Source organism: Cibotium barometz, chromosome 9 (genome assembly GCF_041138505.1).
Source record: "Cibotium barometz isolate CiBa-2024 chromosome 9, ASM4113850v1, whole genome shotgun sequence".
NCBI lineage: Eukaryota > Viridiplantae > Streptophyta > Polypodiopsida > Cyatheales > Cibotiaceae > Cibotium > Cibotium barometz.
The window spans coordinates 11022252-11094340 of NC_141054.1; the positions used below are offsets into that span (position 1 = coordinate 11022252).

The 72089-nt window shown below is 39.2% G+C and overlaps 1 protein-coding gene across 2 annotated transcripts; it reads right to left on the reverse strand.

Annotated features, from left to right (window-relative positions):
- Positions 1–27503: 27503 nt before the first annotated feature.
- On the reverse strand, positions 27504–33329 carry LOC147635261 (uncharacterized). 2 transcript variants are annotated; one of them, XM_086802486.1, is made up of 5 exons: positions 33190–33329; positions 30483–31024; positions 28655–30251; positions 28425–28571; positions 27504–28339 (listed from the first exon to the last, which is right to left on the reverse strand). In XM_086802486.1, the coding sequence occupies exons 3-5, from the start codon at positions 30144–30146 to the stop codon at positions 27627–27629; spliced, it is 2352 nt and encodes a 783-aa protein (XP_086658612.1). In that variant the 5' UTR covers positions 30147–30251; positions 30483–31024; positions 33190–33329; the 3' UTR covers positions 27504–27626. The 2 variants fall into 2 exon arrangements, with proteins under 2 accessions (XP_086658612.1, XP_086658611.1); XM_086802485.1 differs by having other exon boundaries at positions 30397–31024.
- Positions 33330–72089: the final 38760 nt, after the last annotated feature.

Sequence of the window (72089 nt, forward strand, 5' to 3'; positions counted from 1 at the left end):
AGGCGGGCTATTTTTAGTTTAAACAGACCGTCGCATTTATAAACGCATGTATCTTCGCGTGTATGATAATTTAGCTGCATTAATACACGCGTTTTGCAAGAATTACCCGCGTTAATACACGCAAATGGATCGGATGAAGAACCTGGAATATCCATAAAGAACCTGCAAAAATAATCCTCATGTACATCATGGGCTATCTCTTGACTCACACAAATATCATCATTCAAGTCACCTATCAGCCTGCAAACCATAGAAACAGGAAACGCAGTCTCGTGTATACACCCGTCCAGAAACGCATGTATACACCCGTCAAAAAACGTGTGTATACACCCGTCCAGAAACGCGTGTATATCCACGTGAACAGACTCTGCAGACAGGATACACGCGCTTTTACACGCATTTCTACACGCGACCTACACACGGGACATCTTATGTTATCTCTTCTAATTCCAGGGAAACATAAAGTCAAGCATATGGATGTTTATCTTGAACCGTTGATTGATGAGTTGGAGGAACTATGGAGAGGTGTTGCAGTGTGGTGGACATTAGAAGGCCTCCCTCCTCTCGACACTTCGACTTAAAAGCAGTGTTGATGTGGACAATGCATGACTTTCCAGGATACAGTGATTGTTCCGGTAAGAATTCTAATTACCTCCCTACTCTAATACTATTGGCTATATATATTAATTATACATATTGACTTTATTATTCTAACTTTTATTTATATTTTAACAGGTTTGAAAACATCGGGTAAACATGCATGTCCTGTTTGTGGCCCTTCGTTAGTACATGAGTATGCTGACGGTTTGTGTAAGACCATATTCGATAATCATCATTGATTTCTCCCCTCAGATCATCCTAAATATGTTGCTAGTAAGAGTAACATTCCTCCACAAACACTTCGTGCAAAAGATTGGAAGCATATTTGGGAGTCTACAACTATTCTTCCTCCAGATGGCATGAACAGGTATAGTAATGTTTTTTCAATCTTGTTTTGTGTAGTCTCTAATTGGATTAAAGGTCACATAGAGCAATCCCTTGTGTAGGTACTCCATTTTTTTCGGCTGCCATATTGGACCCATCTTAAGATCAACCATCTTCTTGATCCCATGCACATCTTCAAGAATGTGGGATCTGGTATTTGGGAACATATTATTGGTAAACGAGACAATGTTAGCGTACATGAGGACTTGCGGGTCGCAGGACGTATGCGTTAAGCTTGGCCACGAGAGGTGGGTGGGCACGTTCGTCTTCCGCCTGCACCATGGATTATATCAAAGAAAGAGGAGAAGCAGGTAAAGCAGGCCATCACCACTTTGCGTACTCCCACTGGATGCATGAGATCATTGAAGGGAGTCTTTACAACCACTAAGAAAAGAGGCGTTGAGCAACTATATGGGTTGAAGTCCCACGATTGGCACAAGATGCTTCAAGTAAGTGTTTTCCAAGTCTTGTACGTTGAAATTAAATTTTGTAATGCCATAAACCATACATACATGTGCTCTTATGTGCGCAGTTCATACTACCTACTAGCATCGACCATTGTGCAAATAAGAGTTTGAAAAAATGTATTTATAAGATGGGCGAGCTTGTGAGGTATGTAAAACCCATGTCAGATCACCCTTCATTATACCTTGCAAAATGAACGTGCATGAGGTATAACGTACTATTTATTTATTTTTCAGATATGTTAGTTCCAAAGCAATTGATCCAGCCACGTTGGATGATGCGCGTGTTATGGTAGTGGAGGTGGTTTGTTTGGTAGAGGAGACTTTTCCGCGAACCATTCTCACAAGTCAACTACATCTCATTGTGCATTTAGTGGACGAAATCGCTTTATGTGGTACTGTGCATGCACATTGGATGTTCTTCCTAGAGCGCTTCATGAAGACCTTAAAAGACTTTGTGAGGCAAAGTGCAAGGCCTGAAGGAAGCATGGCCGAGGGTTGGTTGATACAAGAGTCTCTTGTATATATTTCAAAATTTCTTGGTCAGGTGGACAGCTCTTTGCCACGACTATGGAGCAATGAAGAGGACTTGAGGATGACCTCTATTGTGCCTCAAGGAAAAGGACAGAGTAAAGTAATTGACAGAACATTGATTGATGATCTCAATTTCACTTGTATCCTTAATAGTGATGTGATGAGCAGATGGGTTACAAGATATGAGGATGCAAAGACAAAAAGGCAAGCAGAAAGAGCTCTCTTTCGGAGGCAACATGGCTCTCGGAAGGCGTACCCTAAGCATCTAGCAACACTTTCGAATGATATCCATGTTGATTGGTTGCATGAGGAAATGGAGAGAGCAGAGAGCGACAAGGGGCTGCATATCACGGCGGAAGAATGGGAGTATGCACGAGGATGCATGTTAAAGGTACATAGAACTAATGTTTTGCATTATTTGTAAGTGATTTGCTTTTAATATTTATTCACATTGCTTACACAAATATTGCTTCTATTTTGGTCCAGTGCACTATGTTCAATGCTATATGGTGTGAAGGCAAGCATTTTCGAACACAAAGAATTAATGAAAAGAGAAATACACAAGATTGCGGTGTCATTAGTAGCTTTGAGGGAGCTAATGGAAAAATGGATGATTATTGTGGCATAATCCAAGACATATTTAGGCTTGACTTTCGTCGCTTCTTTGTGTATGTTTTGGATGTCAAATGGCAAATGAACATGGTGGAAAAAGGGCCTGATGCAACAATAAAAACGCCATGCAAGTGGCTATGTAACTATTGACTCTACAAAGTTTTGGCAAACAAAGAAAGATAGACTCGTATTGCCACAATAATGTGAGCAGGTATGCATTTTTTTACTAATGTGTTTCATGTACATATATATCTAAGCTCGCGTACCCCTTGACTTTTGATATGCTAATTAATTACTGTACTATGTGTATTTGAGTAGGTTATCTATCTACCAATGGTGCATGACATTAAATGGTGGTACGTCATCCCTATTGCACCACGTTCCAAAGTGATGTATAATACATTCACTGATATGGAGCATATGGAGGATGTAACAAGCCGCAATGAAGATGATGTCGAACATGCCAATGAAGATGTTATGATCGATGATCAAGAAATAAGAGATGATCATGATAATGAGGATGAGCGTGCCATTTCTCATGATCATGAGAATGACCCTACCATTGAGGATGATGGTGATGTTGATGAGGATGATCAGGACATCGATACCATTATCAATGGAGTACAGAATATCGATAGTGGAATAAATTTAATCGTAGCCTTACAAATTGATCAAATGGATATTGATGTTGATCGTTTGGCAAGGATGGATCTTATTGAAGATAAGATCGAACCCTAACCAATCCGTCACTGTACGTTCTAAATTGATGACATTTCTATCATCTCATATGCATGATTTATTTTTGAATATATTTCATTGTTGTAAATGCATGTAGTGGGATTGTGTAATGATGTATACTGTAATGTACTATGAGATGGTTTAAAGAAAATAGTTCTTAATTTTGTAAAGGAATTTAGTTTTTCTTTACCATGCATGTATTAATCCGTGTATAGTAGCGTGTATTAATCCGTGTATGGTAGCGTGTATTAATCCGTGTATGGTAGCATGTATAGATGCGTGTATTACTGCGTGTATATAAACGCGTTTATACACGCGTTGATAAATGCAAATATACACGCGAACTTAAATGATAAAATACACGCGCCCGATTCTATTCAAATACAGGCGCGACCATACACGCGCTCGTAATTTATCGCGTGTATGAAACGCGTGTATGGCAGCATTGTCTTGTAGTGACACTACATTTACGGCCAGTGCAAAAGGAAAAGGTGGGGCTACTTCTGAAGATAAGAAGAAGAAGCCTAACAAGAAGAAGTTTTATGGTACGTGCTAATACTGTGACAAGAAGGGTCATGCCACTAAAGACTACAGAAAGAAGCAGGATGATGAGAAGAACGGCACCATGAAGACTTCCTGGAAGGGAAAGGAGTCAGCCAACAATGACCAAACTGAGTTATAACTCTAGGTCGCCATAGAAGAGTTATGCTCATCCGCTCCTCAGGCTCTAGGTGTTAACTGTTCATGGATTTTGGATAGTGGGGAATCCTGACATATGACCAGCAAAAAGGATTGGTATAGTTCCTGGCAACCTTTACAGGAATCCATCAATGGTATTGTCGCTAATAATGCTAAATTTCCAACTGAAGGGTCTGGAACCATGAAAGATGAAAAAAAGAAGCTGTATGATGTGCTCTATATACCTCAAATAAAGAAAAACCTACTCTCAGTTGTGCTGCAACAATAATAGATCATGGCCTTGTAATACACTTCATGAAAAAAGTAGTAAAGATTCTAGATGCGAGAAGGGGAAGACAATTGGAAAAGCTATGAGGAATAACAATTTATACGAGCTGAGTGCTCTTACAACTATTATAGACAAGGGCATAAGCAAACTTTGGCATGACAGATTTGGCCACATCAGATTTGCTATACTGAAGGAGATGTAGAAAATGAGGATGGTGGAAAATTTGCCTACATTTGAAGAATTTTAGGAACCATGTGAAGCTTATATGATGGGCAAGCAACAAAGGAAGGCATTTCCACAAGAGAGAAGCAATCAAGAAAAGTCTCTTCTAGAGCTGGTACATGATGATCTTTGTGGTAAGATGTATGCTCTGCTGCATTGGGGGGATCTTCTAACTTTATGCTACTATTCGATGATTACAGTAGGAAGATGTGGGTTTATTTCCTCCATGATAAGGCTAAAGCTTTTAGGCAAGTTTAAATAGTGGCATAAATTTGTGGAGAATGAGACAAGACATAAGGTGAAGAAGTTCCAAATGGATCGAGGAGGAGAAAATTTTTCGGTGAATTCAATGAATACTGCAAGGAGCATGGCATCAAGTGCCAGCTCACTGCTGCACATACACCTCAACAAAATGGAGTTATGGAATGCCACAACCGCACAGTGGAAATGGCAAGGTGTATGATGAAAGGAAAAGGGTTAACACTACAGTTTACATTCTCCAACACAGATCCTACATAAAGGTGCTCAAAGGAATCACACCATATGAGGCCTTTTCAGGTAAGAATCCTTCATGTTCTCATTTTCAAACATTTGGTTGTGAATGTTATATGCATATACCATATGCAAATAGAACTAAGCCAAAAGCAAGAAATGTATCTTCCTTGGATATAGTACAGAGTCGAAGGCATATGGACTATTTGATCCAGAGGCTAAGAAGATAATGTTTAGCTGAGATGTGGTGCTTGTGGATCATCCACATTCAGTGGAGGTCAAGGATCTGTCCACTTTATCATCAAATGGAGAAATAATCCACCATGTGCCCAGCCTAAGCACTGGAAAATTGAAGGAGAAGGAGTTTTCACGAATGATGAAGACTCTCAGAAATCACACCAGCCTTCCCCTACACCTAAAGGATAGCCACTTCCTACATGGGTAAGGTAGCTTTTTGATGATCACAACCCCCCACCTAATGTTGCAAAAACTTCAACAGATGGGTTACACAGATCAAAGACAATAGAGGAGTAGAGAATGTCTTCTGAACACATTGTCAATATGGCCTTGATGGTTTGGCTGAGATAATGGATTTAGTGAAGGAACCCACAAAGTGGAAGGCAACGATGCAGTCATAGTATGATAGCATCATAAAAAACAACACTTGGGAGCTAGTTGATTGTCCATTGAAATGAAAGGTAATTGGCACCAAGTGGGTGTGGAAAGCTAAGTATAAATCTGATGGTCCATTGGAGAAATACAAAGCTAGGCTAGTTACACAAGGTTTTACATAGGTTAAAGGTTTTGATGTCACAGTGAAACCTTTGCCCCAACAGCTCCAATGACCACTATTCCCATAGTACTTGCCTTGGCTACCTAATAAGAAGTGGCCAATTTTTCTGAATGGACATCTCAAAAGGAGGAGGTGTATTTTACTTAGCCAGCCAGGGTTTGAGCTACCCGGATCAGAAAATAAGGTTTGCAAGTTGAAGAAGGCTTTATGCTACGGGCTAAAACAAGCCCTTGCGAGCATGGTACCACGACAAATAGATACTTTTTTCAAAAATATTGGTCTTTCTCTAGAAGTGCACCTGATCCTACCTTGTATGTACTCAAAAAGGATGGTAAATATGTGATAGTTGTTCTCTATGTGGACGACCTGATTATCACAAGCAATCATGAAGACTTAATTCAAGAAACACGAGAAAGGCTTGGCTCTGCGTTTGAGATGATAGACTTGAGACTCTTGCATTATTGTTTGGGGATCGAGTTTTGGTAGAAGTCTAACAAGATCTTCATTTCTTAGCAGAAGTATGCAACACAGATCTTTGGTAGGACAGACTGGTAAACTCTAGGCTTTCTTTTGAGGACACTTCACCTTTGGTTGACATCAAGATGTACACAGGAAGCTTGTTGGGAGTTTGATTTTCTTGTGCAATACTAGACCAGGAATTTTCTAGTTGAGAAGATTCTCCAACAAACCAAGGGAAAGTCATTGGAATGCAGAAATGTATGTGCTCAGGTACATCAAAGGTACCATTGAGTATGGCATTACATACATGTCTGGTGACTCCTTAGTGGAATATTGTCTCTTTCCCCCAATGTAAAATAACCATTCTCTCCCAAATAACTACATGTGTGGTCGATAGATGCATCACTTAAAAATCTAAAAATTGCTTCATACTCTTGAATTTTTATCCCAACTTGGTTTACCACAATATCCCACTCATCTTTATCATAGCCATTAGCTAATGATACTATATACTTATGAGAACTTGGGACATGTGGCAACTTAAGTTTCTTAACCAAGTTGTAATTTTAAAAATTGTGTATGGTCATATTATTACAACGATTCTAACATTTTTATCTTTAATATTTGCATGCACTCAAACCAAATAATGTGGTCCAAATGATAGTTCCCACATAGATGTTTCCACCATTCAACAATGCTTTTCATTAGAATGACAAACCAAGACCGATTTATATTTTGGAGAAGTGTTAACACTTGGATAGTGTCTCGAGGGATTCACTATAAGTAAACCCTCTATATCACGTGCGTTCAAGGCCTATTTTAAAAATCCCTTATCTGTGAAGTTTTCATGAATAAAAACATACCCTTTTTCTATTCAACCTGTGAATACCCCCTTTAAATGGTACCTTTTTATAAGTAAAAAAAGTATAAAAAAGGCCTTCTATTAAATCCACGTGCTACACTTACAGATTTATGAGTGACCCCCCCAAGGATAGTGCATTGATTTTCCTTTAGGTTTATCATTACCATTCCTAGTAGGTTCTTGTCCTTGGAACTCAGGACAATGCTTTTATCATGTCCCGACTTAAGACAAGAGAAACAAAGTTTTTCTTTAACTGATCTCTCAACATCTAGCTTTTTTAGAAACTTACTAGGATTGGATTTTTGCTTTTTTGAAGGTTCTTCCTTTTTAAAGAAAAAACCCTTTCTTTTTTTAGAGCTAAAATTTTCTCCATGAGGCTTATATGAAAAAATCATATGTTTTTCTTTATGACTACCATTATCCATGGTATCATCAAAACTTTTTACAAATCTTATAGCCTCATCTAAGTTTTTTGGCTCTTTGGAGTGAACTTCCTTCTTGTACTCCCTTTTTAGGCCTTTAATAAAGCCTCTTACTTTTTGAAAATTGTCTATTCCCTTAAGCTTTAAGAAAATTTCTCTATTGCAAGCTATGTATTAATTGAGATTTAAATTATAATGTTCCATAGAACAATTATCCCACTTCTCCCAATTTTGGTCTTCTTTATTTTCAGGAAGATATTCCTTTAAGAATAATTCCTTGAATGAATTCCAAGAATTGAGTACTTGTCTAGCTTCTGCTAAACTCATCCACCACTTATAAGCTTTGCCTTATAAGGATAGGCTAGCTTCAATAGGGTAGTTATGATCAAGCACATTTCTTAAAATATGCAAATCTTGCCATTTTTGTAGAAAAATATGGACAGCATCTTTATTTCTCTCCTTCTCTTCTCCACTAAAAGTGGGTGCCTTTAAATCTTTAAATACCATACCATGGTATCTAGTTTTAGAATCCTCTTCAATTATGGTTTTATTCAACCCTTTTTTAAGAGTTTTTTTTCCTTCCCTCACCAATATTTTTAGATATTTCTTTTACTCCCAATCTTTCCCCTACCATCAAGGAGCTAAGAAGACCCATCATTTTCTCAAATTTATTTTCTATATTAGAGATATTTTCTTTCATTTCCTTCATTTATATATCATCATAATCATTAAGGTCTAAATCTTGCATATCTATTTTATTTGGTTTTGTAATATCCTCTTCCATGTAGAAAGAGGACATTGGTTTTTCCCTCTTCTCACTAATTTTATCTTTCCCACCTTGACAAGACATTTACTCTAACACTAAGCAAAATGGAAAATTACAAAGAAAAAAAATGCAACACAATGACCTTACTTGGTTGGGTAATTATGAAATGTCCCCAATAATGTGAAGAACAATTTCATTGATTCCTCCTTGCTGTTGATATTTGCTTCAAATATCCTTCAAGGTTATCTTATACTCCACTTCCTCCATGTAGAACTCAAAGTATGCCCAATTTATTAGGCAAGAGGTATTTTGTATGGAGAAGATTTGAGATATATAGATATTAGCTTATGTAAATGAAAATAAAAGAGATTAAGGAGTAGATATTAGAGTTAGAAATGAGTAGCTCAATTGAAAAATGGAAGAGAAAGAACTTATCTCTGATACCAATGTAATGCTCCTTACATTATAAGCTTGAGGAATTGTAAGACTAGTACTTTGATTCTTCACCCAACCATATCCCAAATAGTCCCTAAACTCATGGTTATATAAACCTTCCAACTTCAGCTCCTTGAGCTTTCAATGGCTAGACATGTAATGATGGGGATAGAAAGGAATAGAATGCACTCATAATGGAGTACCACATGTACTCATGATGGAGTACCACATGCACTCAAGGGAGTACCACCATAGCCATGGAATCTTGGAGCTCTAAGAAGTATGATTTGATAATCAAAATGATAAGATGTCCCTAATTATAATTTGTTCACTTATATACTTGCCCACCTTTTCACACATTAATTTTGGGCCCCCATTTTTGCCCAGCAATATCCATGCGCCCATGGGCTTCCCTTATCTTCAAACCCAAGCCCCTTTCATTACATACCATCCCCACTCAAAGGTTTTGTCCTCAAAACCATGTATGGAGAAGTGTATGGGCTATTGGGAATCTTCTTGACTTCCCTCATGAATGCAGAAGTACATTTGTTACAATTCCAAAAGTGTCTCACACAAGAGAACTCCACATAGAGCTGTCCACTTATTTGATGTACATATGGACTGCTCTCTATGATGTCCATAAGCCCACGGAGTCTTGTTGAGCTTTGATTGATGAGTGGTGAAGTACACCAATGTCCATGGCTGTCCATACAATAAATGTATAGCAATGGCGCCCTTCATATCATCATCCCAATCCATGCATATAGCTATCCAAAGACACAATACATCTGTAGTACCACTTTATCCACTACTATGATTCATTGCTTGTAGAGGCTTTGGATGGTCTTTCATGAAGCCTTCGGACTACCAAGAAGCTTCTTTATTAGGCAAGCCTCTCTACTTCACAAGGTACTCTCTATTATGAAGGTGTCTTTCCCTCATGCCTATCATCTTCTCAGCCACATATTGAATCATTCCCTCTTCATCCATAAGAGGCAACTCATCAATCACTTCCAATTGAGGTCCCACACACTTCTTCAAATGTGACACATGAAACACATTGCGGATCCTTGTGGTAGAAGGTAACTAGTAGGCAACGTCACCAATTCTTCTCAGCACCTTGTAAGGTCCATATAAAAGTGATGAGCAAGCTTTGTATTGGTGTATCCCTTCAAAGAAGCATACCTTGACTTAGGGATTCTTAATAATACATAATCCCCTTCGTTAAACTCCACAGGCTTCCTTGAATCATTGGCATATTGCTTCATTTGGTTTTGTGCCTTAGCCATGTTATCCTTGCACCTTTGCAATATTGCACACATCCTCTTAATCTCCTCTTTGGCTTGAGGATTCACCTTTTCCTCATTGAATGTAATAGAACCCATACATGGCTTCAAATGGACACACACCAATACTCATGTGATAGGTGTTGTTATGGAAAAATTCAGCTAAGTGCAGCCATTTATCCCATGAAGCTTGGGTGTCATAACAATAGTGTCTCAAATAGATTTTGAGCCACTTGTTCACCCTCTCGGTTTGGCCATCCGTTTGTGGATGATAGACCGTACTTGGAGTGAGTGTGGTCCCCATGGAATCAAAGACACTCTTCCAAAAATGGTTGGCATCCCTATCACTAACCACTTTCTTAGGCATTCCATGCAACCTAAACACATGCTCCATAAATTTTTGAGCCACCATAGAAGCTGTATATTGCACCTTTGTGGGCATGAAATGAGCCACCTTTGTTAATCTATCCACTACCACATAGATTCTATTCCACCCTTGCTTAGTAGTGGGGCAACCTGGTAATGAAATCCATGGCTATGTGTGTCCACTTTCCTTCAAGATTAGGCAATGGTTGTAACAATCCTCCCATGAATTGATTAGGATCCTTGTTTTGTTGGCAAGGTAAACACTTTTGCACATAGTCATTCCTATCCTTCCAAAGTCCTTTCCAAAACAAACTCTCCTGTATCTTATCATACTCCCAAATGACCCGCCATTGGTGAAGAGTGCATCTCTTGTAGGATTTTCAGCTTCTTGAAGGATGAGTGGGGGACCAAATAGACTTTCCCTTGTACCAAAAAGCAACCCATTACGCACCTCAAAATGTGGATATTCATCACATAACCCTTTCTGTAATTTCTGAAACATTGAACCAACCATGTCATCCACCAAATACTCCTCTCATGAATCCAATCATAATGCACCTCCAAAATAGCATGTATAGTGCAAGCCCACATCCTAGAAAGTGCATCTGCCACACAACATTGTCCTTTCCCACCATGTAAGAGATCGTGAAATCATAATTTTGCAAGGTAGCAAGCCATCTCTTTTACTTTGGAGAAAGGTTTTGTTGGGTGAGGAAACATTGGAGTACTCGGTGATCGGTCCTTACTTTGAAATGCCCACCATACAAATAGTGATGCCACTTCTTTAACGACATGCAAAATGGCCAACATTTCTTGATCATAAACATGAAGCTCCCTCTCCTTCTCGGTGAGCTTTCTACTCTCATAAGCAATTACCCCATTCTCTTGATACAGCATGGCACCAATTCCTCTCCCACTTACATCAGCCCATATAGTGAAAAGCTTTGAAAAACCAAGGCAAACCAATATTGGAGATGAAATGAGTGCTTGCTTGAGCTCTTGAAATCTCTTATTGGCCACACGACGTCCCAAAAAAATGTTTCTTTATTAAGCCTATCGATAAGTGGGGCTGCCATGTGAGCATAATGGCATATGAACCTCCTATAAAAGGATGATAATCCCGAAAAACCCCTTAGTTGAGTAGTGTTGGTGGGTTTAGGCCACTCTTTCACACATTGTACCTTCTTGGGATCCATCTTAATACCATCATTGCTCACAATGTAACCCAAGTATTCCACTTCTTGTGACATAAAGGTGCACTTGCTTTTCTTGGCAAACAACTTGTGCTCTCTCAATTCAACACTTGCTCCACATGCATCAAGTGCTCTTCCCTTGAATTACTATACACAAGTATGTCATCAACAAAGAAGACCAAAACTGATTTATAAAGGAATGGCTTCAAAACTTTATTCATGAGAGCTTGAAATGTGGTCAAGGAATTGATAATCCAAAAGGCATAACCATGAATTGAAATAGACCCCGTTCAGTTCGAATGTCGTCTTAAACTCATCACCATCTTTCATCCTTATTTGATGATACCCGGACTTGAGATCTATCTTGGAAAATTATTTTTCTCCTTTCAATTCAATAAGTAAATCATCAATCCTTGGAACGGGATATCAATTCTTTATAGTGATCTTGTTGAGATCCCTATAATCGATGCACATTCTATAAGATCCATCCTTCTTCTTCACCAACGAAATGGGTGAGGCGAAAGGTGATTGGCTTGGTTGTATGAACCCCATTTCCAAAATCTCTTCCACTTGCTTTGCCACTTCTTTCTGATTAACCTTTGAAAGCCTATAATGAGGCTTATTGACTGGTTTTGCATCCTTCTCAAGCTCTATGGTGTAGTCAGCGTCTCTAGTAGGTGGCAAGCATTTAGGTGCCTCAAACACATCTTTTTACTCTTGCAACAAGGCATCCATCTCTTCATCGTGTATTTGCAGCCCATTGTCCTCTCCTTGACGAGTGAGTTGTAGCATGTAAACAAGAGATAAACTCTTCAACTCTCTCTTCATTTGTTTCTTCATAGACACCAAGGTTAAAGCATGGCTGCAAATTCCATCCAAACATAGCTCTTTACCTTTGTGCATAAACCACATTTTCATGTGCTTCAAATCCATTGAAAACCTGCCCCAAAGTGTCCATCTTGCTAATTCACTCCTCCAATTCTTCGGTGGTTTTGTTCACCCCTTTGAACTTGGGAAGTGTAATCTTGTTCTTCACATCTTTGATCCTACTACATTGGTGACTCCAATGTAGAACGTCTATGGGTAGTGTGTGGTATATCCCATATCCCACTCACATTTTACACAACCCTTGAAGAGCCCTCCATGGGATTCAAAACTATGGGCTGCTTTCCAAGCCTAGAACCCCAAACATGCCCACTTTGATGGTCTCTTGAAGGCATGTTTGACTTTCCTTGCATACCACCAAGATTCCCATGTGGATTTGGTGCATGGTCAAACCTGTCCACACCCCTTTGTACAACTAAAATCTGGTCTTCAAGAGCTGAAAACCTTTCATCCATCTTGTCCACCATATGATCATCAACTTGGCATTCTCATTGCCTTAACGCACAATCTCACTACTAATGTAGAGCACCTCCTTTTAGACATCTTTTTATGCATCCTTAATTGCATCGGTGAGAGAAATCCTTAACATATCCAAAGTGATGTTCCCTAATGACATTTGATCATGTCCACTAGTGTGCACTGGTATTCCTTCATTCACTATTTGCCCACTAATGTCATTTAGAGGTACCCTTTCTTGTTGCATTTCCCTTGGGTTTTGCCCATGTTCACAATAATGGAATGTGGTGCCACATTTTGACCATGTGGATCCTCACCCAATGAAACATCACCCACATGTACCATGTCATCTCACGAAATCACCTCATTGGCATCATCTTGAACTTGGTTCTCTTCCACAGGCACTTGTGCTTGAGCTTTCGATAGCCTTCCATGGTTTTCTATGCTACCAAGTGGTTAGTATAGCAAACGGCATCCAAATTGGGATTTCTTTAGTTTGCCACGTTCATCTTGATATGGGAGGAACACTCCTATCACCCTGAATCGCCACTTTAAGAACCCCTATACCTCTCTGTTTTGACTTTTAGCTAAAAGTCAACTATGTGAGGCTGACCATCTAAATGGTAATGGCATTGGAAACTTGTTGGCTCATTTGGAAGCTTTTAGGTAGTGCTCTTAAGCTATGTAAACACCTTGGCACTTTGAGAGCACACAAGCACTCAACTCCTCATGGGAAATCACTGCTTTCGAACTCGCACGATACTTATTCTTTATTGAGGTCCCCACCCTCTCAGCCCCCAGGAGCTAGAAGTCAGGGATTTGCACAACCTTGCTACCCATATCGATTTATTTATTTTTGCATGTAGCATCAGCAAGGCTCCATTTTCCATGCTGATGATGAGCGGGAGGCCACGTAATGACCCCTCCATACCACAAACAAACCGCACGAGGGCATTGCGGTTTGCTAGGAACATTGCAGAGCACTGATAATCTATGGTGCAAATTTTATTGCGGTTTTTGGAGTCCCCCTTGGTTTCGAGGACCGTGAAGTCATCCCTCATTACCAATTTCATTAGATTGATATACTGTGCAAAGAAATTTTATGGGAATACAAGATGGAATGTCGGATGCAGTCAATTTTCCTTGAGGCCTTGCAAGAAGCCGTTGAAGAATATCTTGTTAATCTATTTGAGGTCACCAACTTGTGCGCCCTCCATGCAAAGCGGATCATCAAATGGTAAAGGATATGCAATTGGCCCGTCGTATTTGCACCGGAGAAAAGGGGAATGAAAAATGAGGAGTGTTCAATGATGTATCTCGATTTTTGATGTATCTCAACTTTTAATATTAACGAATTTTGGATGTGTATTATATCTTCCTTTTGTCTATTTGATTTAATCATGTAATATATCTTCCATCACATTTCAATAAAGGGCTAGAAGGGTGCAAAAAAGTCCCCTCCGGGCTGCATGCAATGGCCATTTTCGCACCCTTCTGGCCCACATGGTTTTTAATTATAAGATGTATCAATTCAGGATAAACTATCATCGACGAAGGGCATGGGGTGGCTCAAATGGGGTTTAGAGTAGGAAAATCGTGATGGCCAGAGGGGTGCAAAAATGCGGTGTATGGGGGCCTCATAAGGCCATTTTCACACCATTCTGGCCCTCCTAAAATTCTTTGTAGTTTTTTTCCTAAAATTTGAAAGTTTTTATCAATATTAAAACTCAAATCCCTTAAAATCGGACGTAGATCAAAATTGCCATTAGGATGGAAATTTGTAACATTTCCATTGTGCATCACTTGAGATCAATAGATATGGAGCCAAGCTATGTATAAATAAAAAATCTTAAATAAATAAGCAAGAAAGAAGTTATTCTCATTCTAGTGGAGGACATAAAGCTATCAAAATTGTGATTTCCTCCACTAGAAGTTATTCTCATTCTAGTGGAGGACATAAAGCTATCAAAATTGTGATTTCCTCTTCGAGCATGTGTTGAGTGTGCTAATTCGAGGTATCACCTTTACCACTATTTTCAAAGGAGGTTTGGAATCCCTCATTTAAACATCATGGAATTAAGATGCTCTATAAACAACCCAATACATCATGAAGTTGGTCTCCTTAAATGGTTTTTTCCCAAAGAGTGAAGAATGCAAGGAAAATAAGATGATGTAAATACAAGACATGATTGATTTTAAAGCTTCAAAATCAGAATGCATGTAATTTTTTATTTCCTTTGTAAAATTAAGGTAAATTAGAGATCAAAAGGGATGGCCTTGCTCTTGTAGATTGCAATACATCTTCATGTGGTTCTCAATATCTTTTTGCATGCTCACCGATTACCAAACCAAAGGTGGCCTTGGCCACTTTTTCCAAAATAAAGAAAATATATATTGTTCAATGTATTTTTTTAATGTCCACTATTTTATGTGATTAATTAGGGGCTAAATAAGTTATTCTCATTCTAGTGGAGGGTATAAAGCTATCAAAATAGTTTTTTCCCTAAAAATTTGAACGTTTAATTCCGACCATGTGAAGGGAAAACACGTTTATTTCACTTGAAATCCCTTATTTAAATATCACCATTTTTAAAGGAGGTTTGAAATCCCTTATTTAAATATCATGAAATTGAGATGCTCTATTGACAACTCAATACATTATGAAGTTAGTCTCCTTAAGTGATCTTTTCTGAAAGTGAAGAATGCATGGGAAGGGATATGATGTAAATATAAGAGGGACATGATTACTTTTAAAACTTCAAAATCAAAATGCATATAATTCTTTGATTTCCTTTGGAAAATTAAGGTAAATTAGAGATCAAAAGGGATGGCATTGCTCTTGTAGATTGCAATACATCTTCATTTGGTTCTCAATATCTTTTTGCATGCTCACTGATTACCAAACCAAAGGTGGCCTTGGACACTTTTTCCAAAATAAAGAAAATATATATTGCTGAATGTCCTCCATTTTATATGATTAATTAGGGGCTAAAGAAGTTATTCTCATTCTAGTGGAGGACGTAAAGCTATCAAAATCATGATGGCCAGAGAGGTGAAAAAATGCTGTGTACGGGGGCCTCATGCAGGCCATTTTTCCTCTTGCATATCATCTTCATCTATATCAGCCTTTCTTTCCAAGTCAATGTTGGACTTGGACTCGTCGATATTATGTGTTGGAGTTGGTATCCAAGGCACAATTGCGCAAGATACACTTTGTTACGCCACTTGGAACTCCTCCTCAGTGACATTTGCCTACCCTGCATTCCCAGCTGCCTCCAGGAGCAATCACCACTATCTCCTCCACCGAGTCCGTGTGAGTGGGAGGAGGTTCTCCTCCATGTTACCTTTGTTAGAGTCATCGAATGGGAACTCCACCTTCACCTTGAGCATGCTCAAGCACTCATCCATGCAGAGGCCACATTACTTTTCAATGTTATGCAAAAAAATGAAAATCTCCCCCCTACCACAACCGGACATAGAGAGTCAATCTCTATCTCAAGAAGGGGGGCAGAGTCATCTTCATCTTCAATTGCTATGCCATTTCCACTAGCCTTAAAGCAACGCGGATTTTCTACGAGCGCCAGCGCACCTCCTAGAAATTGTTTTACGCGACGATCAGGCTTTCATTGACACCTGTGTGTGCTGCACTCTAAGGCTCTTCCTTGTCGTGGATGAATCCGCCAAGCTGCAGTTGTGGCATTTCGACCTCCTCTCCTTATGAAAGGAAGAAAACAAAGTAGGCCATCCATGATAGGAAGCGATGGCCAATGGCACCTCTGTTGAGCTTGCGTACTTGCTTCTTGTCAAGCTCTAGGAAGTGTCCAGATTTCATAGTAGCCATTTCTTCAAATTTTCTAAGCCGCTTTTGGAAGGGCCTTTCATTGTGGTTGATATACTCTAAGAGGTTGGAGGGCACCCACAATTTGTCTCATCGGTGGCCAAAGAGACAGAGTGTGGCTTGATTGGGTGTCCATGTAAGATAACGTGTCCACAAATAATTCTTCATGCAGGCAGAGTGTGGAGATCCAATCGATCTCACGATGAGTGAACATTACGTGCAAGTGTGTGGCCTCTGGAAACTCACTCTCATGGAGGAAGTCCATGAAGCGTTCGTAGGCAACCATATTCTTTGAAGCTCGAGTGTGGAGGTGGCTTGTGCTATTGAGAATGAGTGAAAAATGACACATAAGTCCTTCAAAGTACTATTTATACAAGATAGCAGCCATTTCACACTGGACCCAAAAAAAAATTGTTGATTTTTTAAAAGATGAAACCACCTCTTCAAGAAACCAGACAACATATTTTAAATACCGGAGTATCTCAGAAAATATTTTTTTATACAAAACTCCAATGAAGGGATATTACAAAATTGGTCCAATGGATACTCATAGCTTAGATTCTTTGAACCAAGGTGATGTCATCTAGCCCCCAATCCGGACACCTTGGTGTTTGCTTCCATCCTCCTTCCAACCTATACAAACACCAACACAGTAAGTGACTCCATAAAGGGGAAAGCAAATACAAAGGTTTAAATGTCAAACAATCCTTACCTTCCTACCCTGCACATTGAAGCAAGCATTATTGATTCCCTCAAATCCCAAAATGCGTAGGTGATCACGGACGTTCAAAAGGCTCCAATTCTTACTTGCTTGGACAATCTCTACCCCCACATTAGATAGGCCTATAGAGAGATATATAGGCTCTACAACCTTCTCTTGAGCTTGTAAGGGTATCCATGCACCCTTCTTCCTCATCCACCGCTCATAACAGAAACGAGTACACAAAGTGATACGAGCTCACAAAAGAATTGAAAGGAGACACTGGAATGCACTACATTGCACCTAAAATTCTCTCCTTTGTGCTCCCCCTCCACAATGTCCCACCCTTGGCTAAGCAAATTAACAATCTCTTCATAGCCTACCACCTTGCACATGTACATTGTTAGCATTCGTGTGCAAGTAATGTCCTCAAACATGTGCCTCAAACATGTGGGCAAACACATGCATAGGGCATGCCCAGCCAAGACCAACCGATCTTAAGGCCTTTGTGTACTTCAAAGAAGAATGTATATCATTGGCCATCTTTGCTAAAAGCAAAGATAGTCTAAACATTAGGCATTGGCCATTCAGCACTAGAGAGGGAAGGAGAGGAGACTTCTTCAAGCTTACCAAACCCGTTGACCTATGTCGGGACTAAATATTTATGGGTGTAGAAGAAAATCTTTCAACTAGCAAGGTCAGAAGAAGGGGCACTGTCAGAGAATAAACCATCTCCAATGTGCGCGTGTACGGCATAGAATGTTCTTGTTAGGCTTCTTATGGGGGCTGCTTTTCAATGATGTTGGAAGGAAAAATGTCTTGAAATGAGGAAACTATCAAATAAAGTTGAAAAGAACAGTTCAAATACCATGTACACTAACATACTAAGTGAAAGCATATAGTTGCAAGGGAAACGAGGACTATGACGATGTGGGCTCAAAGAAATTTCCAATGCCGAGTACACGTGTGGCACTAAGCTGCACCAAATACACCCAATCTCCCTTTTGAAATTATTTTTCATCCTCCCTAGTATTGTGCATGAGCAAAGCCCCAACCTCGTCCCTGGCCCTCCTTGACAAAGATGCACTACGCTCCATAGTGTGTTTTGTTATAGAAAGGTTTTAGGGGGGGGAGAGAAAGAAAGAAGGTTGCACAGTACAGATCAGAGATTGCTGGGGAGAGGGAGGTAGATGTGGATGTGAGGAGATTCAAATGTGTGCATGCGCACGTGATAGAGATAGAGAACGCTGCAAATCTCAGCACAGTAGAGAGAGAGAGAGAGAGAGAGAAGGGAGGGAGGGAGAGAGAGAGAGAGAGAGAGAGAGAGAGAGAGAGAGAGAGAGAGAGAGAGAGAGAAGGTTGCATAGTAGAGAGAGAATGAGCTATGGAGATTTGAGATTTGGGGTGAAGAGGATGATGTTGGAGAGAAGAATAATGTGTAGGGAGAGAAATCTAAGGTTAAAAAATAAGTTTTTTGATATAATATGGTTTGGGTTGGGTTTTAAGAGGGAAAAATGTACTTTTGATTAAAATTTTAAAAAATCTTATTTTTAGGGTTTTTTGACCCACGAGAACGATGGGGCTGAAATTGGTGGAGCCCTCTACTTTTTAGAAGCTACCCTCCTACTTTTTTCACTCCACCTCCCTAATTTATGAAGGCCACTCCCTACTTTCTGAACCCCACAAATATAGTAATGAGGGAGACAAGCCTAGTTGCCCCCCCTACTTTTGGAGGAGACCAAATGTGCACACTTCTCTCTTCCTATTGGTCCATTGCTAATGAAGGTCATTAGTAAAGGGCCCAAAAGATGTCCAAAGGTTTCCTAATGGGTAGGTCGGTGGAAGCATAGTATATGTTAGGTGTTGTTCTCGAGGCAAGTTTGGGTGTACTGTGGAGGATAGCCGTGCAAGGTTGGTTTGTATTGTGGCATATATGCTCCTCCTAGAGTTGGATCTAGCCTGGATCTCCCTGTTCCATACCACATGGCTCCCATAGTTGTGCATTTGGTAGCTTTGATGGACTGCACTCTCCTAGTGGCCTGAGTGGCTTGCGGCCTCTGAAGTCATGTTGAACCTAAATCCCCTTGCACTGCTCATATCAAGGTCAGATGCAGTGAAGCCAAAGGGGATGATGGGCCTCGAAGCTATTCCAAACAACCCACCAAGGTTTGTGTTCTATGAGTTGGTTTGTGAACATGCATTCCGAGTAGGTACGTGCATGGCTAAGCGAATTTGAAACGTGCATAGCTAGGTCCAATTAGAGCTACGAATGTGCATTCACAACATTTGGAACGTGTATGGGGAACTGAGAATGTGCGTGGCCAAGTGAAATTTGTGGAGTTATGAACGTGTGTTTCGAGTTAGGAACATGCGTGACTAAGACAATTAGGAATGTGCCTAGCCAAGGACTTGTGAACATACGTTCGTAAGTGAGCGTGCATTCCTACTTTGCATGTACGTACAAAATTTTGATTGTTGTACCACTTGCAGCAGTGAAAATCAAGACCATGTGATGGTCAAATTTCAACCATTTTTTATCATTATGATCATTTATGTGAAGAATATTTTATGAGCCTTTCTTAGTGAGAATATTGTGCAAATTTTCCTTGTCAGACTTGTGAGTGTGCATTTGAACTTGCAAATGTGTGTGCCTAGGCCCGGTCGAGCACATACACAAGCAAACCAGAGAGTAGTTTTCTGTGTTTTGACCTAGAATCTAGATTTTCCCTCTAATTACTCCTTAATGGTGCATATTTTGATCACATGCTTTAGCTTTTTCTAACCTATTTAATGATATGCACAATGCATCCTAGTGGTGTTTATACAAAGATTAATGATGAGATTAAGTCCTATGATGAATAAAAACTCATAAAATTATAAATGCAAGAGTAAATCCACTAAAATCAAAGGAAATAGAATTAGAAACTTACTTGTAGCCGTGTAGCTTGAACCCGAAGGGTTGCTCCATGCTCCATTGCATCCATGTAAGCAAAATAAACCACAAAATAAACCCGAAGGGTTGCTCCATGCTCCATTGCATCCATGTAAGCAAAATAAACCACAAAACATCAACAAACAAAGGTTAAAACCAATGGATTTGCACTCCAACCAGGTTATAACAATACTCCAAATGCAAACTATAGTAAGGAATTCCTAAGAGAACACTTAAGTCTTTCAAGATAGAGAGAAGGAGAGGAGAATGCAAGGGTCATATCAGCTTACTCTAGGTAGAGTAACTCTCTTGTGGAGAGCTAGGGTCCTCAATGTTGATAATCATGGATCAAGCTCTCTTAATGACAAAACATCTACCTAATCATGCACTAATCCTACACTAATGACAACACTAATCTAAGGTGGATAAAAATGAATGACTCATTGTGATGAGTGTGTGCTAATTAAGTTATGATTCAAGTTCGATTAGGTTACATGATGGAAACATGTACTCATAAAAAGACTTGAGATGTTGTGCTTGTATTCCAATGCTTGAAATGTCCTCCTTTTATATAAGGAGAGTACAACTTGGCCTTTCTCTTGCATGTAGGATAATTCTCACTAGGTGATGTGGCTTCTCACACTCACTCCATATTTTCCTTGTGCTCTTTGTGTTTGGCACCACATTTCTCAACACCCCCCCTTGTTGGTGCCAAATCTTTGGGCTACTCAAAGTGGTTGGATGTAACTGGTTACATAATGTTGTTTGAATTTTTCCTTTCTACATTCCCCTATGTGCTATGAGCAACTTTGGCCCATGTGCTACTTTGGCACTTCCCTCCTCCCCCCCTCCCCCCCCCCCCCCCTTAATGCTACTTTAGCTCTTAGGTGAGGGATGAATTTCTAGCTTGGGTACATCATCAGTCCTAGAGGCTAGTTACAAGCACTTTTTGTAGGAAGTAGGATTTTTTCTACCTTGGCTACATCATTGGTGCCAGAGGCTAGGACAAACACTTTTTTGGTGGCTTTTACAACATGTAATTTAGGTTAGGGTAGTGGTTGAGTTTGTAGGTGTTGCTTTGTTTCTTCTTCTTTGTTTTTGGATGTGTGCTCATAAAGGCCGCTTTACAAAAGAATTTGAAAAGATTTTTTTTTTTTTTATGATAACCCGGATGACTCCTTGATCACATTGTTTAATGCCATCAAGGCCCATGTCGATAAGCCCAAAATACACATTTGAAAACCACAATGTAGTGATGTGAACATGCCCTTGTTGATATTGAAAGCGATGTGAATAGGCCAATTATGCTTGAAATGCTTCTTTGGTGTGCACACACCCTTAGAGAGGATTTTTTTTATATTTTTATTTTAAATTATTACAACCTTATCTCGTCTCTTTCGTGCAGCTTCATCTTTTTGCTCGCATCTGCAGACCGACTTGCCAATATGTGGTGCCTTAGAACTAAGACAGTAAAGAAGGCTCTTTTCTCTGCTGTGAGATGAGATTGGCGATGGCGTTTGTTCTTCAGCGGCCGTTGAATTTGTTGTTTTCTCCTCTTCTCTACCTATGTGAGTTGCACAGCGAACTGACTTCTTCATCATACTACCCACCTTCTTGCTTTTCTCAATTGAGCATGCTACGCGACTGCTAGCGGCTGGGCTACTGTGTGTGTTTGTTGGCGATGGCGATGCTATGCTATTTGGTCCTTCTTTGAGGTGATGGGTTAAGGCGTGAGCAGCTCTGTAGCTACCTTCAGTCTCTTTCACACCTTGTTGAGCTATGGTCTCTATTGTATGCAATGAGGAAGCAGTAGACGTCGTTGCTCAGCTACTCAAGCTTAGAGCCAATCGTTGCCACTGTAATGCTTAGCTAGTGTTACTACTACCTTAGTTTCACGAGATTGCAAGCTCCTTGCTACTTTCCTTTGACTGCTTTCTTTATCTGTCACCAACGGTGAGCTGCACTATACTGGACTTTCTCCATTGCCTTGCCCATGCACTGCTTTTGTGCAAACTAATGATGCCAAGGATAGGCTGATGAAGCGATTTCTACACAGTTTTTGTAGAGTTTATAATTAAGACTTTACTGCAGATAGAGAATCTCTCTCTCCTACTACAATGTAGAATCACTTTCTTTGCTTGCAAAATAGCCCTGTCTATTCTAATGCTCCACTAAAGATAAATAAAATGAGAAAATCCTAATTAGAAAGCAATTAAGAAAACTCTCTAATCTCAATGTGTGAGACCCTAATGTTGCATGGAAAAATGAGAGAAATGTTAATCTTTCTAAACCTAACCATTTCTTAATGAGCTAAACCTAAACTAGGAGAGCTATACCTAAGCTCTGAAACCATGTTGATAATCATGGATCAAGCTCTCCTATTGACAAAACATCTACCTAATCATGAACTAATCCTACACTAATGACAACACTAATATAAGGTGGATAATAATGAACAAGAATCATTGTGATGAGCATGTGCTATTAAGTTTAGACTCAAGTTCAATTAGGTTACATGATGGAAACATATACTCATAAAAGATGTTGTGCTTGTGTTCCAGTGCTTGAAATGTCCTCCTTTTATATGAGGAGAGTACAACCTGGCCTTTCTCTTGCATGTGGGATAATTCTCACTAGGTAATGTGGCTTCTCACAGTCACTTCATATTTTCTTTGTGCTCTTTGGCACCACATTTCTCAACACTCAACCTTGCCTCCTTTGTTAACACCACAAAGGAGCTTTGCAAATGGGTGGGGAGCAAAGAGAGAGAGAGAGAGAGAGAGAGAGAGAGAGAGAGCTATGGAAAGCTCAACCTCTACTTCTATGACATGGTGAGTGAAAGCATGAGAGAGTAGACAAGAGAAGGAGAGAGAGAGAGAGAGAGAGAGAGAGAAGAAAGCATACGTCAACACCATCACTCACCCACACAATCACTAAGCATGCATGCAACAAAGAAGAAGAGAAAAAGCATACAAGAAATTCAATCGCAGGAGCAAGAAGACTCGAACTCAATTTGGAGAATGGGATTATCTGTTGTTTTCTCATTAGTCAAAATGTCTTATATACAATACTCATTTATACAATGCTCAACCACCCAACTAATGTTTGCATGCCCAATAAGCTAGTCTATGCTAATTTCCTAGCTACATCACTAGCATTACACAAGTTGTAAGCTTAGTGTTTGACTATCTTTCAAGATTACACAAATCGTAAGCTCAGAGATTTCCTATAGTCATTTTACATGAAGCACAGTATAAAAATATGGCTTCAAGAAGTTCTCGCGCATGGTGGAGTAATGTTAGCTAATGTGGTTACCACATTCACACACTTGCACATGTGTACACACCCTTATATTTACATGTGCACCACTCCCATTTACACTTCTCACATGTGCCTAGCCATTCACATTTGCACATCGCACCCATGTGCACGTGCACCCGCTCTTACACACACACACATTCCCTTTGCCCAGTACATCTCTCGTACGTGCACTCACATTCGCATGTGTATACTCTTGCATCCACATGTGCACCCCACTCATGTGCACTGCACCCCACACACCTATGTACACACCTTCTCCTATGCGCATGCACCATACTCTCATTCACACACCTTCACGCATGTGCGCCCACCCGCCCCACATGCTTGCATGCACAATAAGTTTCTTGGAGATGAATACGATTTCAATTTAAAGTTAAATAAATTATAAGTAAACAAGAAACTTGAGTGAAATACCATCTCTAGATAGTACGTCATTATCTACTCAATCGTATATGGTTTATAACTTCTAAATATATCACGTGAATTTGTTTAAAAATAGTAATTTTACTCTAATTAAAATGTCAGCCAAATCGAACATAGTCTTACAAGAAAAACTATAAATACTAACCTAAAGGTTTTAAGGATTGTATTTATGTAAAAGTTTATGGATAAGCATACTTTAAATTTTATGCATGATTTGTTTTCATGAAGCAAGGGCAATGAATAAGTCGGTTGCCTCAAATGTTTACTCAAATCAAAATGTGAATAAAACATAGCCTTATTAGAAAAACTATACATACTAATCAAATATTTGCACACTTTTAACCTAATTTCAAAGTTTCAAGGATTGTATTTATGCAAAAGTTTATGGATAAGCACAATTTTAATTTGATTACAAAGTCTCAAGGTTTGTATTTATGAAAGATTGGTGGAACTTTAAGCATAAGCAATATGTAGTTTGTTCTCATGAAGTAATGGATAAGTATCAAGGGAAGAGCAATTAATAAGTCAGTTGAATCAATTGAAACTAGCAAAGACCACAAGGGATTTTTTTATCTAGTATTAATTAAACACCATGCACACTTATCTAAGTTTTGGATAGTCACATGTTTACCCTCCTAAAGTACAAAATAAGCTACATGCTCATTGATCAAAATCTCCATTTTATATAATTAGCATTTACACATAAATTTGTGGATTATCAATATATAAATCTTTGTGGATTATCAATAGATAAAAAATTTGAAGGGGTGGGGCATCAACCAACGATCTAGGTTAGTGGCAAACACTATACTTATAGATGGTGCGAATAGGAAACTCCCCCTCCTCTCGTTCCACAAGATGGGGTGGATGAGTAATGCTCTCTTCACAGTATTAAAAATATTTTTTAATTTTATTTTTTCCCTTTTGTCGTGAATTTTTGGTTGTACTTTATTTATGTATTTAATGTTGATTACATCTTAAAAATTTTATAAATTCAAATAAAGGGTAAAACTAAAATCGTTTTTCAAAACAAACAAATGCACAGAACGTACTTACATGTGTGTGTGTGTGTGTGTGTGTGTGTGTGTGTGTGTGTGTGTGTGTGTGTGTACGCACCTTCCAGGATATACTCTTGTATCATTTGGTAAGTTATCTACAACCAAGGCTTATACCACCTCCATGGATTGAGAATCAGGCAAATCACCCCTAGCATATGTCAAAATCTCTTCCTTCGTGGAAAGCTGCATTGAAAAGAATTTGAAATTACCCCTCAAGCAACAATTGTTTCTATGGAGATGTTTGGTTGGGGTATTCCCAGTGGGATCTCTTTTTATACAAAGGCATATTGCCATTGCTTCTTGTAGGCGTTGCTCTCATCCTACAGAGACAATGCCTCACCTTATGTGGTATTGTTTGCACTCTCGGGGTTTCTACATGATTTGTCAGGACATCTTCAGGCACGTTTTTCAAGGAGGTGTTTCGACCGAATGTTCTCGCTTCTTGGTTGCCTTTCTCCTCCCCTACCAGACTATAAAAACTTCCTTGACTAGACCAAATTTTGGGCATTGTGGACTATCATGCTCACAATCAACTACTCTTCTCTGGAGATTATGTTCCCTTGTTTGTTTATTTCCCGAGAGCCCTTCTCCAATGGCTCCAACATTCTCATGAAATCAGAGGACTTTCCTTCCAACAATTAGAAGTGTTTTCCCACTGTTTCTGACCTAAGTCGTAGCTGCCCGATTTGGGACAGCTTATGAATGTATAATTTGTCACGCATGGCACACGCCCATGAAGCAAATGTGAAAGGCTATATTAAACCATTGCGCCTGCTCGTGGGACGGTGGTTTCACTTAAAAAAAGTGTGTGAGTGAATACATGGTAAATACAAGAAAATATTGAATTGTCATGTATAAATTTTGTAAAATTTTCCAAGACTACTATGGAGGTCACACCAACGTTACAAGTCATATGGGGAGGTTTGCTCTACTATGATGTCAATTCATTATATTCACCCCTCTATTTTTGGCTATTTTTGAGGAAATCTTTCATTAGGTAACCTAGGCGAACTCCCATCAAATTGAGAATGGTAGTATTACATGACCCCTAACCAATCTTGCCCCCACTGGTGGTTTCACGAGGAATTCTGCACATGAGGATATTACAGGCTGCTGGCTGTCAAATGCAACAGTTTCTATCCAGCCCATGTGGAACACCAGAACCTTAGTCTTATCAAACTCTGTGGAAGGTGTAATACATCCAAATCTGTGTATAAGCCACAACAACAACAAAAAAAAAAAAAGGAGATGAAATTTGCCAACTACAAAGCGCAAAGATTAGGGGAGAGATCGACAAAGATTAGGGGAGAGGTCGACCTCGTTTCACCCTTGTCACACTTTGTACTGTGCACTGAAATCCCCTGCTATGTGCAAACTCAAACCAGACACACTCATAGTGTGACAGCAGCCCATGCGACCCCATGTCTGAACCAATCGACACACACATGCTCAAGAAACCAACCCACAACATAGCAATGTCCCTGGTTGGCTCCTAAGTGCAACAATATGAGCAGTGAAATGGTCTCACCCAGAGTCTGGCCAGCCCCTGGCTTGAGCCCCCTATACCGACCTACACAATCACTCATGTATGCATGCCTCTACTGCTGATCCAGATATCCTGGCCATGATATCACCAACCATGTCAGTCTGCCAGTTTCTATGGATTACCATCTAATACTTCTATGGATTACAGATTTTCTCCAACCAGTTTTGGAGCGAGCTCTGAGAGGGGGGGAGAGAAAGAGAGAGAAAGCGGGCCAGGAGGGGGAGGGGGGGGAGGTGGGGGAACCATCTTGGTAGGTGATAAAAATGCCATTCTTACACTGCACACACATTTAACCAAGTGATGCTGTAACATAAGGGAGAGGTCCCACAAAGCTCTTTGAAGATTATGGTACTGCTGGGATCCCTTTTCTAAGACTAACGGAAGAGGAGTCCAGTACTGGTACCAAAGAACCCTTCACATAACTATTCCCCTGTACATCACTACCATACACGTGTGATGCAAAATGCTTACAATACCTCAATCAGTGGATGTGATAAACCGTGAAGAGATAAAGATGGTTGAGGTCACAAAAGTAAGTCCCTTGGTTACTGTTGGGCTGTGGATAGGATTCTCCCCACTGCACAGAGGAAATATGGCACTGGAATTTGCCAATACATAGATGGCTGTAACCAAGTTCATCACCATGATAACAGTCACTTTACTAAGAGTAGATGGTCACACTTGGAATCACCACCAAAAAAGGGAGTAGCCCATGAAGCAAGCAATCAAAAGAGATGTGGCAAACATGGTTGGTTATAAACACCGCTAACATGTCATTCAGTGAAAGAGAAAGCAAACAAGGCATGTTACGATAAAAGGTATATCCCAATGAACAGGAAGGATCATACAAAACCACACGCACTGCTAGAACCTCATTCCTCCTGCAAAGCGCCATCACTCCTACTTCGATGCATGGTTTGGCTCCTTGTATCTAAGGCAAGATTTCGGAGAAGATGTTCACGAAGAGTCGTCCTGGTTGAATGCCCGTGTTCCTTACCAAGACCTTTGTCACTGTGTTGGCCGCCACTGTCACTAAGCCGGTGGTTGTGGTGGTGGTGATGATGGTGGTGATGGTGTTGCCTAGGCACTCTGCCAGACCTCGAATGGTCAGAACTAGACCCTGGCCTCTTCTCAACATCCTTGGTCCGACGGAGGGGCAGCTTCTTCTGCAAAGAAGCAGAAGACTGTAATCCTGCTACCCTTCTCAATGCCCTACTGCTACCAGATTTATTATTCCGCTGAGGCATACCCAAGGCAGCTCTTGCAACACTGTCTATGACTGCTTCTCTTACTGATACTGCCTTGATGGGCTGCTTGTTAAGGTAAGTTACATGTGGAGTAAGACTTGTGACCAGTTTCCGCAACTGGTCCTCTCCAACATTCATCAAAATGGGGTTGCCGATAAGATTTAGGGCCAATAACGAGCTATAGTTTGCAGCAAGTTGGCCAAGGGCCTTGGAAGTGGCCACCTTGTTATGGCTGAGATCAAGTACACTCAGCTTGAGCAATCTATGGAGGCCTTCCACCTCTGCAATCTTGTTTCCAGCCAAGTAGAGTTCTTTGATTAGAGTGCAGTTGGCCAAACCTGCACAAAAGGGTGGATCATTACTAATCATACTGAACAAGGTTAAACTAGCTTTGAAATGAGTTCGCTGACATTCATGCCTTACCATGCCCAATTCTGGAAATCCTATTGTAGGAGAGATTCAAGACACGCAAGCGGGTCAAGTCTCTGAAGCCCTCAATCTGAGAAAGCCTGTTTCTTGAGAGGTCTAGTGCATGTAGATTTTGCGGGAGACACCCTGCCGGGACTCGAGCTACAGAACAACATGCATAAAAAACTTCAGGTGTAGAGCATTATTAACCTCTCACTAGACATAGAAAGAGCAGAGGAGCTCACTTATGCAGTTTGCAGAGAGGTTTAGTGTCTTTAAGCAGTTGAACACTCCAAGCGATGGCACTTCCCGCAACCCAATGCCAGCTATGTGAGCCACAGTTGAGAACACATTCAAAGTTTGTACTGCCGCACTGGCAAGCTCATGATCCATAGCCACTGCATCAGGCAGTGTACTTGAAGCCTCACCAATGTCTTCATGGCTTCCAATTGCTAATGCTACTACTTCCTCTTCATAGACAGGCATATCAGGCTGCTGAATAGTATCAATCCACTCCTTCACTCGGCTTAAAGCGCTTTCAGCAGAGGGAATGTTGCTACTGAAAGACTGCAGTCCCAAGCCGACCGTGACGATACCTTGCTCTGCCCCTATTACAGAGCTATCTTGAACCAATACGGCTTCAGTAGGATCAGCCTTTTTTTCTGAATCCTGGTCATCTCTACCCATCTCTGCCTCTCCCACGTCAGAGCTGTAACCAGCTGTGATTTTGAGCTGCTGTTCATAAGTTCCATTAGCGAGTGGCTTGGCATCTAAAGCCTCCAAAAGGGCTTCTTGATTCAAAGACTTTTGTCTGACCGTAAAAGACCTCCAAAAGGGCTTATGGCTACTTGAATGGTGAACTTCACTCGATCTATCAGGCCTGACTGCTATCACCTCGATACTATGAAAGGTTGGTTCTGAGCAATGTTCACCTGCCTCGACTGAGACATTCTCGACAGCATCCCCTGAAGTTGCAGACTTTGATACACAAGAATGTGAATCGGGGTTCTGTGAAAAGAAAGAACCTTCCATTACAAAAGAATGCACAGTGGAACCTTCTTTAGGCAAGACAGGGAACCCTTCCAATGAATGCGTCTCCTCTCTTTGATAGACACCAGGGTCACTGACATGTCCAGCCAGTGAATCATCATCCCATGCCATCCTCTCACATCTGATGGACTTGTCAGGACTGTAATGGAAGATTAAATCCCTAGTGGAATCCTCAATGGCTGTAAACGTTTTGCTACTGAAGGGCTCAACGCCATCTTCATTACAAGGTTCCCCAAACAGAACTTGCTCTGTAGTTCCATGAAAATTAGCATGAGCAGCAACAAGAGACATATCCCCACCTCCTAGTGGCCTGCTGGAGCCTTCACACGCCTGCCTAGGGCTCTCTAATTCTGAAGCTTCAGACTCACTTTTGTCTACACACTCACCAAACGAATCACTGCCAAACTTCCCACTATGCTGCAGTAATAATCTATGACCTTCATTGCCGCTGCCTGATGCGGCCTCACCCACGCCGAGGGAAACTTCATCAAGCAGAGTACTTGACTTGAAGTTGCCTGCACTGGCTTCTTTCAAAACCTCTGGTCTGGTAGTGTGGTGTGGCTGGGGATCCATCTGCACCTGTAACTTGCAAGGGGGACTATCTCTATCTATGCCAACAGCGGCTTGCAGATTTTCAGAGGGAATACCTTCACCTGCATCTACATCCTTAGAAGGAGGAGCCTCCATGCATACTGGGCTGCTAACCACAATGTCAACTGTCACCTTGGGCTCAGTCACAGATTTTGGAAGATCTCTCAGGATATCTTTCTTTGCTAAGGTTACATCTAGTCCCTGCAACAAACATAATCTTCATCAGCAACAAAAGCAATAGAGGAAGCTACACTCGCTTGAGATGAATATAGTAACAAGGAGACTGGATTGACAGAAAAAGAAAATCTACTACACAATCATAAGGCTGAGGCAATCCTGCACCAACCTGTGAATTCTGGGCCATATCTGCAGATGCCATAGCTTTCGCAACTTTGCTTCTGCGGCCAAAGACTGATAAGCAAAAAAACTTACCCATCATGGAGATGTCCACTTCTCGCAGTGTGGTGTGACCAACGCCGTGTTCCTCTCGTCAGACTAGAAATCAAAAACTCCTCAATTGTTGAAGGTAAGAACAGAAGATATATATCAAACCAACAGTGACCAACGGCGTGCCGTGTTCCCCTCTTCCAACTAGAAATCAAAAACTCCTCAATTGTTGAAAGATATATCAAAACCAACAGTGACAATGCTATGCTGTATGTGGCTAACTGTTATACAGAAGAGGCCCAATTGTAATCCACAATGTACCCCAAAGGCAGCCTTAAAAGCTACATCGGATACAGGCACGTGGGATCTCCACACAGTATCAAAATTTAGCCGTAATCCACAAACAACCCTTGGCGCATTCGGCAGAACCTCCAGACAAATGACTCGGTTGCATTGAGCTGTAGTGGAAGATCCAGCAGCCCTTCGGCCCACCCCCGCACCTTCCCAGTGGTGCGAGAACGAAGAACTACAAGAGCGGCCAGAGTGAACAGCCCAAACGGCCGCAGCCTTTTGATTGCAATTTAATCCTGGGCAGCAGAAAAACAGAATAATTACCACATAATTTAAGATACGGGCACCAAGCTGGCCAAGAAAGTAGATCCTCTCTCTCTCTCTCTCTCTCTCTCTCTCTCTCTCTCTCTCTCTCTAACCCGATTGCATATATGTCAATCTCAATCACGATAGCACTCTCTCTCTCTCTCTCTCTCTCTCTCTCTCTCTCTCTCTCTCTCTCTCTCTCTCTCTCTCTCTCTCTCTGGCGTAGCGGTTTACGCATCAGGCTCCCAGTCTGGAGATCCCCAGTTCAAGTACCATTCCCCACACTTCGGTGCCACCATCATGTATCATATGTGGTCCACTGGCTTGGCTATGATGTTAAAACTCTCTCTCTCTCTCTCTCTCTCTCTCTCTCTCTCTCTCTCAACAAAAAGAACAAACAAGGAAGCAGAACACAGGAGGAGAAGAGGGAAGAAACAGCTAGAAATATGTCTGAATACATGGAGACAGAAAGAGCTGTGACAGCAGACAACAACAAGAAGAGGAAGAGGCTGAAGAAGGAGAAAAAAAAAATGTGAGCCCTGGCAGAAAGGGGCTTGGAGAGAAAATGAGAGGGCCTTTCCAGAAAAATAAAGAAAACATAGGTGAAGTTTATTAGTACTCTTAGAAAACAGACAGTCATGAGGTTACCACGAAAGCAGGGAAGGGTCTAAGAGAGTGTTCAAATGCCAAAAACTACGTTTTGAGAGTATTCATGGAAGTAGGAAGAAAAGCAGACAAAATCAATGGAAGCAAGAAGCGGTCAAGTTTCCAGATGCTAAGACCATGGAGGCATGGAAGGGTCCATGCAGGCATAGCGCTTCCAGATGGTAGGGCTGCTTGAATGTTCGTGTTTCGGACACTATGGAAGTAGGACAAGAAGAGGGACTCGTTGCCATGAATGCTAGAGTTCTGGAAAATCCATGGAAGCAGGAGAAGGTCTGGAAAGTAAGAGTGGAAAGGAGTGGACACCGGGATGCCCATCCCTGCCTGTGCAGGTCATTGGGACAGCCGAAAGAACACCCACAAGAATACCTAGACGATACCAAAGGCACCAGAAAGTCACCAAGTTGGCAGAACTTGAACAGCCACTACTCCGTTTGGTCAGAGAAAGAGATCCCATTCCACACGAAAGCACAGCTGAGGATATGGGGCAGGTTACCCCGCGGCCCTTGAACTGCAAGAGGAATGTGGTCAATGTCATCAATGCTACGGTTTAGGAAAATCTGAAGTTTGGAAAAGGAAACACGCTCAGAATCACCAGGTTTGAAGAATCCATCAAAGCACAGAAAGGACTATTTAGGTAAAGATAAACACTGTGAATGCAAACAGTCCATGAAACCAGGAAGCAAAGCAGAGAAGCTGTAAAAGCAAGTGCAGCGCTAACTGACTTCTGCAAACACCATAGAACCATTGCAAAGATTATGAACGCAGAGAATCAACGCAAGAAGAAAACCAACCAATTAAAATTTCACAGCCTGGAAGCAGAGAATCAATTTTAAAGCCGTATATTTCCATGGAAACAGAGCAATTGGAAAAGATCCATAAACTGTAAACATTACGTAGGCAGTTAGGGTTCCGTAAACACCCAAAATTAAAATGACGATTAGAATTCTGATGACACCACAGAGCTTGCTGTTTCAAAAACACCACGAGCAGAAGATTACAGTTCAAGAGAAAAAGGAAGATGAACGATCAGAGAGCAGAAATAGGGAAAGTTAGGGTTTCGAGGACGCCATGGGAGCAGGAAGACGTCAACTATGGTTCTCGAGAGCACCATGGAAGAGGAAAGATGAGGGGAAGCGAAATAGGTAGATAACATGGACGCAGACTAGCGTATCAAGGGCATCATGCAAGAAGATTAGGGTAAGTAGGTAAGGTTTAGTGGACACAATGAAGTAGATTAAGGTTTGATGGACACAATGAAAGCAGAGTACGGTTTAATGGAAACGATGGAAGAAGATAAGGTGGAAACCATGGAAGGAGAAAGTGAGAAGATTAGGGGTTCACGGTAATGCAATAGAAGCAGACGATGAGCAATGAACACCAATGAAAAAATCAGGGTTTCGTGGACACCAACGACGCAGTGAGAAAGCTAGGGTTGTGAAGAGGCGCGCGCTCACACACACACACACACACAGAGAGAGAGAGAGAATACCTGTCTGTGGGAGCGTGCAAGCCTGTTGTTCGACGCTCCACTGATAAAATGATTGGCAGTGCTCGCTTAATAAAGCTTTCTGATTAACAATACGCACACAGTAGACGTGACGAAGGTGGTCATTGTTTTTTCTCCTACCTTTGAACAGGTCACATTCACACATACGGTACACCCGGCGCCCCCCCTTTTTTGGCCCCAGTCTTGGCACCTGAGCATTATTATCATTATTATTATTTACTTGCATTATTATCATTATTATTATTTACTTTTACTTATAAATGTTCTCATGTCCATGCGCATTCATAGTGCTTCATTCACACACACACAATAAATGGGCACTCTGCACGTTTCATATGGTGAGGCTCTACGTCCAACCTCACCATCCCCCTACTAGACATCAGGGCACTCCTAGCCCTCTCTTGAACTAAGCTTCCTCTAACTCTCCTACACATTCCTCTACCATAGTTCTATCAAGGAAGGAAGCACAGGGAGAGGAGAGAGGGAGACCTCTCCTCATCTATACAAAGCAAAAACGGAGAGAGAGAGAGAGAGAGAGGAATACATTGCATCCAATGGACTCGAGAGGAGGGTGACACGTTTTATCAACGAAAGCAAATCAAGACTTTCTATTTCGCAAGATGTAGCACACATTGGAACATGAGGAAATTAAGGTGCAAACAACCTTCAGAAATGTTAATGTTGAACCAAAATTTTGCTAAAATATTCCCTTACCACACATCACAAAACAATATCTGATACAACTACCGCCTTGGCAGCCTTGCCCACCATAAAACTTTCTTCGTGGTGCTTTCCATGCCCTCATGTTAGCTCCAACCCACCCCAAGCACTTCCTTGTCAAACCCCATAGGACCATTTACCATACATAACAAATAATCTCAAACACAACCACACATAAACTTGTCATTTGATGCTAGTTATTGGGCAAGCAAGTACTTATCAAAGTGCAACATTCATTGATGCAGTCACACATAGAACCACCCTTTTTCTTGAGGCTTAAAAGAGGGTGTGAGCTCGAGTCAACACAAATATTATCCAAGAACAATATCAATCCAAACATTGAGGCATAGAATTGCTTGAGGGTGGTAAATACTCTAAGAACAACACATGACATTGATCAATCCAAACATTGAGGCATAGAATTGCTTGAGGGTGGTTAATACTCTAAGAACAACACATGACATTGATCCTTTGAAGCACAGGATCGCTCTCTTGTTGACAATTATCCCACTTGTAGCCTCTTTATGAAGGCTTAAAACAATTAGTAACCACCACATTTTTCTTAAAGGACGTCATTGGATGAAATATTGAGATATATTATTCCTTTCTCTCAAACAACATAAAGCTAGACATAGACAACTATGCATGGCGGCGGAACTAGCTCATATTTGATTGTACATGGGCAAAACCATGGAAGCCTTGAAACATAGGATTCTTGTAATTATTACATGCATTACCACCTTTCTTCACAAGGCCTAAATAGACTATGTTTGTGGAACCAACACATATCTTGCGTGAGGAAAAAAATGGAAACATTGAGGAATCGGACACCTATCACCAACCATGACCACCACCAATCTCCTTCATGCTTGAAAAAGAGCATGGTAGTCGAAGCATCTTATCAAAGGACAACACTGGGTCAAAACATTGAGCACCACTATCCCACCAACTACACAAAACCTAGCACAAGCAACTAGTCACCACCCTTCTTGTTGTGATGATGATTAAAATAGGGTGTGCTGGTGATGAAACTAGCATTGAACCACTATGCATACACAACCATGCTTTTACTCTTGAGGCTAAAAATAAAAGTAGCCTACGATGTAGACAACAAGAAATTCCCAAAGCACACTTATGAGTGCCATTAAACTCATGGCACTTCACTAGCATGCACACATTCACACACATTCACACACATATAAAATCCCCAAAATCATGCATACATACACACTTGCACACATACACATATAGAAAATCCCCAAACCATGCTTCTAGCATACACATACATACACACTCATACACGCACACACACGTGTGCGCACGTACACAAACACACACACACACATATAAAAATCCCTAAATCATGCTTCTAGCATGCACATATATGCACTCATACATGCACCCAAAGAAAATGTGCTAATTACAAGCATTCCACAAGTTCACATGGTAATCTAGCATGCATAAGTGAGTGAATGTAGACATGTGCAAGGACCATCTTGGCACTCCACAAAAATGTGAATCAAAACTATCTTTAGTTACACCAAAATTTGAGGAAAGCACTCACACAAGTTAACTACATGATATGTTCTTGCCCATCATTTGATACGTAAATACACGTGAAAAAATCTAGCCATATGGGTGGGGGGGCTTTTCTTTCATACACCTAAACAATCATCTATATTCATGTGACATTTACTTCTCAATATGTATCTGCATTATTGATGGGATTTTGTTTGTATATAATGTGAAATAGTCTTCATAATATATAACCCACAACCCCACCACCACATCTTCTCCTCCACAAATTAGACACATGTTCTCTCCACCTTTGTCAAATTCATTCATATAGAGCTACAACTAAGCATAGTGGTGGACTAGCTCATATTTGTTTTTACATGGGAAAATCATAGAAGCCTTGAAACGTAGGACCCATTGCTAGAAGTACATATAATACGCTTCTTCACAAGGCTTAAATAGACTAGGTGGTGGAACTAACACATATCTTGTGTGAGGACACCAATTGAAACATTGAGGAATTGGATAGACCACTACACCACCAACCTCCTTCATGCTTAAAAGAAGGTTTGGTAGTCGTACAACCCCTCATCTTATCAAAGGGTAGTACTCGACGAAACATTGAGGCATATTACCACTATCCCACCAACTACACAAAGCTAGCTCAAACAAACCCTTCTTGATGATTGAAATAGGCGGTGGTGATGATGAAACTACCATTGAACCACTATACATAACCATGCTTTTACTTAAGGCTAAAAAGAAAAGTAGCCTACAATGTAGACAACACATATCTAACTCTCAAAAACACCTATCAAAACACATTAAGAATTACTTAAAAGGTAATGAATTGAACATAAAAACACATTAAGAATTACTTAAAAGGTAATGAATTGAACATAAAAACAATGAATAATAATAACAACCCTATCTCAAGAATTGAGAGGTACTTAAAGGACTGACGATGATAGTATTAAGAAAAATTAATCACTCCAAAATGGACATGGTGAAACACATGCATGTGTATCCAGCTCACATACATACACGCCCTCTCTCTCTCTCTCTCTCTCTCTCTCTCTCTCTCTCTCTCTCTCTCTCTCTCTCTCTCTCTCTCTCTTTGTTGTTCATATCAAAAGATCCTAATCAATAGATTCTAGCTTCAAGTGTTATATTCCATAAACACACAATGTCATCGTACAAATCATATCTGGTCCATTGGCTTAGCGATGATGTTAAAAGATTCAATTCATCTCATATACTCTCTCTCTCTCTCTCTCTCTCTCACACACACACACACACACACATAGGGCATGCATGCATGCATGTGTATGTGTATATGTAGTGTTGGCATAGTGACAGACTCATCATGCTCCTAATCAACAAATCAATAGTTCAAATTTCATATGTAGTGGCATGTGTATGTGTATATGTAATATTTGCATAGTGACATACTCATCATGCTCCTAATCAACAAATCAATAGTTAAAATTTCATTTTCTACTTTCCAATCTTCTAAATATTTGAGCGTGTTATTCATGGGATGTTGCATAATATTTAAATGTATAATAATCTTGATTATATATACTCCACAATCTAGAACCATCTTGATAATATATATTCCACAACCCCACCATCATCACATCTTCTCGTCACCACCACAAATTAGGTGCATATGGTCCCTCCACCATTCACTTTATCAAATCCCATCATTGTTGCCTTTAACAACTCATGCACTATCCATCCTTACCCCCCTTACTTCATGCATGTAACTTCTTGAACACCTAGTCTTCTAAACATTGATATCTTTCTTTTGATCAATAACAATTTCAAAAAATCTCAAACACTATCTATCACATATTAGGCTTCATGCACCAAAGCAAATGTGGGACCATTTAACCAAGATTGACAACGTGTGTAGTTGCCAAAGACAAGTTTATGTTAGGTAGATCTTCAAAGTTCAATCGTACATCCTTGCATACTTTGGCTAAGGGTTTCTAGTGTTCAAAGAGGTCTTCAAAGAGGTCATGTGATTTTTTTTTATCGGTTTGTGCTTGTTTTGGCATTAGTACATAAGAATAAAATCATGGAGGGATTGTGGACCAGGTGTCGATTAACCACCATTTAGAAATGTAATCATGTGACCAACGTATTTACATAATTAAAGTTTATTCTTAGAAGTTTTCCATAATAATTTAATCTTTTCATCATCAACACTTAAACCTAATTAATTATTAATTAGGCTAGATTGAATACTTTAATACACATCAATAACACAAAGTTAAATGGCTTTTGTGTTTAATCTAATAAAGTAAGACGAATGCTAAATAGTAATCAATAAAATAGCACTTATGCTAACCATTAATCTAATAAAGTAGCTCTTAAGTTTAACATTACCTTTTTTTAATAGTTAATGATTATCAACACAAATTGTTGATATTTAATGTGATATGTATTCAATTTGTTTAATAATTACAAGTGTCAATGCTAATATATGGCAAATATACCATTAATATTTTAATTATAATCACCAATCTGGCTTGATTATCTTATCTCATGTTTCTGATTACTGCATAAACAATTAGTCACATCAAAGTAACAAAATAATAATCATAATGTCCTATCATGCAAAACTCGGTTGTATTTCATTCTTGCCAAAGTAATGAGTGTTCTTGCAATCTTGCTTCCTTGTGTCTATTACATCTCTCTCTCTCTCTCTCTCTCTCTCTCTCTCTCTCTCTCTCTCTCTCTCTCTCTCTCTCTCTCTCTCTCTCTCTCTCTCTCTCTCTCTCTCTCTCTATCTCTATATATATATATATATATATATATATATATATGCTTCCACACACCATGTCTTGATCTCCACCTCTCCTTCCATTCATACTCCCTCCTGGAGCTGGCCCCATGTTTCCAACATGATATCAGAGCTAGGCTCTATTCCATCGACGTGCTTCACCTTCTCCCCTTCTATGTTTTTAGGGTTTATATTTTATGTTTTGAGGGTTTTTTCATTTTCAACCTTCCATGAGCATCTATGTGTTTTTCTCTTCATGAGCCACCCCCTTCATATGCTGCATTTTTTATCCCTTCATATATTGCATTTTTAGGACCTATTACATGCTATATGCTATCCTGAAGACTTGTGTTTTAGCTTCTCTCTACTTTTGCCATGTAGTAGCCCCTTCTATACTTTTTCTTGGTCGGCTGACCAGCCTTATGTGCTACTTTTTCTCACCCATATGGCCACCTGTTCTTAGCCACCTCTCAACCCATGCAACCACCTTCTCATGCTCATGTAATTGCCTTATATCTGCCTCTTCTGTTAGCCACATGTGGTGTGCTTATCCTCATATTTTCTTCCCATGAAGTGCCCCATACGATGACCAGCATATAGTTAGCATTTTTCTCATCATGAAGTATCCACTACCATGCTTACACAAGATGACATAAACTTGCAGCCATAACAGTCATTCAGTCATGTGTTTTTCACACATAGATGCCTTCTAAAGTCATCATCAACAAGGGGCCTCTACACTAATCTACAACATGAAGGCATACAAAGGAAACATATGTGTTTTCATCAGCAATTTCTCCATCTACTTCATTAACATGTGCGTTAATTGTTAGATGACTCTCTAGTAAGAAGCTTGCTTCAAGGAGGAGGCATGGGCTGCACTATATAGGTGCTTCAACCTATGATGTTAAGACCACCACAAGGTCTAAATCATATGCCTCTTTTATGGAGCTATCGAATCTTTCAACATTGATGCATGTCTCAAGTCATATGTGTTTGGTATTAACACTCACTTTTTCATCGAACATATCCACTTCCAGGTGTTCTACCATGGCTCATGAGCCTAAAAAGATGACTCAAGCATCCATTGCTTAGAAACAACTCCAAAAGAGGATGCATGCTCTTCACCGACATATGTTCAGGGGGGAGGGGGTGAGGGGTTGAGGATCTTTATCCCTCCATAATTATCTATTTCCTATTTTATGTTGAGTCAAGGGTTCTCTACCCAAGTTGTCCCCTAAAATCTGAATATTTTGGATGTCTTTTTGGAAAAGTTGTAATGCCTTGAGTCAAGGGTTCTCTGCTCGGGTTGTCTCCCAAAATCTGAATATTTTAGATGTCTTTTCAAAGCTATTATAATGCCTTAAGGCTATAAAAGGAAAAGATGTATTCTTCTCCTAGTTAGGATTCGGGGCGGGGGGGTGTGACTACGCAATAATCTCAGAGTTGAGTCAAGGGTTCTCTTCCCAGGTTGTATAGGTCTTCAAAACCGTTTCAAACTTTAAGGAATGGCCAACCAAGAATATTGGGGGTACCAAAGAGAGGCCACTTGAAGAAAATTTTATTCGTTAAGGTTTAAAGGTAGGCCTTTGAATTATAAGCCTTTATTATGGACACAAGAGGTGATAATGTATCTAATTAGAAAATAGAAAAGAACACCATGCTTTGATCTGCATCATGATTGACCATATTGGAACATGGGAGTATGAAAAGCTAGATGGGACCATATTGGAACATGGGAACATGAAAAGCTAGATGCAGCACCATTCATTTTTAAAAGAATACTCATGATTTGAGAGAAAATGCAAGCCATTTCCTTTTAATAGTCAAGGCATCATGATCTCCATAACGGAACACATGATGGAAGAATCCAAGTTAGAAGACATGCAAATCACAATATTTTTGCACTATTTTGTGTATGAGAATTTCTTCTTAGGAGGAGGTTGATGAGCTAAGTTCCCAAAGAGTTTAGACATTGTAATAATCCTTGCCCATGCCCTAAAATTAGGGTGCATAGGAAACATGAGGTAGCCATGGGAGTTCTATAGCTTGTAGTGGACTTTCTCTATTGATTTATACCTAGATTCTAAATTGTGCTTAATGTAGGCAAAAGGGCAAATAGAGATGGGTAAGAGGCCACCCCCATAACCCTCTAGTCTTGGAGGTTTATGGGGGTAGTCAGTGGAAAGTTGACAACTTGTCAGCTTTTTACTGGCTGACATGGCCCTCTAGAGGTGTGGAGGGTGCTTTAAGCACCCGCTACCCTCTACACACCTGCTATCATAGGTCGGCCAGCCCCTCACCTCCAAAAGTGGAGGGTTATGGGGGCCACCTGGAAAGGTGATATATTTCCCCCAAAAAAAGGAGAATATAAAGAAAGAAAATTGCAAAAATACATTTAAAGTTTCAAGAGAGCACTATTGTCTTGTATCACATTTAATAATTGTATGGGGGTGAATAATTTTATTGAGCGTGATTATAAGCAAGGAATTTCCCAATATTAAAGTTTAGGGGGAGCATTCCAACGTTAACCGAAAGAGGATGAATGGTGTAAAGGGGAGCAATTATTAAAGCCTTTTGGAGCTGCAGAAACCTTGAAAAAGTGGGCTCCGAAAGAAAGGACAGTGTGAAGGACACACGCCGTAGCGTGAGACAGGCCTTGGTAGGCGCTTTCTTTTTTTTTTTTTGGATAAAAAGCTCAACCTTCTAATTTATAGATAGACAAGACGTTGCATGAACCCCATCATCGTTCGTAGTACGTCTGCTCTGTCAATTCAAAATTAAAAACACTTAAAACAACTCCCACAACCGAACCGTAGTGTGTGTACAAGACAAGAAAAAGAAGAAAGCGGCCATCCATTTGAAGCAAAAAGAAATGATATTGTAAGCCAATACCCTATTTTCTCCACCTTTTCTCAAAGCATGAATTTTGTTGCTCGAGTATTGCCCTCTTTGTCTATTCCATTGTGTGTGTGCGCATGCATGGACTATTTTGTCATCAAACATCCCACCAACCACTCTTTTCATGTTGAAGATGTACCATGATTCACCATCCATGATACTCTCCTATGGACAAGTGCACGACAATGTTGTCCAATTGGATTCTAGAGCTACTGCCTGCCCGTGGAAATCTTACAAGAGTATTATCTCCTTGTAAATGATCAAATGCCATAGGCATATTCCCAAAGAAATATCTCAAGACCCATATTGCATAAATGTGTTAGACATTATAGGACATTGATTGGGTATGTGTGTGTGTGTACTCTTTGCATGAGAGAGAGAGAGAGAGAGAGAGAGAGAGAGAGAGAGAGAGAGAGAGGACCACATGACCCTTTTTGTCATGTGGTGAGTAGCCAAAGTGGGAAGGAGCCAGCTCAATGCCACATGGCTTCTACTCATTAATATGTCATTTGGATTCTCACATTATAAGATTTAAAAGAATTCTTAACACTTCAAGTGTCCAAAATCTTATGGTCTTATTTCATAGTGTATTATTGTGGTTTGGCATGTATAAACTGCATTGAAATCTCTCTTGATATTGATTTTTGGCCTATTTTGGTAGGACTAAACATTTGCAACTTGCAAAGGTTTTCTCTTGGTCAAGGGAGACGTGTTATATGCACCCTCACTGTTATGAGAATATATTTTAAGATCTCTTAAAAATATTATTCTACCCTCTTAGATGATTCGGGGACGTTTAGAGATTATCTTTGTGTCATGCCAAATCATGTTAATATCATGGGTGATGCCATTATAAATATTAATACGTTTGGTATACATTGATGTATGATTTGAGGCCTCCAATGTTTGTTACAGTTGGTTTGTATAGAAGGGTGACTCCTCCTGGGTTACTTATGCATGGCAAATATGTGTGTGGTGATGGTTTGTATACTTATGGAATACTTGCTTACCAATTTATTGTTGGTTATTTTTATAGGTGAAGAGGATTCAGAAGATTAAGGAGAATGCGCACAATATTATTCCTTGGCACACATTTTTGTAAACAAGCTTTGTATATACATGTGCTACTTGTGCACATTTCGATTTATTTTAAAAAGCTTAGATTTATCAAGCTTAGACTTGAACTTCAATACTTTTGTAAAGCGTGATATGCTTTAATCCTAGTCTCAATTTATGGACACTCTATTTTGAGCACAAGAGAGTGCCGTGCAAGTAAAAGTACCTTTTTATATTTTGGAGGCTATGGTCTATTTCGGAATGAAAGATTTACGTAAATACTCATGTGTGGGTAGAGGCCACACACATAAGAGTGGAAGATTACACCCAATGTTGAGTCGTTATCTTGAGCTAAGTATTTTACATGTTATTTATTCAATTCTTGAATATGTTGAACTTGTGGTTTTTGATGAGTCGATTGGGTTGAATAACCTATTTTCTTGCAAGTCTCTATTTCTCTATTTTTCTAGAAGTGGATCCGTGTTAGTGGTATAAGAGCCATGGGTCTAGGAAGATGGAGGCAAGATTTAAAAGCTTGAAAGCATAAATCAAAGGTTTCAAGAGTTGTAGGCTTCTATCCAAAGGGCAAAGACCACAAGAGTTGTAGGCTTCTATCCAAAGGGCAAAGACCACAAGACAAAGGAGGTGATAAACCACTCTGCATAAACCACAAAACTATCCTTTTTCTTAAAAAGTGGTTTTCAAATTTTCTCTACCTCTTGTTGATCTGTCTATATGGATGAGTTTTTCCTCTACCCTTAGACTCATGATGACGGGAAATCCAAATGCCTTTACATTTGATGAAGAGTAGTCCAAGCAAAACAGATCTGTTATGCAAGTTGGTGACCAAGCTTTTGTTGCAAGTTAGAAAGGCAAAGGTAAAGCTTCTTCACATGGTGGCTATAAGCCAAAATCAGAATCCTTGGGTAAGGATGCAGAGAAAGAAGCTGACAAGCCTAAAAAGAAGGGCAAGTGTCACTATTACAGGAAACCAGGGTACTACATAAATGAGTGCAAGAAAAAGCTAGAGAAGGAGAAAAAGAAAGAATCGGGCATGGCTGTGGTGGCTGATGCATCTGCACCAAGTGCAGAGAAGAAGGAATCTGCAAGTTTTGCTTAAGATGATTGGGCATGGACTGTACATTGTAGTTATAACCCTTCTGTTCATGATGTATGCATGTTAGCGCCAAAATAGGATGCTTGGTACCTTGACAGTGGTGCTAGTAAGCACATTACTTCATAAAACAATTTGTTCTCTCATCTCTGGAATCTGTCCCAAGTGCAGGAACCGTCACATGTGCAAATGGTTCCTCATATCCTGTTAAAGGAGTTGGCAGAGTTGTGCTCACTACTGCAAACGGGGACACATTTACTCTTTCTAAAGTTTTATATGTGCCAGGCATTAAAAAGAACTTGCTGTCAGTTTCAGCCTTAGCCTTGTCAGGCTTGATGGTGAAATTTGTGGATGAGAGATGTTGTGAGATCCCACTGCCCCCTCCGCACACCAGATTCCCGATAGCTAGCAGAGCGGAAGCAACTCCCTCATGCGCGGGGCAGGGTTTCCCACTCGGGGCCTTGCCCTCGAATGTCTAGGCACAAGACTATGCTGGTGGTCATTCCGAAAACCGAAACCGAAAAAATTTTCCATGCCCGAAAAACGGGGACGATTCCACCATTTTTATTTTCTTAACGAATTTTTCTAACGAAGTCAAGATACTGAACTAACCTTCATCTAAATAAACCAGATAGAAGGGAAACTATTACAGACTTAACTTGAAGGGATCAACGCTTTTTTCCTAATTGAATCAGGCACAGCCGTTGATCTATTCATTAGAGAAGTCTTCAGGCTTTTATTTAACTACTCGAGTTCTAAACGTATTCCTATTAATCAATTTTATTACAGACTTAACTTGAAGGGATCAACGCTTTTTTCCTAATTGAATCAGGCACAGCCGTTGATCTATTCATTAGAGAAGTCTTCAGGCTTTTATTTAACTACTCGAGTTCTAAACGTATTCTTATTAAGCAATTTTATTATTAAAACTCTACTGATTCCAACCTAACCCCATCCAGCCCATGGGTTAGCCACCGCCCAACCACTGGAATTGGTAGAACCAGACAAGTACTCACCCACCTATGATTGAATGCCTTTCTTAACTTTTGCTTTAGAATACAGATACGCACACACTCCTCTTTAAACTTTAACTTATAAAACAATCCATTGACAAACAATTATTAGTTATAGATATCATAACTCAAAATTTCTATCCAGTTCCTTGTTTCTCAAAAACAGGTATCACTCTGGACTCTCTGTCGAGACCAGCTGGTCAGCAACGAGATCCAGTAGCAGATTACAATAATTTTTTTATCATCATACATATATATCTTCTACGACATACGCATGGGTGTCCTAAGCACCGCGACCCCGTGCATCGCCTGGTCAGAACCCTCCAGGATCCTCCTTAGGTGTCTTGGCACTTCACTCAGGGACTGCTTCGTCGGCCCTCGCCCACGGAAGCACACTATTTTTCACCATACCAAGGCTGGTCAGGTTTTTGTTGCGTGAGCCGTCCTTTGAACACTCCCCGCCAGTTGTTGCAACCGAACTTCCCTTAGAAAAACACATATACCAAATGCTCCCTCCAGCATTCTGGCGTAAGACAGTTCTTTAAGAAAACAGGGTTTCTATGTAAGTTTTTAGTTTTGAGTTTCTTTTGAATACAATGAGTATATCTTAAATCCATATCCCAAGACTTTCTGATCACAGGTCTGAATTTCAAACAGAATTCCTCGAATTTTGTAACCTTGATCCTCAGATCAAAATCAAAGGGTCTCAACTTAGTTTCAGATTCGGTGGGTGATTTGAGTGAATTTTTCTGAACTGGTCACATCGTCTTTACTTGAAACTGACGAAGGAGTTATGTCTTGGTCATAGTCTGATTCAGGGTTTGAGTCTGGAAAGGTTCTCCTGAACTATCTTTCTCAAAGGGTAATATTTCAATTACTACTTTACAGAATTTCATTCATTGAGTATTTGCTTAATTGAATTCAAAACTAATCACGAATTCCTATGAGGAATAAATTAATCATTTATCTAAAATTCTGACTTCGATAGTTTTTCTGAGTTTTCTCATTACCATCCTAGAGAATATGAAACGGTAGAATTTTCTCTCACATAGTATTTACTTATTCATTTACCAATATTCATGGGATTTAAACATAGGATTAAAGAGAACTCTTATTTTGATATAAAAATTCTGTATACATCTATTTATGCATAAAACCCAACTTCTATGGAAATAACACTTTTATATCAAAAGAAAATCCTTTTATGCATCTATTTATGCATAAAAATCAATTTTGATGAAAGTAACACTTTTATAATAAAACAAATTCTTTTCTGTATCTATTTGTGCACAAAAATCAATTTTGATTAAAGTAACACTTTTATAATAAAAAAATTCTTTTATGCATCTATTTATGCATAAAAATCAATTTTGATGAAAGTCTTTTATGCATCTATTTATGCATAAAAATCAATTTTGATGAAAGAACACTTTTATAATAAAAATTTTCTTTTATGCATCTATTTATGCATAAAAATCAATTTTGATGAAAGTAACACTTTTATAATAATAATAAATTCTTTTATGCATCTATTTATGCATAAAAATCAATATTGGTGAAAGTAACACTTTTATAATTAAACAAATTCTTTTATGCATCTATTTATGCATAAAAATCAATTTTGATGAAAGTAACACTTTTATAATTAAAAAATTCTTTTATGCATCTACTTATGTATAAAAATCAATATTGGTGAAAGTAACACTTTTATAATAAAAAAATTATTTCAAATATGCATCTTTCTATGCATAGAATTTAATTCTAATGAAAATCACACTTTTATAATTAAAAAATATCCAATATGCATCTGTCTATGCATAGAATTTAAATCTTATGAAAATCACTCTTTTATAATAAAAACATAACCAATATGCATCTTTCTATGCATAGAATTTAGATTTTAATGGAAAAAACACTTTTATAATAAAAATATTTCTACTATGTATTTTTTTAAATGCCTAGAATGAAAATAACACTTTTAGAATACACAAATGGTGGGGATTACTCTTTTTGAATAATAAAAGATAAAACTTATTTCACAAAATTTAAGAAAATTTCACCATAACCTCCTTTGTATGGCTAACCATTTTTTAATTTTTTCTATCCTCAAGTTACTTAAAAATTATCCCAAATGGTTTAAAGCATTCTAAACTAATCAAATTCCACTTTTAAAAGAGAAACAATATGAAAAGTTTAATTCTAACAATTTGATTACTTATCTAGGATAAAGAAATGCTTAATTTAAGAATGAAGAGAGGGGGAAAGCCTTTCCAACAAGGCATAACATAATTTTTTCATTTTAAAGAAAACAAAAATTAGAAAACCATTAAAAGGAATAAAGAAAAAGTAGGATTTCTAGCTTACTTGAATTTCTATGAGCTTTCCTTTGGCTTGATGGTTTGAGGGATCTACTCTTGTTTGCAACAAGAGTGGCCACCAATTCTTTTGAAGAGGGAAAGGTCAAAAACTAATGAATTATCAATAAATTCACTGTTTTTTGCTCTGGGGGGTGGAGTAGAGTAACAGTGCATAAAACACTATTAAGCTTCTACAAAGGAGGAGGCTTCTAATTATAGGAAAAAGTGAGCTTCTAACCAAGCAAACTGATTCTAAAATTTTCCAGATTAGTTTGGTCAATTTTTGACCATTTTTGGGTCAGTTTAGTTTAGTTTTTGGAACTAGACTTGAATTAGGAGAGAGGAGAGATGAAATATCTCAATATTTGAGAATTTAAAACTCCACTACACATGTGAAATAGGTGCCTCCTTCATGAGGGGGAATCCCCACTCTTGAGGTGTCAAAAATTCATTTTTTTTAGTATTTCCTTTGGTCCTTAGTCCACTCTTCATCTTATGTGAGTATTTACTCGTTTTTGGGGGGGATTTTCTTCATTTCTTCAATTTATCTCCTCCATACATTTGGATGAATCTGATTGGTCCCTTAGAACCTTAATTTAAAATTTTTAGAAAATCTGGACCCTTAGGATATAAGGCCTTTTTAACAGATTATAATTTATTTCTAATGCACCTTCTAAAAATCTTTTTGAGCTTTTGTTTCGGGGGAATAATAAGAAGAGATATTTTTCTATCCAAAAATATCTAAAATTTGAATAATCTCTCTCTAGAACATTTTCTCTCTCTAAGCCAAAATAGGTAGAAACAAGATCTTTTATTACATCATGTAGAGAACTAAGAAATGCAAGCTCAATAATATATGCTGAAGAAGTGGTTTGAGTACTGGGAAAGATACTGGACATCTTGAGGGAGTGGGGAGGAATCTTACATTCTCTCCCACTTGAAAAATGCGTGATGTCCTCATCTCGCAAACTGGGGGTAATCCCGCAACAGTTCGGCTTCTTTCTCCCAGGTGGCATCTTGAAAAGGATAGAACTTCCATTTAACCAATAATTCTTTCAGAATTCTATTCCTGAGAACCTTTTCTCGAACATCAAGGATTTCTTCAGGTTGGAGTTCCATCTGTCCTTGGGTTGAAGAAGTTAAGATTTCATCATCAAGCACATGATTCGGGCTTGGTATATACTTTTTAAGAAGACTGACATGAAATACATTATGTACTTTGAGATGAGGAGGCAGAAGAAGCTCGTAGGTTAAGTCACCTACTTTCTTTGTAATCAGATATGGCCCACAATATCTAGGGGATAACTTCTTTTACTTCCCAGGAGGAGATAGAGAACTTCTTTTGGGGCGTACTCGAATGAAGACCATATCTGCTTCTTCGAATTTTCTGTCTGACCTCTTCTTATCTGCATATTGCTTCTGTCTATCCTGGGCAGCTTTTATATCTTTGCAAATTGATTGCATTTGCTGCTCCATGTCGTCAAGCATCTGTTTGGACATCTCGACCGTAATCAATGGGTCGGACCAAGTTAATGGAGTTAAACAATCTTGTCCATATGAAAGGGCTCATCCCAATACTTTGGTGATAAGAAGCATTGTAGCGAACTCGACTAGGTGCAAATAACTTAGCCACTTCTTGGGTTCCCTACCACGGCATGACCGAAGTATATCTTCGATTACTTGGTTTACTTGGTTTACCCTTTCTGATTGACCATAAGCTGTGCTGAGATCGAAGAAAGCTCCTACTGCTTTGAAAAATGCAGTCCAAAATCTTGAAGTGAACTTGGGATCTCGATCACTTACTATTCTCCTGGGTAGGCCATGCAATCTGAAGATTTCCTTGAGGAACACTCTAGCCACATCCACTGCAGTGTAGGTTTCTTTTACTGGAATCAGATGGGCAACTTTGGTTAGTCTATCAACTACTACGAAGATGGAGTTGTAACCTGATTACACTGAAGGTAATCCAGTAATAAAATCCATACTGATACATTCCCACTTCATCTGGGGGATGTCTAATGGATGTAACTTCCCAGGCATTTTTACTCTCTCGGCCTTGACTTTCTGACAGGTCAGACATTGACGTACATGACTAAGCACATCCTTCTTTAGACCAGGCCAAAAAAGCTTTTCTTCATAGACATGTAGGTTTTGATGAAACCTGGATGTCCTGCAACAATAAGGCTTTCATTCAGAATTTGACCCTTAGTTCCCTCATCATTTGAGAATGCATAGCCTACGATTATAATACATAATTCCATCATCCAGGCTGTACCCTTGAACTCGGTTCAACTCCTGTGGAGTTTTGCTTTCCTGCATAAGTAGGGTAGCAATAGAGCCAAAGAATCTATCCTGCATGATCTTCTCTCTTGCTTCAATAATCAAAGGATTTGACACTACAGTAATTGCAAGCAAAGAGGCTTTTCTACTGAGGGCATCTGCTATCACATTTTCTTTACCTAGGCGGTACTTGCTTTCAAAATCAAATTCCTGCAGGGTCTGCATCCACGTTCTTTGGCGCATGTTGAGATCCTTCTAAGTAAAGATCCATTTTAAGCTCTGATGATCTGTCATCAAAGTGAATCTTTGACCCAGTAGGTAATGTCTCCACAACTTCAAGGCATATACTACTAAAAGTAGTTCCAGGTCGTGGACAGCATAATTCCTCTCATGCGTTCTGAGTTTTTAGGATTCATAGGCCACTACATGACCTTCCTACATGAGTGCACCTCCCACGGTAAAACCACTGGCATCAGTTAATTACCTCAAAGAGAAATCTAGCAACTTCAGAACGGGATTGGTTACCAAGGCGGTCTTCAGCTTATCAAAAGCACTCTGGCACCTGGCAGACCATTGAAACAGGGTATTCTTCTCTTGAGAAGATTAGTCAGGGGGGAAGCTATGAGAGCATACTTTGGTATAAAAATTCTATACCAGCCAATCAATCCCAAGAATCCCCTAACTTCTTTCACTATTTTTGGTTCAGGCCAATCTATGACTGCTTAGACTTTTGCGGAATCTGGAGAAATTCCATCTTTGGATACCAGAAAGCCCAAGTATTCAACATGGTCGGCAGAGAAAGTGCATTTGCTCTTTTTTGCAAAGAGTTGGTGCTTTCTTAGAATCTCATGAACTTTTCTAACATGAGCTTCATGGTCAGCTGCATTCTTTGAGTAAATCAGAATATCATTAAAGAAAACAAGAACAAAATCATCCAAGTATTCTCTGAGAATGTCTTGCATTAGGCGATTGAATGTACCTGGGGCATTTGTCAATCCAAACTGCATGACAGTGAATTCATAATGCCCATACCAAGTATTGATGGCTGTCTTCGAGATATCTTGCTCATTAATCCTGATTTGATAATATACCCTGATTTGAGATCTATCTTTGTGAAGATTTAGGCTCCACTTGGCCTATCCAACATAAGCTCTGAGGGGCTACTCTAGATAGAGGTAGACGGCTGAGCTAGAGTTCTCTTGGGATTTCCTTGATTTGGGTGAGATGGACCTTGATTTGGGTGAGATGGACCCTGATTTGACTTATACGAAGGGATTGGTCTGTGCACTCTGGGTCCTTGACTTCCCTGTCCCCTTGATATGGCAGGAGTCAGGCAATCTTTCAGCTGGTGACCAAAACCCTGGCATCCAAAATTCCGGTCCTCACTTCTGAGCTCATCCCTCTGAATCCTTGAAAGAGGTGGGGCTCCTAAGAAAGTGTTCTAGGGGAAGGGTCTTTATCTAGCCTCAAAGTGGATTTTGGTAAGTAGAGATGTTGTCTTTGTCAAAAACTCAGTTCAGCCCATGCTTTCATGCAAAAAACAGCAAAATGTATGCTCACAGGACATGTTTGATTCACTTCTACCTTAGTTTAATGGAGGGCAAACATATGTAAAGCAATTGAATACTCAACCAAGTGTTGAAATTCAACCTTTGCAGGTGAAAAATAAGCCTTTTGATGAGGCAATTATTGAGGATGTAGTGGATGAGGAGAGAGCAGCCATAGAAGAATCTAAATGTATGCCAAAATGGCTTGTGCAGACATTAAAGGATAGCAAGTTGGCATCTTCTTTACGTTGCAAGACTCGTGCAGGTTCTCATCATGTAGAATATTCTCATGTGGATCATGTTTTCATTTCTACTTTATGTAATGAGGAGGGACCTGTTTCTTTTGAGGAAGCACAGGATGATGATCATTGGATGCATGCTATGTAGGATGAGTATAACTCTATACTCAAGAATGAACCTGGTATTTGATAGATCTACCTCATGGCAAGAAGGCCATTGGTACTAAGTGGGTTTACAAGTTAAAAGGCAAAGCAGATGGTAGCATTGATCACTACAAGGCCAGACTTGTAAGGGGCATGCCCAGCAAAAGGGCATTGATTATAATGAGACCTTTGTATCCACATCTCGTATGACCACCATTAGGTGTCTCATTGCCTTGGCAGCACATCATGGGTGGAATGTACATCAATTGGACATTAAGACTGCATTCTTGAATGGTGATTTACATGAGGAGGTGTATGTATCGCAGCCTCCTGGCTTTGTTGTGAAAGGAGAAGAGTATAAAGTATGCAGGTTGAAAAAGGCTCTTTATGGCCTTATGTAGGCTCCTAGAGCATGGTATGAGAAGATTCATGCATACTTGGTTGCAAATGATTTTTGCAACAATCCAACAGAGAGTACCCTCTATGTGAAGAGGAGTAAGGACACATTTTTGGTCATCGTTCTATACATTGATGACATGTTGCTCACGGGACCCGATATAGATTAGATTTTAGCCTTTAAGGCTGATTTGCAGTTATCATTTGAGATGTCAGATTTGGGGCCCTTACATTACTATTTGGGGATTCAGTTTATGCAACAATGATGGCATTGTTATGCTGCAGTCTAAATATATATAGACACTATTGAAGAGGTTTAATCTTGAAGACTATAAACCTGTGGCTACACCTATGGAGACAGGTACTCAACTTAGTCTTCAAGATGCAGGAGACTCTTTTGATGCTAGTTTTGTATCAGCAAGCTGTTGGATCCCTTCTTTATGTGTGCAACAACACGAGGCCAAACATACAGTATGCGGTCTCACAGTTGAGTAGATTTATGCATAGCCTAGGTATGAAGAATTGGCATGCTGTTAAGTGGGTTTTTCGCTATTTACAGGACACTCAGTATTTTGGATTATTTTATCCAAAAGGGGGTGAGTCACAGCTGCATGGTTTCAGTGATTTAGATTGGGTTGGATGTTATGACACATGAGTGTCCACTAGTGGGTTTTGCTTTTGCCTTGGTGATTCATGTATATCATGGCTCAGCAAGAAACAGCCTATAGTGGCCTCTTACAGCTGTGAAGCTGAGTACAGGGCAGCTTTTACAGCTACAGTTGAGTGTGTGTGGCTCAGGTGTCTTATGGCAAATTTGGGTGTCGAACAGTCATCTAGCACTACGATTAACAGCCAGAGCGCATTAACAGTTGCGACGATGAACCCAGTGTTTCATGCTCGCACTAAGCACATTGAGGTACATTACCACTATGTCAGGGAAAGACTCTCTGCAGTAGAGATCAGCTTGGTCTATGTGCCTACACATGACAACATGGCAGATTTATTCACAAAGGCTCTTCCTCGTGAAAAGTTTGGAGCTTTTTGTAAAGCTTTGGGCTTATTGCCTTTTCAGGATTGATCGGCCATACCATGTACATGTTCACATCATCACTCTAGGGGGGATTTGTAGCATTATATGGTAGTGATATGCGTGAATAGACTTAGGACGCCCGGGACACTTTTTTCCTCACTAGGAGGTTTTTTCCCCCGTGTGTATGTACACCTGTGTAGTACACCCTCTTATCTACTCATTTTGGGGTGTGTAGTTATCTTTTGTATCTAGCACACATTTGTTAATTCTAATCTAGTGAGTTTGTGTGCTCTCAAGATTCTCTATCTTGTGTGTGTACATTGTTGCAACCCTAACCCTAATTCCAATAACGGCATCATAAAATTGCACTTTCTTTCTTTATTTATTTGCAATGGCCAATTTACTTGCACAACCCACTATGCAAGAACAAATTTTCACACTTTAAGAGAAAAATGCAAGTGAGCGTAAACTTCGACACAAGCTAGAACGACATATAAAGTGTTCTAAGCGCAAATGTGACTCTTCCAACTCTGGTGAGAAGGAAAGTGATCATGTTAGGCACACTGTTAAAGCTACTTTGTGTGCTCAGAGTTCCCGGAAAGATTCACGTATTAGTCGAAAGGCGTTCACTTTTCAGAACTATGATGGTAAGAAAGACACACAAGTACTTATTGCATGGCTCAGTCAACTGGATGACTATTTTTCAGGTGAAAAATTCTCAAAAAGGGACAAGATTAAGTGTGCTTGTAATCATTTGATTCAAAGTGCTGCTTTATAGTGGAATGTGATCAAGCATGGTAAACATCGACCTACGACATGGAAGGAGTTCTAGAAACTTTTAAAGAAGCATTTTCTTCCTTCTCAATATACAAGGCTAAAGCTCATCAATGATGGGGTACTTTATGCCAAGTCGAGAAAGAGAATGTCCAAGCCTAGATTGATGAATTCTGGGACATTCTATTCCAGGTTCAAGTGATCAAGAAGGTCAAAGAAAGAGATCAAAGAAGAAAACTCATTGCCGGTCTCAAGCCTACTATTAGGGCTATGTTAATATGTTTCATCCTCATGCTCTTAGTTCTGCTAATGGATCTTGCTCTAAATTCTAAATGCAAAACTTCTATTTCTAGAGATTCTAGAATGCAGGAAAAGTCTTTTACGAAGTATTCTAAACCATCTTTTTCTTTGAGCAATTTTGATAAATCCAGGATGCATAAGGGTAAAGTTGTAGCCAAAGGAGAGGTTCAGAAAGACAATAACGACAAACCCTCCAATGGTGGCGAAGAATCGTATTGTCAAGTGTTTCAAATGTCATAAGGAAGGTTACCTTGCACCACGATGTTTTTAGAAGAAAAAGAACTCCGCACCTGTGGCTCGTCTCAACGTTATTGAAGAGGATGATGATTCTTTCAAGCAAGAGAGTGATTCCGATCTTGACTATTTGGATGAAGGTAAGATTCCAATTCATGCTTTGATGAGAATTCAAGAAAAAATAAAAGAAAAAATAATTTTTATTTTGCATGATGATGGTAGCTCGCATGACTTCATTTTTGAAAAGGCATTAAAAACACTTAACCTAGATGCATCATACTCAAGTTATAAAGTGAAAGCCGCATTTCAAGAAGGAACTAAGTACAATTGCACTAAAGAGGTTAAGAATCTAGAACTAGAAATAGATTCATTGAAAGAAAAGAGAACGTTTTTAGTAGTTCCTTTACAAGGTGTTGATATTATCTAAGGAATGCCATGGAGATATGAACATAATCCTTAGATTGATTATGAGACCCATACAATATGGTTAATAATGAAAGGTGACAAAGAAATTTGTCTCCAATGTCAGACTAAGGGTGACTTAGTTCCACTTTTAACTTATACCCAAGTTAAAAGAGTTGTAAGGAAAAAGGAGAAGACATTTTTTATTCTTGTCAACTAGCGTAGTGCTTAGGCTGACTCTAAACCAAACGTATCTCATGACCCTTTCATTTCTAAGTTCTCTAATTGCTTTATAGATGGCCTACCTCCTGGCTTATCCAAATCTCGTCCATAAGATCATAAAATTGAAATAATTCTTGGAATCTCTCCACCATGTAAAGCTCCTTATCGAGTTAACATGCTTGAGCAGAAGAATTATTAAACAAAAGACTGATTAGACCAAGCAGTTCTCCATTTGGTGCTCTAGTTCTTCTTGTTAAAAAGAAGAATGGGACATATCAAATGTGTATCTATTATCATGCTTTAAACAATATTACAGTCAAAAACTGATATTCGATACCATGAGTGGATGATTTGCTAGACAAGCTTAAGGGAGCACAAGTTTTTAGTAGAATTGACCTCGATTCTAGTTACCATCAAATTTGAATAAAGGAGATATTTTTAAGACTGCTTTTAGAACCCAAACCGGTCACTTTGAGTTTTTAGTTATGCCATTTGGTTTGACTAACACTCCAGCTACTTTCAATAAAATGATGAATAGAATATTCTTGAAACATCAAAATTTTGTTGTAGTGTTTTTTTACGGTCTTAATATTCAGTAAGAATAGTCAAGAGTATGAACAACATTTAGAAAAAGTGTTCTCACTTCTTCAAGAGAATCAACTCTATGCCAATCCCGAAAAGAGCAAATTCTTTCAAGAGAAAATTGAATACTTAGGACATAGTATTTCTATTGATGGTATTTGATTAGACCCCAAAAAGATCAAAAGCATTTCTCACTGGCCTAAACCACGTGATATTCATGAACTCCGATCTTTTCTTGTATTTTGTAGAAACAATAGGAAGTTCACTAGAAATTTTGCATATATTGCACATCCTTTAACCAAACTCCTTAAGAAAGCTAAACATTTTGATTGGACTAGTAGACAGGACCATTCCTTCTCTAAGCTTAAGAAAGCATTGACTCATCATACCGGTTCTTACACTACCAAATGTTTAACGAGACCATTCTTTGTTGTAGTTACTGATGCAAGTGGACATGGTTTTGGTGATGTTCTTATGCAGGATGGACATCCCATTGCTTATGAAAGTCGCAAGTTTAAACCAACAAAAAATAAATTATAGTATATATAACAAGGAATTAGTTGCTGGCTTCTGTTCATGCTTTAAGACTTTGGAAACATTATTTAGTGGGATCTAAATTTTTAATCAAGACTGACCATCAAGACTGACCAACAGAGCATTCATCATTTGTTGACCCAACCATTGATTTTTGACCCACATATTAAATGGTCTTGGTTTATCTAAAGTCTCCACCCAAACCCATGACTCAATATCAATAGGCAAAGAAAACGTTGTGGCAGATGCTTTAAGTAGACGTCCTAGTGTTCACAACATTTCTGTCATTAAGAGTGAACCTTTGAGTCCTATGAAAGAGTCTTATGATATTGACCCGAATTTCTCTAAGATTTAGACTAAGCTTAGAGACAATAATTGGAACCCTATTAGTGATTATTTATGCCATGATGGTTACCTTTTCTTCCAAAAGAGATTGTGTATTACATAACCTTTTAGACACCTCATATTGGAGGAAATGCATCAACCGCCATACATGGGTCATCGAGATATTTTAGCTAGAGAGAGAGAGACAACTATGTACCAATCTTCTCAAATAGAGTCCTTATTTCTCTTCTCTCATAAACTCCAACAATAAGACTTCCTATGAAGCACACACATTTTTGACAACCATCTACCTACTTAACCAACATACCTTCTTATGAATATGACTCATGTGTAAAATTGCACTACCAAATTTCTCTTGTAAACTTTCTAGCATGAATTTTCCAATGATGCTTTTTTGAGAAGAGTGACACAATAGAGATCATGCAAGCAACAATTGTCTTCGCTATTTTTTATTTCTTTATCACATCTACTAAGCAAAAGCTTTCTCAATAGGCTGTTAACACAATGAATTCTTAATGAAGAATGGATCATCTTTCTTTAAAAGAGTAGATAAACTAGTAAGAAAGCCAATCATTGTTAAGTTTAGAACTTGATAAAATTTGGGTATCTGCATTGTGCAAATAAGATGATGTCCCACTTTTAATTCATAGCAATCCTAAAATGATGGTCACAAGCTCAAAATTTTCAAGAAATGTAGACTTGGTTCCTATCTATATAGACTCATCCATCAAAACATTGAAAAAAGGTGACTTTCTTAATCTACCAAAATATGGTATTAATAAAGACTTACTAATATATTACACAAAAGAACAAGTTTTATTGTTTTGATACATTTTAGTTAGAAGAGTCTTACTACCAAAGAACAAAATTTATTGTTATGATACATTTCACTTAGAAGAGTATGGTGATTCAAAGACAAGTGCACCTACTAAACAATAAGTATTTTTGCAACATTATAGAGCGAAGAGATTCATTATCTCACAAAGTCAGCTTTATCTTTAACATTCTCCGATGATTGAAAACTTCATTGATGCTACAAGTGTAAGCATCAATTTTATGGGAATTTGATTTGGCATGATTAAAAAAAGAGTGATAATTTAAATTTATTAAACCAAGTACTCACAATTACATTCTAGATCAACTTTGCAGAAATTTTAATCAAAGCGTGCCCAATCAAATATTCGTACACATGCTTCATTCCAATCCCTTCTCATTGTCCTTCTTCTTCAAACTACCTCCATCCTTTGCTTTGAATTTGTCATCTTTGTTAACAATCAAATATTCTTATGCATACTTCTTTCCAATCCCTTCTCATTGCTCTTATTATTATTAGGGCCTCCATCCTTCACTTTAAATTTGTCATCTTTGTTTTGTTAACATCACTAATGAGAATAGAAGATATGTGCTTATTACTTACTTTTTTAGACCTTAATGGAAGATGATTACATCACTAATAATAGAAGGTGCGTGCTTATTACTTACTTTTTAGACCCTAGTGGTAGATGGTGTGTCTTTCCTAATGAAGCCATGCATCCCAACTCCCAAGCAAAGTTGACTACACAAAGTTTGACATCTTTGTGACATCTTTATATCTTCAAACATTAAAAAGCTAACCAGGAAAAGATGGCCCAACTTTGAGACTAATATATCTACACTTGAGAGTTAGAAGTCTAGAAGAACTCATAGGCTAGCTTACAGGCTACTTGGAGGTGCTTCATAAGAGGGAGACATGGGTGTTATGCCATGTAGTAGCATGAAAATGATTCTATATAATCCTTACCAATTTTGCAATATCTCGGCCTTGAAATTTAAGACTCATCCCTCTTCGATCCTTAAGATAAAGAAACCCATGTAATTTATGATTATGTATAATCCTTACCGATTTTGCAATATCTTGTCCTTGAAAATTTATACTTAATGCCAATTTAATTGAGAACGACATCTTACATTAATGCCAATGATTAAAATTTTGAAGGCTTTACAAACCTTCAACGTCATTTTAACCTTCAAGGGAAATCCAACAAAAAAATTGACCACTATCCCTTACATTAAATGCCAATGACCAAAATTTTAAAGGCTTCACGTCTTCAAAGCCATTTTAGCCTTCAAGGGAAAGCCAACCAAAAACATTGACCAGTACCCCTTACATTAATTGACCACTACCCCTTACATTAAATGCCAATGAACAAAATTTTGAAGGCTTCACAAGCGTTCAAAGCCATTTTAACCTTCAAGGGAAAGCCAACCAAAAACATTGGGTACCAAAAACATTGGCCACTACCCCTTACATTAATTGAGAACTACCCCTTACATTAATGTCGATGATCAAAATTTTAAAGGCTTCACAAGCGTTCAAACTTCAAAGCCATTTTAACCTTTAAGGGAAAGCCAACCAAAAACATTGGGTACCAAAAACATTGACCACTACCCCTTACATTAATTGAGCACTACCCCTTAATTGAGCACTACCCCTTACATTAATGACAATGATCAAAATTTTGAAGGATTCACAAGCCTTCAAAGCCAATTTAACTTTCAAGAGAAAGGCAACCAAAAACATTGGGTACCAAAAACATTGACCACTACCCCTTACATTAATGCCTCTTACATTAATTGAGCACTACCCCTTACATTAATGCCAATGATCGAAATTTTGAAGGCTTCACAAGCCTTCAAAGACATTTTAACCTTCAAGGGAAAGACAACCAAAAACATTGACCACTACCCCTTACATTAATGCCCCTTCCACTACCCCTTGCATTAATGCCAAATCAAAATTTTGAACGACTCACAAGCCTTCAAATCCATTTTAACCTTCAAGGGAAAGCCAACCAAAAACATTGAACACACTACCCCTTACATTAATGCCAATGACCAAAATTTTGAAGGCTTCACAAGCCTTCAAAGCCATTTTAACCTTCAAGAGGAAGCCAACCAAAAATATTGAATACCAAAAGAAGGCCATTTGAAGCAAAGTTTGTTTAATAATGGGTTTTAAAAATGCTTAAATGAGACCCTCAAGTTGAAGTCTAAGGTAGGCCATTTGGTTTCATGCCTTTATTGTGGATGATAATGTATCTTTTTGGAAAATAGAAAATAATCTTTAGAATGATAGTGTATATTTTTGGAAAATAGCAAATAACTTGAGAGTAATCTAGATTCATAACATGGAAATCCAAGTGTGAAAAGTTAGATGCAAGATCATCTCTTTTAAAATGAAATCTCTTTAAAATAAAGAAAAAGAGAAAGCAAGCCAAATAATTTTAGAAAGTCAAGGCATCATGATCTCCTTTGAGAAGATACACGTGATGGAAAAATGTGCATTTTCACTCATTTTCATTTTGATTTTTTGAGAATTTTTCCTACTTGTGCACTCAACTAACTGTATAAAGACCCACCGACGCACCCTTACAATTTGTGAAAGGTAGCCACTATTGTTGTGCTACAACCAAGAGGACTATTTTCACTTGTTTTAAAAAGCCCTTAGGAGAGGGGGTGATGGCACGGCTCCGCAAGGGGGGACGGGGGGCATCTTTCATTAACTACAAACTTTTGAGGGAAAAAGTTACACTTACATAAGGAGGTATACACTTCCTCTTGATATATGACAAGGCCTTTAAAGCAAAAGTTTGAAGACGCACAAATTACAATATTTTTGCACTTTTCTAGGGATATGAAGTCTTTTTGGCAAAATCAGAAGGTAGAAGACACACAACTTACAATAATTTTGCACTTTTCTAGGGATATGAATTCTTTCTTAGGAAGAGGTTAATGGGCATTGAGAGTGAAGCAATTGTGAGTGTGCATGGTGACACACAATGGGCATGGCCTGTTGATTCTGCTATATAAAAAGAACAAAACAAAAGTAATGTAAAGTTTCAAAAGAGCACCGGTGGAAAGGGAGGTTGTGGGTTCGAATCTACTCAAGTGGCATGTATTTGGGTATCAACTCTTGCATTTAAAAAGAAATTTTTTAAAAAAAATCAAGAGGACTTATTGATCATTTTACTAATTGTATGGGGCGAATGTTTTTTTTATTGAGCTTGATTAAACAATGAAGAAATGGCAAATTTTTTGATGCAAAATGCATGGGGTACGAAATTTGAGTGATCGTAATTCATGAGGAATTGTTTTCCGAATATACGGTTTTTTTTTTTGGGGCGGCGGGGGGGGGATGCAAAGGCTGGCGGTCTGATTAAAGGGTCGAACAAGCCAAGCAATAATGAAAGGCTTTTTGCACCTTACTATGGCGGGGACCAAAGGACTGTGAGGACAAGCGCCGTAGCCTAAGAGAGAGATTCCTTTCACATTTCCTACACAATCTAAACCAACCATACATTGCATGCAAACACTTGTCCACTATTTTAGTACGAACCCATATAGTGTCCTACAACAAAAATAAATAATAATTGAAATGAAGCCATCAAAATGGGGTCACTTGGGGAAGAAACGAGATTGCCATTTTGTCCTTCCTGTAAATGCAATATTCTTTCATGTGTGAATTTTGTAGAATGTATTACCCTCCTTCTAAAGTTGATTGCAATGTGTGTCCACTACTTTGTCAACATCCCACCAACCGCATAGTGTCCCCATCTTCTAGTGTTGTATCAATCACCTCTTTTCATGCTAAACTTTCAAGATGAACAACTGATTCTCAAGTGCGGGGCAATGTTGTCCAGTTGCAATGCGCCAATGATACACTAGAGCTTTTGTTGCTAGGAATATCTATCTTCAAAGGACAACACCATACCATGTCCTCAAAGGAATATTTGAAGACCCATATTATATAAATGTGTTAGACATTTTAGGCTCATTGTTAAGACAATCTTCTAACTTATACTAAATTGTGGCATTATGGCAAGTCTACTCTGGAACGTCCCATTAAAAGAATCAAACTATATTATAAAAAGGCTTTCCACTCAATGAGAAATTCAAGAAGAGGTGAACATGAAGCCAAATTTTACAAGTCATGACATATCATTCTTCCTAAAGGGTCCAAATAAAATAATGTGCATAAGAAGTATGCTATTGCTATTCATTAAAATCTATCATAAATTTTCAACACAAGCCACATGTGAAAATTGCTAAAATTGGTGATATAGTACATAGAGCATTTTTTTAAACATTGATATATTGTTTATAAGGAAAAATGACTTTCATAATATCAATCAATTAAGGCATTTTACACTAGTACTCACAATTGATATTGATTAATTGTTCTGAAAAATGTATTGTTGTGAAGGCATAGGCTCAAACCATACTACCTACAACCACACAACACAATGTTCTAAATTATCATGTAAGACATAAATTCTGTCAACATTGCCAATCTAAGGGTATACTAACCATTTAAGAAGATTTGAAAAGAAAACATAAGGGGTCAATCATGCATACAAAGTGTTATGTTTGTAGGCCCGGCATCTTATTCAATACGCAAATCAATTTCCTTTGCCTCTTCCTAATATACACAATCTTTTGTATGGTCTTCTAATGATTTTCAATGACAAGTAGAAAATGCTTGGATATACAAGCTAAGAGTTAAGCGGATTAAGCTCAACGATCATGATTGCTATGTTGTAGACATGCAAAGTTGCTTTTCGACTTAAACATGGGGTGCCCAATGGTGGGGATTTCTCCATTAGTTTGGGGTATTCCTTGGCTATTGTAGAGGTTTGGCTATCATGCACAAAGGGTGATTATTGATGTGTTTCTTATTTCTTTTTAACTTGATACTCCTTACCCTTTTAAATAGTTATACCTTGGTGTTAGAATGGGTTCCTTAATGAAGTCCCTCTAGGATGAAGGTGTGTGGTATTCCTCTATGTCAAGTTTGTTGCTTCCCTTAGTGATCTTGGGATTTTTTTTTTAAGTTAGATATCCTCCAATGATAAGTTCTTAACCTTGTTGGAGGATGATCTTTGCCCTTGGCTTCTTGGATGTTTCTCCCATATTTGGGTTCTTTTCGCTGGCATGTCACAAGTTGCCACATCAAGCAAGGTAACCAATATATCTAGATTAGAGTTGGGTGCGAGGCCTGGTCTCCTGCAATGCCCACCAACAATCGTGTTGCTAGCAGTAGTGCCATGATTGTCGAAGAAGAGGACTCCATAAAGGAGAGTTTTAGCCAACTGGTTGATCGACACATCTCCACAAATTGAGTGGAGGACCGCTTGCTTAATAGTCATCATCGCCTTCCTAGAGTGCCTCTTTGGCATCTCCTTGTAAACTCGGCAATTCGTAAGAATAAGGATTACATCAAAGGGCTAATTAAAAGTATGGAAGAGAGCACATACCAGTGGACAAAGGCGGCATAGTTTATCCTACTACACTAGTCTAGGCGAGAGTTCCCTAGTTGCAACCTCTTGCTTTTCTTCGTGACACTAGTCTAGGATGAGAGTTCCCGAGTTGCAACTTCTTGCTTTTCTTCTACAGTAATCTAGGATGAGAGTTAGTTTTAACCTCTTGCTTTTCAGCTTTCTTGCAGTATTCTTTGAAGTTGGGTGCTTCTTTTCTTTCTCCTTGCTATCATGTATAGCTTCGATAGTAGCTTCTCTATATCATCATTATCTTTGTTATAATATTCGTTTTACAACATCTTTCTTAGTTCATAAATAGTCATGTTTCTTGCCTTATAAACAGTCATGGTGTAACTTAAAGAGAATGTGGGGGAGAGGGAGAGCATCAAACCCTTCAATCTGACTTGGCTGTTCCCTCCAACTGTCCTCCCCGGTCAGATCAAATCACCAAGACTTTTGATCTTTAGCCTAAATGCCTCAACTGACTTCAACTGCAAAGTAGCTAAACTAAATCTCTCCCAGCTGACACAGAAATGATCAAATTATGACCGTAGTCTAGAACGGATGCCTTTTGTAGATCCCAATCAGAAACGCATCTTCCTGACCTCTAGAATGTCCTCTAGCATGTCAACCAACTACAAACATTTGACTCTAAACTTCTTAGAACCTATCAGTTCTCCTTTGCTCACGCCTTGCTGACACTAGTCTACCCTAGCTACCTGTTAACTAGCTTGGATGATTGACATAGAATCCGATCCCAATATGTGTCCTCCTTGCTCTCTTATTGTTCTCCTAGTCTATCTAACCTCAATATCTTAACCCCAGAACCACGTTGAACATCCCCTTATGCTCTACTGACCTTCTACTGATACTAATCCAATTGGTCTTGATGGATACTATTTCAGCTAATGGAGACAAAACCAACCGACTCAAAAACCTTACTTGCATCAAGAACTTTCTCTTATATGTTAGCCAAATCCTCCTAACGCTTAGGCTACCCTAATTTCATGAAGATATGAAACCAAAGACACTTCGCTATCCACATCCAACTTATCATTGATTGATTTGACTGATTGGCTGATTTGATCACTGACTTACTATTGACTGATCTAATCACTCATTGGTTGATGGGCTGACAGCTGGCTCAACTAGATCATACTTCCTTAGCTCCAAGTCCTCTAATAGCTCTAAACCCTCTGAACATTCAAATCACTGACTTACTATCGACTGATCTGATCACTGATTGGTTGATGGGCTGACAGCTGGCTCAACTAGATCATACTTCCTTAGCTCCAAGTCGTCTAATAGCTCTAAACCCTCTGAACATTCAAACCACCATAAGAATTCAAACCTAAAGACTTTCAGCTCTCCTCTGTGCTGATCACAATGAACTCATAGCTGATCACAATGAACTCATAGCTGATCCAAAATGACCAATTTGCCCACAAACCCGTCTGACTTCTATTAGGCTTCTGATTATCAAACTCAACTTAAAATTCTTTCCCTTGAATCCAAAAAGATCAAAAAAACGCTTTCACCTCATCAGCTGACCCCCTATATGCACAGCTGCCTGTAGTAGCTGACCCTATCTGACTATATTCTCTCAACAGAAGATGACTACTTCAATTATGAGTCATCTCTCACTCCCATGACATCAGAGATACCTTCATAATTCTTCTATCTCAACAAAGTCAATTAGAATATCACATATCAAGCTCTATATCACAAAGTCTCATCAAACACAACATAGATTCAAGCTTAGAACTCTTAGCTCTTTTAGGAAATCAAAGACAAGCTATCTCAAAACCCCTTAGACGATGGGTCCAAACATATTAGAAGAACACACTAAAAAACTTGGGGATTATTATTAATAGGTAGGCTCCATCTACTATCACTCTCCCGATCATCAACTTCACTCAAGAATTTGAACTGGAGTGAATCTACAACTACAAATCATAGTCCTTCCCAAATAGACACAAATCAGCAGGACAACTAACTAACAGCAATAACAATTGAACATGAATTGAACTAAACCATGTTTTTAACAAAGTCACTAATCTCTTCACTGTAGATACTTCACACACTTCACTCACTCTCTTCTCTTGTTCCCTTCCTTGTCTACTTGTCTACTCCCCCGTAAATTATCTCAATTCCCCCCTTTTGGCCCATCGCCTCCCCATCACCATCGTCGACTTCCCACTATTGTCCATACACTTTCTATTTTTATTTTTTGGCACCTGCGCTTATCCTCCTTGTCGCCATGCTGTCTCTGCCACCTAGGATTCACTAGTCACCCTCTTATGTACATTAGATGTTCCCACACACCATGTTTGTTTTGAGTTCTAGGCTACTCTCACATATTGTCCCAACCCTTCAGTGAAACTTTTAAGTGTTTCACACCCTGTTTTCTGTCTCACGTGACTCTGATATGATATGGCCTCAACCTCAGGCCATTAACTCTGTGGACATGCATCTGACCTCCCAGGTCCCGTAACTTATAAGTCCCACTAGGAAAAACTTCATGTACAATAAAAGGTCCTTCCCACTTAACTCTGACCTTGGTCTGAAATGTAGTATCTAGAGAATTATTGTACCTCAGGACCAACATTCCCTTCTTCAAGTCTTTGCTTCCCAACATTAAAAATCTCAATCCTCTTTTGACTGACCATTTCATACCATTTAATAGCTTCTTCTCTGTCCAATAGTAAAGAATATAAATTGGTCAACCTCTTTCTCTCTTGTGCCTCTTGGATCATATTATGTTGTAACAAAAAATCAAGTGATGGTAGCATCACATTCCTTGGCAGCACACAGTCTTCTCCATACACCAAATGATATGGGGTATACCCAGTAGCATTCTTCTTAGACACCCTGAATGCCCATACTACTCTATCCCGGTACATGTCCCAATCATTGGGGTGGTCTTCTACTAGTTCAAACAAAAAGCTCTGTAAAAATCCATTGAAGGTTTCTGCCAACCCATTACATTGGGGATGGTATGGTGTAGTAAACTTGTGTTTAATATATTGGGGATGGTATGGTGTAGTAAACCTATGTTTAATATCTAGCTTCTTGGTCAGATCCTTGACTAAATCTATTATAAACTTGTGTTTAATATATTGGGGATGCTATGGTGTAGTAAACTTGTGTTTAATATGGGATGGTATGGTGTAGTAAACCTATGTTTAATATCCAACTTCTTGGTTAGATCCTTGACTAAATCAACTCCAAACTCCCTCCCTTGGTCACTGACCTGTCCTAAAGGAATACCAAATCTACAACAAATCATTTCATAGACAAACCTGCAAACTTATTGTGTAGTAGCACTACTAGTTGCTCTAGCTTCTAGCCACCTTATCAGGCACTCCACTGTAGTGATGATATAAAACTTTCTACTTCTAGTTCCTAGAAGAGTCCCTATTACATCTATCCCCCATTTCTCAAAGTCCCCATAGTTCATAATGTGATGCATGGGCTCAAAAACTAGTACCTTCTTCTGAAAAGCTTAACATTCATGATAGCTTCTAGACCAATGATGGATGTCTCTGTTCATGCTTGGCCACATAAGCTTTGATGTTAAAAACTTTCTTTTAGTTATGTCAGCCCCATAGTTGCCTCCACATCCCTCTTCATGGCAAGATCTCAAGCAACTCGTAATTTTATCTTGATACAAAACTCTTCTCAAAACAAAAGCATTTCCTTTATGATACAATATGTCTTCAATCAATACATATTTCAAAGCTCTTCTGACAAAACTGCCCTCCTCTTTGAAGCATTCAACTCTCTTCTTGTTGCATAACCTGTCACAAAAGGACTTGCTCTTTCTCATAAAGGGCTTCTCTACCTTGATAGAATGGTCCTTGGACTGTCACAACATGCAAATCCTTAGAGAAAACCTGATTTGCTAACTCATGGGCTCTCATGTTGTTAAAGGCTTCTTTGTTAGAGACATGATTCATTTCGATTCATCCTCGACTGCAGTTTGTTAGAGCCTATGTCAATGTGAGTGATGTCACCAAGGTCTACCTGTGGAAGACCATTGAGTTTTGCAAAGATTTCTTATGTAATGTTTACACTCAGTCTTAGGGCTGTTACAACCTTGAAGAGGTTGTTGGTTTATCTAAAGCAAGCAGAGGAATTGTAACTAGTTCTTTTGTTTTGTTGTTAAAAGTGTTGTGAATAAGTGGTTTTCTTTGAATCCATGGAAATGAAGCTTCTGCATGTGCCAGTCTGATGATTGGGTAGTTTCCTTCTAAGTCAGAATAGATCGAAGAGGTGCACGGTCATTTCTGTGTTTGCGGGACCTCAGAACAGTCATCTAATAGTGTAGGGATATTTTTCTGACTTGTTTATGCTTGAGAGAAGTGTGTATGGATAAGAGCTAACAGTTTGGTCTGTCAACAGTCACGTGACATAAGACCCTGTAGTCTGACGTGCTTCTAAGGTAGCTGTGAGAGCTATCTATTATCAGCTAGGTGCTCATAAGGCCAAGACTATGTTAGATTTGAGTGGCTTGAGGGTGTAGTGTTGCCGACCGACACAAAGGAGAGAGAGTATAGTTCAGTAGGGATAGTTGAATAAGCCTAAAAGAAGACAGTCAATCGGAGGCCACCCTGGATCAGTTACAGTCAGCTAAAATCCATTGTAGTGATATCTTAACCAGACACGTGTAGCCTAAGGGTTGCAAGATGTCAAAGGACACTTGAAAGAAGGATCTATTCAGGTGAAGGCTTCGGAAGCAGAAATCTCCGTCAGAATTTTGAGGCAGAAGTCAGTCTGGTGGTCCAGTCAGTAGAGAGGGGTCAGAAGAGGGTCAGCAGAGGGTCCAATAAGCCCCTAGGGCTGAGAATATATGGTTAGCTAATAGCTAGAGGGCATTTTGGAGGCTTGGAAGATAGTTTTCTGCTTGGGAGCCAAAGGGGACATTTTGGAGGCATAATCCAATACTGCTGCGTCAGAGCTGGTGAAGTTTTTGGTTAGTTGGATGTCAGTTATGGTAAGAAGGAGCTTTTAGGAGATTGATCAGAGCTTATGGAGGTGAGACTTGACCTGGGAGGATAGTCTGAGAAGCTTACTGGGTCAAAAGGGGAGGTTGGGAGGGTATACGAGGCTTCAATTGAGTTAGGATGGAGGTAGGAGGATAGATGCAGGTCTCATTGGTGCCCTTTGGAGCTTGGATTTCAGCATCCCCCAGTTATGATCCCATAGTGCTCTCTTCTTGTGTGCCTGCCGGTGGTGTATAGAGACCACCACCCAGAGACCACACATTGTTTTGGTGCCCCCATTAAGGATCAAAAGGCTTTTGTCATGGTTTTGGTCAGCAAGTTGGAATCCAGTGACTGAACAACTCATGACCAATGGCTAACTTTTGCTATGAAGGGTTCAAAGGTTAGAATAATGAGGATGTGGTCCAGTTCCTTAGGGGAGTTGAATTGGCAGCTTTGAGGGCCCACAGAGATGATGGTGCTTTCAAGTTGAAGATGGTGAGCATGTTGTTAGAGGATGTAGCCATGGACTGGTTTGAATATGAGGTCTCAAGTGGTGCTGACAAGGTGAAGATGATGAGCTTGTTCTTAGAGGATGCAACCATGGAATGGTTTGAATATGAGGTCTGAGATGGTGACAAAGGAATCTGGGACAGATTTAGAGAAGCCTTAGTGAAGAGATATGGGAAATCTGACATTCTAAAGGACATGTGGAGGAAGATGACCAAGTTGAGTCAGGAAGAGGATGAAGAGGTGTCAAATTTTGCTAATAGATTTGAAGCTACATGGAGGAGGATGTTGAAAAATTTGGGAGAAAATTAGATTCCTCCTAACTTTTTTAAGAAAGACAAAATTCTTGGAGGGCTGAATGGAAGGATCAAGGAAAAGGTAGAGTTGAAAGACCCTCTAACTTTTGCTGAAGGGTAAAGGCAGCTACATACCAAGAAAGGAAGATAAAAAGGGGAGCAGGTTGGGATATGCCACCTACTAGGATAAGGAGAGTGGCTGTGTTTGAATTGTTTGATGTATGTCATGTCAGGAGCAATGTGTAGGGAATGAATCCCCAATTGGGGGATGTAGAGGTAGTAGAACATCATATTTGTGAAGAGATGGAGAGGGTAGGTTATATGCCCATGGACCCCAAGATGCAAATTGATGCTGGCATAGTGATGGATTGTGTAATGGATGTGGAGTCTACCATGGAGGGACAAGTGATCCCTAGTGCGCTGGAGATACCACTGAAACCTAAGGTGGAGTTTGCTACATCAGAGAACGCCAGTGTGAAATTTTCTCGTTTATTTTAATGTGCAGGAGAGATTTTTTTAGAGATGCCTTTTTTTGTTGACACAGGTGATGATGGTGATGGCAAGGACTAGCAAACATGTGTGTTTGAAAAAGTTAATTGAAATGTAGATAGTTATTAACCCATTCCTAGGGTTACCAAGAGCTACTACCGTTAACTTATATCAAGGAGTCAAGGTAGATACACTAAAAGGTCATACATTCAACATATGAAGCAATGTTGTCCAAATCTACAACTTGGATGGGCACCCGTAATGGTGTGACAGAATACTTGTGTGATTCTTCCTTCAAGAGTGTGTGGTGGTAAGTTAGGATGAAGTCCTAAGTGATGTACTTCATGGATATATGAGAGTAGTCATTGTAATAGCATTAGGCCTCTTATGAGCCTAAAGTGTCCAGTCGGCCACAGTTTAAGTGAGTGTGAATACTTATGGTCATGTATATAAGTGAATATCTCTCATAATACAAGGATACTCTCCCATTGTGCAATAGAGTCTTGCTCTTGCTAATCCTCTTGGCTAATCTCTCTCCCTAATGCATGCTAGTGAGTGTGTGTGAGTGAAGTGAGGTGAGAGGAGAGACGAGTACCCGTAGTGCAACACGGCGGTGTGACAACGCTTGGGAGGCGTGTTGGAATTATTTTTCAAGGAGTTGTAGAGCTTGGAGACCTCAAGGGTTACAAGCTCGACCATTGGAAATATTCTCATGATAGTTGCGGTTCACTACGTAATCTCTTATTGGATGTGTTTCAAGAGAGGTTAGGGTGAGGGCGAGAATATAAATGCTATTGATTATGGAGGTTTTCAAAAAGGGATCCAAGACTTTGGAATCAATCCAAAATGTTTTTCAAATTGGTTGAACGCTGCTGTCGAGGAGTCATCCTTTGGCTTTTTCCATCATTTTTCTCTATCTACGCATTACCCATTGCCTATTGTCTTGATTAATGATTTCCCATGAAAAATATGTAGATTTGATGGAGATTTGTGTGTGATTTTGTGAGAAATAGCTCTCTTTTTTATTTTATAAAGAATGCTTTTTGTTTAATTTTTTGCTTAATTTGTTATTTTTGTTGTTGTTAATGTGCTTTTTAATGTTCCTAGGGATTGCACATAGTGTGTATTAGGCCTTGTTTGCATCCATTGCATCAAATAATACTATGGAATACAATTTTTAGTAAATTTTAGCTCTCTTTAAAGTTAAACATAGAATTAAAATCATTAATTTTTGTTTTTTTATGCTTTTTGTTTGATTTGAATGCATTAAAGTGTTAGCAAGTATTAGGAATAGCTTAATCCTTCAAAACATTTCTCAAAACCATCAAAAAAACATTTCTCAAAACATTTCTCAAAACCATCAAAAAAACCTTGAAATCAACTAACCTTATTTAATTGACTGATTTTTATCATTAAAGGTGATTAATCTGGTTGAAGAGGCTAACATCTTTGAGCCATTGAGATCTATGCCCCAACTGCAACTCCTATTACCATTTGCCATGCCAACAAGTGTGTCATCGAGTTTTACGCCCCCTGTCACTTCAATCCCACCAGACTTTGGTCCTTTACCTAACATTCCCACAAATCCTATAGGTGCCAACACTTTTCAACCCCTCAATGCCCACACATTAAACATATTGACTAATCTAGAAAGAGGAGTTGCTCAAGGACTACATGAGGTCCTACCCACAAGAGCACTCACACACAGCCTTAGTGACTCATACAAAAACACGGCCGTATAAATTTTTAAAATCATGGGCAAATATGATGGAACAACTGATCCTATTCAATTCATTCAAATGTTTGAACATAGATATGAAGCCTTTAGAAATCTAAACTGCCCCACCAAGGAAAATGTGTTGAACATATGCTTAGTGGGAAAGGCTAGTCAATGGTTCATCACATTGATGCTGGCGATCAAGACAAACTTCAAAACCTTGAAAATAACGTTTATCCACGGCTTTTCAAGACAAGGTGATCAATGAAGTGCAACGAAAGAACTCTATTCAATTGAGCGAAAACAGAACGAAACCATTCGAGATTTTATCCTTCGGATAAAACTATTGGACTCACGATGTGAGCCATGAAGTCAATATTAGATAATTTGAAAAAAAAATCTTATATTTTGGGAATCTAATGTTTTACATAGTTTTGGCCATATCTTAAACATACCAACTCTAAATTTGTCAGAGATTATAGATTTAAATTCTGCTCTCGAAGATGTTTTAAATTACATGTCACATGAGGAGGTTTTAGCAAAAGCTTGAATAGGTTAACCCATGATCCCTTTTTTCAAATGGGAATAGGATTTTTTCCAAATTATCTAATATTGACTTCGTGGGAGAAACTAAATGATGCTAAATTGAAGAGATGTTTCATGATGGGCTTAAAGAATAATAGCTTACACAACTTGGTCATTATATCCAACCCGAAAACATTCGATCAATGTTGTAGAGAAGCAATACGGTTAGATGACAACATGATGAAAGACGATCATGATATGAGATGTTCCTCATCTAAACCAAGTGAAGCAATGGCTAACGAAAAATTGATCGTAGAGTTGCCATTCCTTGAATTCTATGCAGCCTTGCTTAAAAGCTTACAAACTGACATCTCTATGTGAGAGGATGAGATCCTTCAAAACCAAACATCCTTAATGCCTCTTCAAGGGATGAGCGAAATGCCTTGTGTTCAGTGCAATCACTATGACTATCCAAATCCCCATTGTGAGTACAAGACACATGTTTTTCTGTACTACATATATTGCAAAACCTTTACACTACCCAATGTCCCAATACATCAACAATTACCTCAAAACCTCCATCTCTCGTGCACCAAGCAGAAACAGTCCAAAGGGTAGAAACTGCTCAAGAAGCAGTTAAGCAAACACTTCAGTGTTTCTATTGTCGTGGATTGCACAAGGTGGCAGACTGTATAGTTTGGAATACTTCCATGCCCACGATCACTGATACCTTGCAACCCCTATGTGAATGACGTGGCATCGATCACATATTCCAAGATTTCCCAAGACGAGTTGCTTCACTGCAACCTATCTCACAAAATAAAACTCTTAACATCTTAAGTGTACAAAACAAGTAGTTGTGCGTGGTACCCTTGAATATGCTTACACGCTTGCAAGCTAAGGCACGAGAAACAGTCAAAAAGAATGCAAAAGAAAATACTTCGAAATAGGTAGAAGAACATGCTTTGAAGGAGAAACCAAAAGAAAAAGCAAAACCTTCTAAACCCAAGAAAGACAAGGAGTAACAAACTATCGAAATCAAAGCTAAAATAAAGGACAGGGAAAAAGAGTCTGTAGAGGACATAACCCCAAAAGAGCCAAAAGCTACACATGATGCAGAAGCATCCACCTTAAAGGCTACCACAGGGGGCAATGATATTAAACGTAAACGCGTATTGATTAGCCCTCGCGCTAGTCATAACATCCTCACAATAGAAACTTGGGTGTCATTGGGACAACCTAAACTCATCTCTAAAGACAATGGTCTTGTAAGAGGAGCCAATGGACAAAACATTGAAGTTCCAAGTTACTTTAGCTATGCTACTCAAACAATCGGTGGAGATGAGGAATTTAGATTCCATGTTACCCCAGATTCCCTTTTTTGAGTATGATGTCATCCTTGGTGGAACTTGGATACGTGACTCGTTGTATTCACTTGATGAATCCATGCAAACAGTCACCTTGAACACTCCTACAGGCATTGTGCAATTTCTCTTACGGGAGGAAGAGACCTTAGAGGAGCTGGAACTTCCAACATATCTCACGGAGAATATTCCAAGAATTATGGT

Bases quoted from the DNA above. Each gene is read 5' to 3' on its own strand.
- LOC147635261 (XM_086802485.1), bottom strand. From the start codon at position 30,489: ATGATGGGTAAGTTTTTTTGCTTATCAGTCTTTGGCCGCAGAAGCAAA. The intron at 30,252-30,396 runs GTTGGTGCAGGA...TGTTTGTTGCAG, and splicing joins ATATGGCCCAGAATTCACAG to GGACTAGATGTAACCTTAGC. The intron at 28,572-28,654 runs GTGAGCTCCTCT...GTTGTTCTGTAG, and splicing joins CCTCTCTGCAAACTGCATAA to CTCGAGTCCCGGCAGGGTGT.